Below are 72,089 nucleotides of genomic sequence, written 5' to 3'. Positions count from 1 at the left end.
CCAATCACCATTTACACTGTTGATGGAACTCCTATGCCTGTTAGTCATAAAGGAACAATCTCTTCTCCTTGTTTATCCCTTAGTGACAATTTTCATATCCCAAAGTTATCCTTCAATTTGCTTTATGTTGGTCAACTTTATGAATTAGGCATAGATCTTCTATTTACTAATTATGGTGTGGGTGTGAAGGATCCCTGGACGGGTCAAGTTAAAGGAAAAATCTCTTCTCCTTGTTTATCCCTTAGTGACATTTTTCATATCCCAAAGTTATCCTTCAATTTGCTTTATGTTGGCCAACTTTGTGAATTAGGCATAGATCTTCTATTTACTAATTATGGTGTGGGTGTGTAGGATCTCCAGACGGGTCAAGTGCTTGGGACAAGCCTAAATTTGGTTGCATGTTTGAGGTTCATGACTTGAAGATTCCTTCACAAGTTGTTTCTGCAGCTGCTACCACTGCCACCCCCTCACCTGATCTATGACATTCTCGTCTTGGTCATCCATCCTTATCTTGTCTTCAGTTGTTAGCTTTTCAAGGTCATTTAGGTTCAGTTCAGTTTCAAAAATTTGATTGTACTTCATGTCATTTTGGCAAACAAACAAAATTGCCCTTTAATAATATTGACTCCTTTTCTTCTGCACCTTTTGATCTTATACATTTTGATATTTGGGATCCTGCACTTGTTACCGCTGAGGGGGGATCTAGATATTTTGTCATATTTGTGGATGATTTTTCTCAATATACTTGGATTTATCTGCTTCAACATAGGCCTAAACTTGTATCTATTTACCAAACATTTCATAAAATGATTAAAACACAGTTTAATCGCATTGTCAAAGTCTTTCGATCAGATAATGCTCAAGAATATAATGATAAATCTTTCCTATCCTTTTTAGATAGTCATGGGACCCTTACTCAGTGGTTTTGTCCTTACACCTCTCAACAAAATGGTCGTGCAAAATGAAAACATCGTCACATTCTTGATGTTGTCTGCACCCTTCTCACTTCTGCCTCTCTTCCTGAGCGCTTTTGGGGTGAGGCTGCACTCATTGCTATGTACGCTATTAATCATATTCCTTCACTAACTACACACAACAAATCACCATTCGAGCTTCTCTATGGTCAAACCCTTGACGACTCCTCTTTTCGGGTTTTTGGTTGTGCTTGCTTTGTCTCTCTTCCTCCTCATGAATGAACAAAGCTCCAGCCTCTTGCCCGTCTCTGTTGTTTCCTTGGTTATGGTGTATCTCAAAAGGGGTTTCACTGCTATAATCCCATTTCTCATTGCTTTCGTGTCTCCCGTCATGTTGAGTTTTGGGAACATTGTCCTTTCACGAGTTTTCAGCAGTTTCTTGCGTTCTTTTCCTCTGAGTCTTCCATTTTTACTGATCTTTTCCTCCCTCTCTATCTTGAACTTGTGGAGGATTCTTTGACATCGGCTGCCTTTCCAAACGGCTCATCTTCGGTTCTTTCCCCGGCATATGACCCACCTGTCTTGGATCCTGTGGCACCACCTTCTCCTAAGTCTCTTGTTGGTCTTGAGTTTTGTCGTTCCACTTGGGTAAGCATTCCTCCCCCTTATCTCATTGATTATCACTACTCCTTTGCTCTGCCACCCGCTATGAACCTTACACCTATTGTGAGGCCCATACTGATCCTCTTTGACAGCAAGCTATGAATGAAGAACTAGATGCCCTTCATAAGAATCACACTTGGGATATGGTTGATTTGCCTCCTGGTTAGTCTGTAGTAGATTGTCGGTGGGCTTACAAGATCGAGACCAAGGCTGATAGATTTGTTGAACGATATAAGGCTAGCCTAGTTGCTAAGGGCTTTACTCAGGAGTATGGCATTAACTATGAGGAAACATTTGCTCCTGCTGCTTGCCTTACATTTGTCAGATGTCTCATTGTTGTGGCTACTATTCGCCGTTGGCTTCTTTATCAAATGGATGTGAAGAATGCTTTTCTCAATGGAGACCTCCAAGAAGAAGTGTACATGCAACCACCCTCTGGCTATCCATACCCAGGTAGTCAAGTTTATCGCCTTCGCCGTACTCTTTATGGCCTTAAGCAGGCTCCTCGAGCTTGGTTTAAAAAGTTTAGTTTAATTGTTGCTCAGTAGGGTTTCACTTTAAGTCCTCATGACACTGCTCTTTTTGTCTGAAGATCATCTGTTGGTATCACTCTTATAACTTATTCTTCTTTATGTTGATGATATGATTATTACTGGAGATGATTCTGCAGGTATCCCCTCTCTTCAGCACTTCTTTAGTCAGCATTTTTAGATGAAAGATCTAAGCACTCTTAGCTATTTTCTTGGGCTTGAGGTTACCTTATCCTATAATGGATACTATCTTTCCCAAGCTAAATATGCTTCTGATCTTCTCTCCAAAGCCGGTATCACAGACAACAAGATTGTTTCCACTCTCTTGGAATACAATGTAAAGCTCACGCCCTTGGATGGTGAACCTATATGCGATGTTACTCGCTATCGTCAGTTGGTTAGTAGTCTGATCTATCTCACTGTTACTTGTCTGGATATTTCGCTTGCCATGGGTATGGTTAGTAAGTTCATGGATGCCCTTCATTTTGTCCACTATGCTGTCGTTCTTCGGATACTCCGAAATGTCAAGGGACTACTTTATCATGGTCTTCACCACTCCTTTCGGTCTTCTCTCAAGCTTCATGCTTATTCAGATGTGGACTGGGCAGGTGATCAAACTAATCGATGCTCTATCACAAGTTTCTATTTCCTGTTGGGTACTTCTCTAATCTCGTGGCGTAGTAAGAAGCAGGATGTTGTTTCCCATTCTAGTACTGAGGCTGAGTATCGTGCCCTTGCCGACACCACCTGCGAGCTTGTTTGGTTTCGTTGGCTCTTGGCTGACATGGATGCGCCACAGCCCACTGTCATTCCTCTTTATTGTGACAATCGTAGTGCTATCTACATTGCTCATAATAATATCTTCCATGAACGTACCAAGCACATTGAGATTGACTACTACATCACTCACCAACATCTCAAGAAAGGCAATCTCAAGTTGTTCTCCATCTCTTTTGCTAACCAACCTACTGATATCTTCACCAAGTCTCACCTGCCTGGTTGTCTTCGAGATCTTATATCTAAACTCCAATTGGCTTCCTCCTTGCCACCTCAAGTTTGAGGGGGGATGTTAGTATATAGTTTAGGCTAGATTAGCCCATTGGGCTTAGCTCAGTATACTGTATTTGTAGTTTACTCATATTACTTATACTGCACACATACTTAGCTCATATAATGCTCTCTATTGTAAATTATTATACACATATCAATATACAAACTATTCAGTCTTTCTCTCTCACTTTATATTGTTCATACACATTAAAATTGTTCTCACTTAGGTTGAAATTTAAAACCTACTAAAACTTATCTCTTTAGCATTTAAGAAGACTATAAAACATAAATAAGCTTTCAAGACTTTAATTCCCACTTAAACTCATATTAAGGTTGTTTAGATAGGTTAGGACTTTAAAGAATTCCATTATCACTTAAACTTCTAATTCAATTAGGTTTTAATCTCTTATCCTTTTTCTTAAACAATAAGGAGACTAAAAGTTAAATATGAATAATCCACAAAAATAACTCTCAAGTTATCCCTTTTTTTGGTAGAATATCATAATATAAAATAATATCACTTTCAAAATAAAATAGATAATTCATCAATTTCACTCTAGATGTAATTAAATTCAATTTAAGTGAGGCGGCTGTTACATTTACAATAGCTTATTTGTATAGTATTTATTAAAAGATATAGTTTTTGGTAATTTTTATGTTAAATGTGTTACATAAGTAAAAAGTAAAAAATTATTATTTGCTAAAAATGTGAGACAATAAGTAAAAAGCAAAATTTTTTCAAAACTTCCCAAAATGCACACCTGATTTGCTTACAAAGGCTACAATGATTTTAAAGCATTCTGTGTTTGTGGCACTAAACTAGAATGAACTAAGATTTCTCGAACAGTAGAGTCAACATGAACTAAGCTAAAAAGAGTAGCCTTTTTGTATTATACTAGATAATCATGAGCTGAAATAAGTAACACACTTGGATCCTTCCATTCTCCATCAACTCAAATATCATTTCGATTATTCCACAAAGTCTACACAATGATACAGAATTTAGAGAGCACATAATGGTAAAAGCTACGTGAAGCAACTTTTTTTTTTTGATGAGAAAAAGGGAGGCGGGGGCGATCATTGTGTTAGGTTCTAAGACTTTAGGAACTAATGTATTAGAACTTCAATTTGTATATGTTGGCAAACCATGATCAAAACATTTAGTCTAGGTTTAGTCTTGCTCAAAGTTTGGTTTAAATTAAGTTTGGAATCAAGTAATTGCAGGAAATTACTATTCAATTTTTGCAAGGCTCGATCGATCGAAAATTAGATTCGGTCAATCAAAAGTCGCAGATCAGCAAAAATCAACAAACGTAAAATGGCTATAACTTATCCTTTTGAAACCCAAATCGCAATTCGTTTTTTCCAGTATTTAAAGGACATCATAAGCCAACCCTAGTTAGGGTTTTCAAGGCTTTTTAGAGAGTGATTAAAGTGCATCCTGTGCCTCTTTTTGTAGATCTAGAGTTTTGTACCCAAAAGCTCTCTAAGGTCTTTGATGTGCTGTGTGTTGAATCTCTTATAAGATCTAGAAGTGTTTACCTTCATATATACTTAGGGTTATTAAGATCAAGATTCATGTCAAGAGCTTGATGATCTTTTCAATTGTTGCATAAAGAATTTAAAGTAGATTTGAAACATTTGAGTGGAGTCTCAAAGTCACAAGTGGGAGTACTTGTGGTTGCAGTGGATCAAGGAAAGAAGTAGTCTGTGAACTTGGAGCTGTCACGTGGTCGTGATAGTAAGTTTTCTACTTAAGGTAGCAATAGGATGTTAATGGTCTAAGTCTTATTGTACAAATTTCAATTCTTTCATAGTGGATATGTTTTGCCTTGAGAATAGTTAGGTTAAATCCTCCCTAGGTTTTTTACCGGTTTGATTTTCCTAGGTTATCATATCGTGTATTCTTTATATTTTCGCATTATTTTCATGATATGATTTGAGTGTGTTAACCTAGATCTGAATAATTTATCTAAGTAATCACTTGACTAAATAGCTAGGTTAAACAACTTGTATTTTAAAGGGTCTAAAAACGTACACATTGTGACTCATCCCCCTAGGTGTGACCATAAGGGCACCTTCTCGCTAGGGAATGTTGGATTGAGCCATAGTTACTGTGGCCTGGGGTGACCACAGACCTCACCATAGCATCTCAAGGGAGCTGGTAATCAAGGGCTCCTTATCAGGGATACCTAAATTCCTCCCCAGGTGCTCGCCCAGGCTCAAACTAGGGACCAAAAATCTGATTCACGAATCCCAACCACCAAACTAGGGACCAAAAATTTGATTCACGGATCCCAACCACCAGGCCACCCTTCTTGGGGCACATGAAGCAACCTTAAACAAATAATATGAGCAACCTAGCTACCTTTTACAATGGCAAAGAGTCTATAGGGGCCTTTTTTTTATTGGTACCCAAGACATATGTCTAACTCTTTGTATGCTTCACGGTCTGGGCTAAGGTTGATAGTTCGGGGAATTGGGCCTCGTTCTCTCAGTAGGATGGGCTTGAGTCTCTTCATCAAGATAGCCATGGTTCTCTTTATAGAAGGAGCTTGTTGAATCAGTTTGTGCACAAAACAAACACTCTAGCTTATAATACCATCAGCATATACATCCCAATATAGCCAAAATAATTGTCAGCTTACAATATTGTCAGCATTTACATCCCAATAAACAGTTTTATGTATATAAATATTAGTATGTGTTCACACACACTTTTACAGTATGAATAGGGCCAAGAAAGCTCTCAGCTTTAACTCCTATAGTTTATTGCCTAGAGTAGGCATAAAATTGTGAAGTTTGGAATGTGAGTCAAATTGGCCACGTTGAGATGAATACTGGGGAGGCTTAAGAGAGGTGTGATTAGAGGGAGAGAGAAAGGTGCCCTAGTGGTGCATGCCAAACTCACTATTCTGCCACGGATGCTCTAGATCACTCTTTATGTTGTAATACTGTTTCTATGGGAATAATCTCTGAATATTTTTCTCTACTTCTTCCTATCTATCTTACTAAGGGTTTTCTCACAAAATTGTGTATGGTAGCTACATTCCTCTTGTTGTGTTCTTCCTTATGGGTGATGTCTACCCTCTCTTATACTTGAACTTGGGATGGGCATTCCTGCACCCTTTACCCTTCTTGGTTTGACTTTCTAAGCTTCCTAGAATAACAAGCCTTGATATGCCCTTTTCCCACTGAATATTTTTTTCTCTTTTTGGGTAACTATCATACTTTTGGGCATTTTGTTTATGCAATAGGGGGGCTTTGAGATCCTCTAAAATTTTTAGTTCAAGTGGGGCCTTAGGCCTAGGCTTTGAGCCGGCACTGTAAATCATTTGAATGGATAATACATACTTAAAGGAAATTAGTTGACTTGATTGGATATACAAAAAATTCAATACACTTATGTGTTTGAATTTAATCAACAAACCCAACCTTACTTTCAAAATTTTAATGCGGACAGATTGGCAAAACGTGTAGCTTCTCACATGGAAAGAGAGATCTTTTATGACACCTGCCCTACATATTTTTTGGGACTCAATGGGATTCTACACAGCCCGTGCTTATCACTAGTGAGGATGATGTTTTGTTATGGTGTGTTGTGGTCTATGCTATTTTAGTGTGATGTGGTTTGTAATATGTTGGTGTGTTGTAAGGCTGTGCCAGTGTTATAGCATGGCTGTCATCCCTCGTTGATGTATTTGAAAAAGTCTAGATGGCCCAAAATTTAGTAGATTGTTAATGGTAGATAAAAAAATGATGTCAATAATGGGTTTTGAAAAAAACTAGTAAAAACTTGCCTAATCATTTATTGTGAAAAATATTATAATTTTTTTTAGTATCCGTAGCATTTCTTGTTGTATTTAGCTAGTTACTGTCTTACCTGTCATGGTTCTATACCGTCTAAACTTTTTGTTGTAATATTTTATGAGTCATGCTAATAGATACTTTTAAATCAATTGTTGATAAATTATATTAAGAAAATTTTAACACAATTTTTTATAAAAAAATATAAAAAAATTGACAAAAAAATTAATTATTTTTATCATTTTTCTATAAAATATTTCTAAAAATAAGTCTTAAACTAATATTTTATATCTGTTAATGTATCCTTTATGCCAAAAAAAAAAAAAAAAAAAAGAACGAAAAAAAAAAGTTTTGTGAAAAAAGAGACATGTATAAGAGTTATGATTTAGCATTAGGGGAATTCAAAAAAATGTGTGGATCAGAAGAAGCATACAAGCAAGACCATCAATTTCTTAATCGTTTTCTGCTAAATTCAACTTCATACAACCTTTCTTTCACTCCAGAATGTTGTACTCTTTTAGTAAAGTAAATAAAACAAGACAAAAGAAAAAAAAAATACAAAAAAAGAAAGAAACGAAATAAATCAACTGTCAGCAGCTCACCTACTTTTTTAATTTATGGTGTCGTTACAGGTTCTCACTAATTGACTAGAAGACAGAAATAATTGAGACGTGCGTCTACACAGGCATACATCATACATATAGCATACAGCCCAAAATTATGGAGTTTTTTTTAATAAATCATATCATTTGTATATTATTTTATTAAAAAAAATTATTTATTTAAAATTACTGAATCAGTAATTAGTTTATATTTTAAATTTTTTTTAATTAATAATTTTAAATGGATAAAATATTTTTAGTGAAATGAAAAACTATATCACTTATCTACCGTGAAAATCTTATAATTTCTTAATTTTCTGTGCTTGGTTTATAATAATTCTTTGGTTGAATATTTTCATTTGTTTAAAATTATTGAATCAATAATTAATTTATATTTTTTAAAAAAATTTAACTAATAATTTTAAACAAATATAATTTTTTTAATAAAATAATAAACCACATCACTTATTTATCGTGTGAATCAAATAATTTCTCAATCTTCTGTGCTTGGTTTATAATAATTCTCCCATTGAATTTTCCAGATTCAGAATATCTGGTGAATGCTAAAAGAAAGAGAAGAGCACTTTCTCCACGCTCGGGGGGCCATAATATAATAATATAATATAAAAAAAAACTCAAATCGGCTTTTTCTTTTCTGGATGGGATCAAATCGGCTTTTCTTTTCACATCACATCAGCAATATTGTGTAAGTCTCTCCCCTTTTCTCACTCTCTTTCCACATCAGTACTGAGATCGAATCTCTACTTTCTAATACCTATATGGACAAAAAAAGAGTTTGTTTGGATAACATTTATTGTTGTTGAAAGTTACTAAAATTTAATTATTATTAAAAATACTGTAGTAAAATAATTTTTAAATATATGAATAGTACTGTAGAACTCACTTTTAATATTAAATATTACGAAAACAGTATATGAACAGTGCATAAACAGTATACGTATAGTGTTTTTTCTCCCAAAAGTCAATAAGTCCGGCTGCTAAAAAAAAAAATTGAAAACACAACTTTTCTTTGAGTGAAAAGTAATGCTGTCCAAACCGGATCAAAGAGTTTTATTTTGTGATTGTTATTAAATGAAGGAAAATAAAAAAAGAAAAAGCCTTTTACCCAGTTCCTGGACCATCAATCTATCATGATTGTTTTCAATTTTTTTTTTCCAAGATGAATATGATTGTGTCTCTTTATGTAATCCTAGATCTATTTTAACAGGAATAAGAGCTTATTTTTGAAAGACCAATAAGATTTTTGCTTTTGATAATTCGATAGAGAGAGAAAAGATTTGCATTTTTATTTTTTTGACAATCAATAGTATAACTACAATTATAACGCCATTTCTCCTCTTTTGAGATCACTTGAACTTGGATCCACCAACCTTTCAAACTTTTAAGGTATGGAAAAGTAACTCGCTTAACGTAGAAGGTGGTAGATTTGCATTTGAATGTCTTTATATTGAAAACATTAAAAAATACAAATAAATATATTGATATATTTGAGCAAGAGTTTATAACCCAATGATAATAAGTAGTTTTCATCGTTTATACTCCTACATGAGATGGTTTCATTTTTAAAACTATGCTTTAACTTACAGCTGAAATTTTGTTACAGAAAATATTTTTTCACATTCATAATTGTATACTCAAGTGATAAAGCACATGGTGCACAAATTTAATAATGATGATGTGCTTTTTTTTTTTTTTAGAACATATTGACGATGTACTTAATTGAGTCAATTTTGAAAGTTTAATTAGTGTATAAAACACCAATGAATGTTTACACCCTCAAAAACAAAATACCAACACAAGCTTATAATCAAACAGTATATGTGTAGAAAATGAAATATAAGCTATATCCAAATTGGTAACACACTCTAAACCATAATTAATAACCAACATAGTAGCAATTAAAAGATAAAGAGAAAGAAAAGAGAGATGCAAACACAAAGATAACACAGCGATGTGTTATCGAAGAGGAAACCAAAGTGTTTGGCAAAAAACCTCTCCGTCGCTCTCCAAGCGGTCAATAATCCACTAGAGAATGAAGTTGTGATACATGAATAACAGAAGATCCTCGCCTAATCTACCTAGTGCACATAAGCCCTCCAAGTTTCTTGCTCCAACAGGGTTACGTCAAATCTTGTCTTCTCTAGCTTACCGGATCCTGCAATAAGCCCATTGCATTAACCAAATGAATTGGTCCTCTCTGAACTGCTTCCCAAGCACCAAAACACCTTCTCACTGATATGGGTATGGTGAGATAAAGATTTGGCAAATGTATCTCTCAAAGATATATCAATAGAGAATCAAATGATAAAGATTGTGGATGAGTCAATCTTGTTTTTCTGAAGGATTTCTCTCTCAAAATTCTCTCTAGAGGCTCTCTACATTTCGTGGGCATAAGGGTATTTATAGTAGGGTGTATGAGGAATGCGAAAAGTCATGTTTCAACCAAACAGGGCATTTTGGCGACTCAACCTCGCGACTGGATCAAGTTGCGAGTTTGAGTCGCGAGCTAACTGCCTGTCCAGACTAGAAGTTTTGTCCTGTAGTGCTTTAGCTGTCGTAACCTTTCAGCTCCCCTGCATGCTTCATACATGTGCCACCTTTGGCGACTTGCCAGTCATGAGATCCAGTCGCGAGGCTCTTCTTGAGCGCACACATCTTGATTTTTTTGCACACATCTTGATTTTTCTTCACACTCTCACACACACTACCCTTACATAAATCCTACCTAAATACAGGGTATCTAATTGCTAAATTACAAGCAAATTTGGCACAGAATAAATCCAACACATAATTGAATAAATTCAACCTTACAAATTCCCTTTTTGTTAGAACGTTTTTAATAAGTAAACTTAAAAACAAAAAAAAAAATTTATTATTGTTATCACTTTATCCACATAAGGTTCAAGAACTTGCTTTTACATGGTTTTTTTTGTCACTTGATCCTATAAGTTTAAAGAACAAAAGAGATATATTAATGCTAAGACTCTAATAAGACATTGTGCAAAGCAGCCAAAACATCCTATGATGATTTGAATTGGATAGCTGTTTCCAAATTCCAAAAGCATCCTTTGATTCATTTACCTTATACAGTGGTTATTTATTTATTTATTATTATTATTTATTTATTTATTATTATTATTTTAATAATTTGATAATTGCAATAGAAGAGGAGTTTGAGTAGTATTTTGCTATTATAATATGTATTATAATTAAGTGATGACTTATTTTTTTCATTCATCCCCCCCCCCTCCCCCCAAACACAAAAAAGAAGAAGTAGAAGAAGGTGATAATTCATAGAAAAATCATAAAAGTGATTAGGGAAATGTTACTCAATGGAAAGTTTAATGCTTTATTTATTCATTTATTCTTATCAATTTCTTTGTTTTGAAATTTACATTTTCCAATAAAAAATTTCATAGTTTTTTTGCTTTTTTTTGGTATAAAAACATTAATTGGTTAAGATTAGCAAAGCCTAGAAGTCATTAAAAACTTATTATAGTGAAGAATTATGCTAACTATTTTCTGTCAGGAACCCCTATATAGATAATAATTGTTGTAATGTTACATTTAGTTAGTTAGTTGGTTACAATTCCAAACATGTTAATCACATATAACACATGTTGAAATTATTAATGCACATAGGGAATAATAGTACCATTAGGATAATGTCACATGGGCCAATAGAATAGTTTTATGGTTCTATAAATACTTACTTGCAATCGCATTTCCATCATTGAAGAATAAACCAATTGCTTAGTGCGTTAGTGCATCTTTCTCTCTTAATCTTTTTCTTTCTCTATGGAGGGTGAGTACCTCGAATTTAGTCAATTTTCCTATTATTCCCATCCATCCTCATTAGGAACCACTAGGTTCCTAACAAGTGGTATTAGAGCCGTCAATCTTGAGATGAGCAAATGTGACCGAAAAGAACTTTGGAAAGAAATACGGCAAATGTTGAATAAAGTTTCAGAGGATGTCAAGGATGTTTCAGAGAAGGTCAAGGCCTTGACTAAATCTAAAAGGGCCATGAAAGAAGAACTCTCAAGATTGCAAGAGGATCTTGAGAACATGACGGAAGAGGAGTTGCAGCTTCTTGAAGGTACAAGCGACAAGTTTCAAGTTGTGGAATCAACAAAAACTGGCTTTGATATTGAAGGTGCAAGCGACATTGAAATTGGTCACTCATTAAGCCAAGAGCATGAGGTGGGGCTTTTGAACCACAAGGCTTAGCCATCTCTTAATGCAGAGCAAACAAAGCTTGAAGCCACGTCAGATGTATACAATGGACAATTCTTTATCTCTTCCAAAGAATCCATTGAATCAGATGCTTGCTTTTCAGCAAATAAAATTGATATAAGATCATCAAATAATGTGATGCCAAAACATGAAGCGTGGGTTCCATCATTAATTCCTGGAAGTAATATGATATCAACAACTTTCTTCATTGCTTATCAAGCCCACCAAGTTCCAAAGCCAAACCTATCAAGCCTATTAAGTTCTATAGCCTATCATGTCTATTAAGATTTGTATATAATTTCTTCCAACTATGATTTAGAGTGTAATGGAAATGAGGTTGCCCAACACAAACCAAGGAAGGAAAATTCCCTTGATCAAATTGTTTCAAGACCAATCTAGAGTGCAACAAGATTCGCTATGATTGGTGCAATTGCTCCTTGTGATGCTTGGGCTAATGATTGAAGAGCGGAGGTAGAAAGAAGTTTCGCCGACAATATTATCAAATGCTTGGAAGTATTTGATGTGTTCAGCGATCAAGATGCTTTGGCATATTGGTTTAGTGGCCAATTTCCCCTCATGAAGGTGTCATTTCAAGCAACATGTTGTGGCTAGGGTGTTTTGAAGGGGAAGGAAATGTTAGAAATGCACGTGAGAATAATAGGACTGTTAGGATAAGGCCATATGGGCCAACATAATAGTTTTATGGTTCTATAAATGCCTACTTATAATCACATTTCCATCATTGAATAATAAACCAATTGCTTAGTACATTAGTGCATCTTTTTCTCTTTATCTCTTTCTTTCTCTATGGAGGGTGACTACTTCGAATTTAGTCAATTTCCCTATTATTCCCATCCATCCACATTAGGAACCACTAGGTTCCTAACATTTTCGTAAATCTCTTATACTAGGTCAAAATTCAAAATTTATATCTCATTACTAGAAAAGAAAAGAAAAAGAAAATTTTAAAATTTAAAGGCATTTGACATTTCATGTTGCATATTAGTAAAGTCTTCTTAGAGCACTAGCATTGAGGGGGGTGTAAAAACCCCCCAGTTGCTATTTTAGCAACTCACAAGCTCAAACACATCATTATCCCGGGGTGTATTGCTAAAAAATTATACCAACTATGAACAGTCAGTTCTTATTTATAAAACCTACTGTACATGGGGATGTAAACTTATTTTTCACTATCTTATTCATCTCTCTCCTTTTTAAATAAAAATCAGCCCATTTGTCTCTCTCTCTCTCTCTCTCTCTCTTAAACTTTCAATTCTCTCTGGGCCTAAGCTCACAGACCACTAAGGCTCGAGCTTGCTCTACCACTTGACAAGCCTCCACGACTATGGCTTAACTTGAGCTTGCCCTCTTCCTCCTTCAGATTCTTCTATCTGAAAATCCTATCTCCTCTTCAAATCCTAAACACAATTTGACCACCATAGCCGCCACCTTATTTTCTTTTATTTTTCTGCTTTAAGCTCCCTCATTTTTTTTTTCTTGTCCTTGGGTTTGGTTTAAGATTTGAGAAGTGGGTATGATTGTGGGTGTCTGTATGTTTTGGTTTGGCCGTGGGTTTGAGGTTTGCATTGGTTGTGTATATGTATTGGGTATTGGGTTTGGGTTTGAATCGGTGGCTTTAGTGGTGGGTGGTTATGTATTATTTTTTTTTAGGAAAGGGAAGAGACCGAAATTATTATTTTTTTTAGGAAAAGGAAGAGAGAGGAGAGATATACTATTTTTTAAATATTATTTTATTGTGTAGTTAATATTATTTTAATGGGTTAGATGTAAAAATAAAAATTGGAATGTAGGGTGTATTGTAAAGTGGGATGGTATAATAGATAAAGTAATTGTCTAGATGGTAAAATAGAGATTGGTATACATCCCTGGATGCTAGTGCTCTTATTTAAACAAGTTGAATAATTTGATCATTTTGAATCAATACATCTCATTTTGAGATCAATACTTGAAATTTTTGATATTTCAATTTGATGAACAAGCCTTTGGCTTTTTGAGGCATTATACATTTTCATAAAAGTCGTTTTCCCTTTTTCCTAGTCAAGTATTAGTACGTGCGACGGCTTTTGTAGCTCAATATCTCTTTTCATTTTGAGATTTACATTTGTTCAGCTCTTTAAGAAAAAATAAAAATAAAAGCGTGGGAAGATATATAGTCACAAGTTTATGCAAGTCTCAAGATCAACAAAACCGTTGACTAATTATTTATGACAAGTTTGAAGATCTATTTACAACAGTCACATAGATGTCAAGATTTTTTCCACAACGATATGAGTGCATAAAGAACAAGCTACGCTCGTTGTAAGGGCACGGTTTGCAGCCCAGGCCCAATATGTATGGGATTATGGGTTAATGAGCCCAGCACAATAAATTTGTAGAAAGTGGATCTAAGAACTAGGCCCTATTGAATCTAATAATGGCTAGGGAGGGTTTGAAAGACGATCATGCAAGAACAAAGTACGTAAGATGGTGTGAACGTATTGCCGAAGAGGCAAAGGTTTGCATAGACAAATGAAATTGATTACAAGTGTTGTTCTGGTTGCTCCAGTGTTCTTTCTCTCATTTTTTCCATTTCCTTTCCATGGAGGGTTTTCTTTATTATATAGTCCCTCTTAGGCAATCCTTACCCTACACTTGTCGATATTTTGGGTTGCTACTTGAGTACTTGTCCCATCAGACATCTCCTCTGACTCCTCTGTGAGTTGCGGTGACTAAGGAAATATTGTTCAGGGGTTTTCTCCACATAAGTGTGGCCAGAAAAGCAGCTGCAATGCATTTAATGCGGCGACATCAGCTTTTCCTTAAATATTTTCGAGTCCCCTTCGTTCTTATGTGTCTCCGAGGCATGCTTCCATCATTGGGGCTTCTATGGAGGTCATTCTTGTAGTGGGAACTCAGGCTTAAGGCGTATCAACCATAGCCGAGGAGGAGTTGCTCCTCGGACCACCTTTTATTCATTTCTTACACATGATACTTTAAACTAGAATTCCTCAACTTTATTTGTCTTTCTTTGGACATGCCAACGTCCTCAGATAATGCCCAAGGCCCAATATATGAACTTTTGGGCCCTTATCCCTATAATAGCCCTTCAAAACTTCGGTTTTTCCCTTTCATCCGAGGAGAAAAAGTGGAGTTTTGATCTTCAAAAGATGAGTCCATCTATTTCTCTGGCTTACACATGTGAGAGCACCATTTTCTGTGCTTTATAACTGCTTTTGATGCTTCCGGGTCCGTGAATCGTCATTTATGGCTCTAGGCAGTGCCTTGTTCCCACAAATCCAACGGTGGGGCACAGATCCAACGACTGAGTTTTTCTTTTGGAATTTTGAGCGGGATAATTCCCATTTACTTTTGCTTCCTATATAAAGTGTACGGGGAGATCTTTTCTCCATTTTACAAGCCTTCAAATTCCCAGAGATATCAGACACTTATGCTCTCAACAACTTTCCAAGATAAAATGACTCCTCACCCCCTTTCCTCAAGAGATCTTCTAGGACTTTTTCCTTTAAAGGTATCAAGGATTAGAATACATTTTAGTTCCTACGAATTTACATTTTCGCTGAATATTTCTTTTTCTCCTCGGCTCTTTAGTTATTACTTCCTTATTTACAAATCCTAGTCTCTTCATCTTAGATTAGCTAAATGGGTAGAAGAGATTAGTAGACTCTCCTGCAAAAATATAGATTTTTAAATAGAGGTACCATATTCCCCCATGAAGTTGGCCTACGATATTTCTCCCTAGAGCAAATCGTTTCGCATAGAGAGGAAGGGGAAGTCATCATCCCTATAATAGCCTTCATAGAAGGAGGGATGACCCTTCCTATAGGCAAGATAACTCGGGATTACCTCATTAGCCATAGGCTGTGCCCCTATAAGTGCATGCCTAATATGTTTAGGATTCTAGGCTGCATTGATGCTCTTAACGAGCATCTTAGGTTGGGCCTTACATGGCATGATGTGGTCCACATGTACGAGTGCCACTCTTAAGCTAATGAAGGGTTTTACCTCAAGTCCAGGTCGACCATTGTCAGGCTTATTTCGTGCCTCCCCAAATCCAACAATGGGATGAAATATGACTACCTCATCGCTTCGGGGGCAAGGCATGATGGTCTCCACTGCCCAACCCAAGAGAGAGAGCTAGGTGGGATGCCTTAGAGTTAGGTTTTCTAGCACAAAACTTAGATTCTTTAACCCCACCCATGTCCTGCATTTTATTTTCTTTAGATGATGGACTTTCGTAGTCTGATGGTGTTTGGTTTCTTGGCTATTTCTGTAGATAAGAGGCAAGTTGCTCTTCGTCTCAGTTTCATGAACGTTGCAGCCCTCAACTACTTGCTTCGATTAGAAATTTTTGTGAGTGAGGACTAACAACTACGGGTTGTTTGCTTGGTCCTAGACTTTGATCCTATCTCCAAGGTTTTTCAAGAGGTCGGACACGCCATCAGAGCTGGTGATCCTCGGATAAACTGTATTAACGTGTCGAAGCCGAATTTCTTGGCTCGAGATGACCTCCTTCCGGTTATACTACTAGGCCATCAAATTCCTCCTTCGCTCATCATACCACTTCAACAAGTCCCTCTCGAAGCAGCGGCTGCATTGGAAGAAGGAGTAGCCTCCTCGCGGTTGTCATCGGATGAGGAGATAGACTAGTTTTACTTCGAAGGGGAAGAAGGAACACCAAAGAGACCTGCGGAGCTCTCGGATTCCAAAATTGAGTTTTACAGTCTTTCTTCTGCTTGCCTCTCAAAGTTAGCTGTTACCCAGATTGACTCGAGCCCTAAGGGAGAAGAAAGGATGGAACAACAAAAGAAGAGATCCAGCTTGAGGGGTCTGATGGCAAAAAGGAACAAGGGGGCAACTCCGATAAAAGCTCCCAAGGCCCAGGTTCCTGCCAATCTTCCTCCCCCTCCTCCTCCTGCTAACCTGGGACCATGCATTGATCTTTATCCGAAGAAGAAGAGGCCACTACAGGAGTTGGAAGAAGAGGAGGTGCCCCCTTAAAGGGTACCAAACAGCGAAAGACCAAAGACCTTAGAGATAAGAGGTCTAAATCTATAGATAGTAGAGACCGCCAACAGCGTACGTGGGCCCCCGTGATAGAGATGGACGGGGCCCTTATCCCCTATGACTCCACCATAAGGGAATCCAGCAGGGGGCTCGCCACCCACTTAGCCCAAGCCTTGGAGTAGCCTTTCCTCCTTCCTAGGGGCATGGAGGCTCTCAGGCAGACAAGACAGCCTGATTTATTCATGTCTCTAAAGAGAGACCTTAATGTGGTAAGTAAGCTTCTAATAATGCTTTAATTTGTTTATATATATTTCTTTCATATATATGCTTTAACCGTTTTTCCACTTTTATGTAGGTCACTTAGCAGGTTTATGTGGCCGAAGAGTGGGTTCGAAGTGCCCATCACAAACTTGAGGTTGAGTCCTACTCTTGGTGCAAGGTCGAGAAAGCACTCGGGGCTGAAAAGGAGGATAAGATATGGTTGGCCGAGAAGTTGAAGGAGTTTGAGCATGAGCGTTCGAGTGCTTTGGCGGGGCTGAAAATTGCTGAGGCTCAAGTCGAGGATCAACAGAAGCTACTGTTCACAATAGAGATTAACTTGGCCACCTAGAAACAGCTGGTCTTGGACCTTAGGGCCGAGCTGTAGAGGGTTAGGGATGTAGTAAAGGAGGCAGCCCGGGTGGCCAAGGAAACCACTGAACCTGCAGTGACTGCGGCCTATGAGCATGGGGTGGAGGAGACAGAGAAAAGGATGGTCGAGGAGGAGGCTGAAGTGTGCAGGGACTATTGCACTATCTCTTGGACAGAGGCGCTTAATAGTGTGGGGGTCCTTGCAGACTCCGAGCTGAGGAAGGTTGAGAACGTATTCTTCCCCGAACACATTCGTGAAGTGCCAACTGACCTCCCTCCGACTACTGCTCTTCCTCTCCTACTTCCTAAGCAGGCTTTTGATGCCCAAGCCCTTACTGTGGGTGCTGAGGTTCCCTCAGTGGTGGTTAGGAAGGGTAAAGAGCTCCTATCCTTAGTGGTGGGAAGCCTTTACTCCCTTTGAGGACAACATCTCTATTAAGGATATGGTCTCCCAAGCCAAAGTAGCAGATTCCAAGTCTGATGTTGGGGGTGCTAAGCCCAAGGCCACTGATTCCAAGAAAGGACCTTTTCCTGTGCAGAAGTAGCCATAGTATATTTTTATTTCATTTTGTTATATATATGTCATGCTGTAGTATTATCATCATTATTTTTGTTATGGTTTCTACCACCGTATGTAATGATACTACTTTTGATTAATGAATGGAATTCTCTTTCAATTTCTTGTGTTTTTGCTTTTCATACTCTCGGGATTATTATTGTTTCAAACAAAATTTATCTTGTGACCATTCTAGCTGTAGCAAGTACTAATAGCAATTTGTACTCGGATAAATTGTAAGGTTGAAAATTATCAACCATCGTGTTGGCTTTATTTCGTGCCAATTTACTTGTAAATTAAGCACTTAGTAACCCTGTATTTAGGTGGGATTATTGTAAGGGTAGTGTGTGAGAAGTTGTGAAGAAAAGCTCAAGTATGTGCAAAGAAGCAGAGTTTCGCGGCTAGGACTCGCAGGTGGCTCGCGGCTACAAGTCGCCAACTTCAGGCACGTGAGAAGTACGCAGGAAAGCTGAAGGGTCGCGCCAGCTGTCGCACTACAGGACAAAAGTCCCAGACTGGGCAGGCCATTACGTCGCGACTTGATTTCACGACTTGGACAAGCCGTGAGACCAAGCCGCCAATTTACCCTGTTTGGCAAAAATGTGTCTCTTCGTATTCTCATTCCACCTCACTATATATAGACCCTTATACCCACTAAATGTGTAGAGCTTCTAGAGAGAATTTTGTGAGAGAAAACCCTAGAGAAAAACAAGATTGCCTCATCCCCAATCTTCATCTAAGAAATTTGACAAATTCCTCTACTCTCTTCCTCTCCATTGTCATACCCTTGAGAGGTCTTTTACCAAATTCTTATCTCACCACACCCACATCTGTGAGAAGGTTCATTTGGTGCTGAGGGAAGCAGTTTGGAAGGAACCAACATACATTGGTTGATGCTATGTTCTAGTAGCGAAATCCGGGAAGCTAAAGAAGAAATAGGTTCGATGTAACCTCCTTGGAGCAAGAAGCTTGGAGGGCTTAGGTACTTGGGTAGATTAGGCTTGGAGGGTCTATTGCTATTCATGTATCCCAACTATATTTTTTAGTGAATTATATCACCGCTTGAAGGGCGGCGAAGAGGTTTTACGCCGAGGACTTCAGTTTCCTCTTCGATAACACATCGTGTGTTGTCTGTGTGTTTGCATCTTTCTTCCTTTTATCTTTGCCTTATATTTATTGCAGTGGATGTGTTTATATTTGGCTTAAATTGTTTATCAATTCTGTTATAAGCTTGTTATCATGTTCCGCACATTAATTGTTTGATATAAAGCTTGAATTGGTAATCTTGGAATTTGGGGTCTAAACGTTCAAGGGTGTTTTATACCCATATTGAACTTTCAATTGGTATCAGAGTGAGTACACTTGTTGTGGTTTAAATACCTAAGTGTGATCGTTGACCCCTTGTGTTATTTACCATGGATGTTGCATTGTATGCATCTTTATATGATTTGATTAGTGTTGATTGTAACATGCCACGTATTTGTGAAAATGCCTCTATGAGTGTGAATCCTCATAATTGTGATGCTATGTTACATGAATTTTTGGATGTTATTGATATTCCTAACATCAAACTCTTAAAGAAAAAGGCTAAGAAGTTTAATAAGGATTTGAACAAGTTATTTTGTGAAAAGGATGATTTGATTGCTAAACTCAATGAATCCAACAAATTGGTTGAAAAATATAAGAAACTTGCTGAAAATTCTGTTGAAAAGCTGAAAGAGTTTGAATGTTTGAATATGGACTTGGATGCTAAACTTGTTTTGTCTAACAAACTTGTTGATGAGCTAAAATGTAAAAATGAATTTCTTAAGATGCATGCCAAGTACTTGATTGCTGAACCTATTGTTAAAAGGGATGATATTATTTGTTGCAATCATGTTGTGGTATCCGATTTTGTGCCTATTGTGTGTTCTACCCCAAAGGACAAATCAGTGTACATTCCTCCATATAAAAGGAATCAAAAGGTGGAGAAAAAGGATGTTAGGTCAAAGCCTCTGTTTAGATCTCAACCTAAGGCTTTGGATGGATCTAAGTTTGTTCCAACTTGCCACCATTGTGGTGTGATTGGTCATATAAGACCTTAATGTTATAAGTTGAAGAGAGAACAAAATCATGTTGTTAGATCCCTTTCCAAAAAGTCTAGTGGACCTAAACACATTGTTTGTCACCATTATGATGCCTTTGGTCAACTAAGACCTCAATGCTCTAAGTTTCATGCTTTTAAAAGAATCAAAAGAAAAGAGAAACTTGAGCTTCTTGGAAGTTGTGCTAAAAAGAGTAAACCGGATTTGAGTGAAAATAGCATGTTGTTAAAGAAAGTGTTTAATGCTCTTAACTCCTTGACTATGTGCATCTCTGGTTCTCATTCTTCTAACCCTCGTCTCACTTCTCATGAGACACTCATTCCAAAAAATCGTTCCGTTTGGATGAGGAAGGGTTCCTATAGTTGAGCTTTTGCTCTTTTGGTCCTTGATCTAATTCTTTCGATCTTTGTGAGACCCTTCATGCATTGCATGTTATATCTTCATGCATTTTGTGCATCTTGCATTTATTCATATGCATTGTTTTTGTTTTGATCTTACTTTTTGTTTTAATTTATGTGAGTAAAAAATCCAAAACCACATAAAAAGTGAAAAATTCAAAAAGTTTGATTGTATATGTTTGAGCACATATCACATGTGAGTTTTGCCTTGTACCTTCGTACAAATGGCTTTGTGCATTTACGAGCTTAGCTTGCTCTTTATGCACCTATATCTTTGTGGGAAAAATCTTGACATCTTTGTGTGATTGTTGTAAATCGATCTTCAAACTTGTCATGAATGATTAGTCAATAGTCTTGCTAGTTTTGAGACATGCATAAACTTGTGCCTATATATCTTCCCACTCTTTATTTTGTTTTTTTTGCTTAAAGAGCTCACCAAATGTAAATTTCCAAATGAAAAGAGATATTGAGCTGTAAAATCCTGTCGCACATACTAGTATTGACTAGGAAAAAGGGAAAGCAACCAAAATAAAATATATGATGTCCAAAAATCCAAAGGCTTATTCACCATATTGAAATATCAAAAATTTCAGGCATCGATCTCTAAAATGAGATGTACTAATTCAAAAAGATCAAATGATATGAATTGTAAAGAAGCCAAATGAAAAGCTTCAAAGATATGTAATCATTTTCTTGTGGGAGGTCATATATGTTCATTTCTATAATTGAGATAAACTAGTTGACTTAGTACTAGTTGTGTATGACTTGATTGAATTGATCATTGAAGCTTCATTCTAGACTAAGGACTATTCCACGCTTGATACACACACATAACACACATGCCTAATGTTCAATGAATGCCTTATTCATTTTTTCGATTGTACTTTTTTAAATGTGATATGTGTGAGCTCAACTTTATATGGATCAATCTAAAAAGATTTTTGATCATTTTATATGTTTTTGGAAGTGATTTTTATCACTATTTGTGTTCTTGTTTAATGCTTACATTGTTTTACAATGTTTAAACATGTTTTGTGTTGAAAAACAAGTGTTAGAATTTTTGGCGACTCGTTTTGGCGACTTGACCAGTCGCGAGTTTTGGCGACTAATTTTGGCGACTTGACCAGTCGCGAGTTACAGTCGCAACTTTTGGTGACTCGTTTTGGCGACTTGCCCAGTCGCGAGTTCATCCAGAAGCTTTGGCGACTCACTTGCGACTCGCTTGGTGATTCGCCCGGTTGCCAAATGCCCAGAATTAGTCTTTTTAGGAGCTTTTTCATGGGAAACTTGTTTTAAACCTCCCCCATCCTCTCTTAAACCCTTATTTCAATATTTTTACATCAAAACCCAACCAATTTGAATGGTTTTTCATTCCATTAACATCTCTAAGGTATTTTTAGACTCTTTCCATCATTTTGAATCCTTAGATTATGTTTTGGAGAGTTTTGCACTCTTGGTTGGGATTTTCATCATAGGGGTTGGGCAAACTTATTTTTTGTTGAAATTTTTGTATGGGATTGGTTTCCTTTAATGATTTGCTTTGGATGTTGACCCCTTGTGGCAAAAAGAGCATGTATTTAGGGTGGATTTCATAATGTTCATGCATTGTTTTACATTGTTGTTCATAGTGTGCACGTTAGGTGTTTGATAAAATGCCTTTTAGGCATTTTCTCGCTTGTTTGGACTCCAATGAGTTTCAAACTTTGGGGTCTCTCATGTTTCCTCATTAGGAACATGTTTGGTTCATTGGCTGTATACTTAACACACCTTGCCCCACATGTGCATACTCTTGCACACACCTTGCTACCCTTATCATGCATTAGTTCATATATTGTTTCTTTATCCTAGCATGTCATGTCTTAGGATTGAGCTTCATTTTCTCATTCATCTCGCACCCCTTATGCATCAATGCACCCATCATGCATAATTATCATACCTTCATCTCTTGCCCTCTTTTCTCCTTGACCCCTTTGTCTATTCGTGTCAAAAAGGGGGAAAGTATACTCTAGGGAGTACACCGGAGAGTTTTTGTCATTTTTATATGACCTTTGTGCACATCCTTAGGGGGAGAAATTCTATTTCTCATGCACATTTGTAGGAGGAGTGATATTCCATAGGGGAGATGCATGTACCAAGGGGGAGAAGACTTTGAGCTAATAAGAAAATTTTGTTTTGGTGTTTGGTGTATGATCAAGTTGCTCACATGTTTCACATCATGTTTACTTGATCGCAATTTATTTGTTACATTATACTTGTCCGTTTATTACTTGCTTTACCCTAAGGGTCTAATGTGTTTTGTGCAAGTGTTTCAGGTTACAAGTATATATGTTCCAAGTTCATCACAGCTCCTATGATTCATGATAGGGGAAGTGATATGATAAAGGAAGTAATTTATATTTTGTATGGTTCGGTTTGTACCCATGTTGCTTCTGTAAGCTTTAAGGGTTTGTTTCAATGCACATTTGTAGGCCTTTGTGGTTTGTGCCATGCTTTACGCAGCCTTTGGGCTTTGTTAAATCAGTACTTCCAACTAAATGTCTTGCATTTTCTTCTAAGTACTGTCACTCTTGTGCCCGTTGTAGGATTGTTCCTAGATGCACATACTTCATGTACTGTGCATTGGTTAAGTGTTGGTCATTCAAGCAATTTTACCTTGCGTTTATTGTCTTAAATGTCCGGATGTTCATTCCAAGTGTGAATGAGCATTGTGATCACTTGGCTATAGTGATTACTTGTTTTGGTCTTGCCATGGTTTATTGGTTTATTTCATTGTGCATGATCGCATTGTGCTTGCTCCATATGTATTACAAGTTTCTGTATACAATGAACTTATTGTGTTGTTGTGTTTCAAGAGTTACTTGTTCTTATGGTTCTAAAGCTTCGCAGATTCTAGAGTTAGGTGTGAGTGAGTTTTCTAACTGTTCCCAACTCACACGTTAAGTCTAGAGTTTGTTTTAGGGTTTTGTCACGGAATAGCCAAAGGGGGAGATTGTAAGGTTGAAAATTATCAACCATCGTGTTGGCTTTATTCCGTGCCAATTTGCTTGTAAATTAAGCACTTAGTAACCCTGTATTTAGGTGGGATTATTGTAAGGGTAGTGTGTGAGAAGTTGTGAAGAAAAGCTCAAGTATGTGCAAAGAAGCAGAGCTTCGCGGCTAGGACTCGCGGGTGGCTTGCGGCTGCAAGTCGCCAACTTTAGGCACGTGAGAAGCACGCAGGGAAGCTGAAGGGTCGCGCCAGCTATCGCACTACAAGACAAAAGTCCCAGCTGGCCAGGCCGTTACGTCGCGACTTGATTTCACGACTTGGACAAGCAGCGAGACCAAGCCGCCAATTTACCCTGTTTGGCAAAAATGTGTCTCTTCGTATTCTCATACCACCTCACTATATAAAGACCTTTATACCCACTAAATGTGTAGAGCTTCTAGAGAGAATTTTGTGAGAGAAAACCCTAGAGAAAAACAGGATTGCCTCATCCCCAATCTTCATCTAAGAAACTTAACAAATTCTTATACTCTATTCCTCTCCATTGTCATACCCTTGAGAGGTCTTTTACCAAATCCTTATCTCACCACACCCACGTCTGTGAGAAGGTTCATTTGGTGTTGAGGGAAGCAGTTTGGAAGGAATCAATATACATTGGTTGATGCTATGGTCTAGTAGCGGAATCCGGGAAGCTAAAGAAGAAATAGGTTCGGCGTAACCTCGTTGGAGCAAGAAGCTTGGAGGGCTTAGATACTTGGGTAGATTAGGCTTAGAGGGTCTATTGCTATTCATGTATCCCAATTATATTAGATTTTATTTCCATTTAACAATAAATATAAAAATATTTAGATAGTTGTCACGTTTCAAAACAATATTGAAAAGTAGCGTCTCGAGTGTCTAAAACTCGAGTTCCATGAAAAAACTCGAGTTTTTAAGTCTCGCTTTGTAAGCGGATTGTTCCCGGGCGGAAAAAAATTCAAGTAAAAATCGAGTTTTAAAGACTCGAGTTCCGAAAAACGCCGCTATAGGGACTTAAAAACGTTACTATAGAGCTATAGGGCTCACTATATGACACTTAGAAAAAATTTTGCAGGAAAACGCCGCTATAGGGCTATAAAACGTCACTATAGAGCTTAAAAAGGCCACTATAGGGCTTCCTGAACCTAGCATGGGACTTATAAAATTTTTTTTGTAGGAAAACGCCGCTATAGGGCTTTAAAACGTCACTATAGGACTTAAAAACGCCACTATAAGAGCGAGAAAAAGTAAAAAATTTTTTGCCTGGAACTTGAGTTTCGAAAACTTGAGATTTTCAAATATAAATCTCGAGTTTCTAAAACTCGAGATGTCTAGTTTCCCTTATAGTTTCAAGCGTTGCCTAACTAACCATATACAACTCTTTCTCACAGTTATTTTGCACATTACCCCCAACTATATTTTTTAGTGGATTATATCACCGCTTGGAGGGCGGCGGAGAGCTTTTACGCCGAGGACTTCAGTTTCCTCTTCAATAACACATCGTGTGTTGTCCGTTTGTTTGCATCTTTCTTCTTTTTATCTTTGCTTTATATTTACTGCTGTGGATGTGTTTATATTTGGCTTAGATTGTTTATCAATTCTGTTATAAGCTTGTTATCATGTTCCGCACATTAATTGTTTGATATAAAGTTTGAATTGGTAATCTTGGAATTTGGGCTCTAAACGTTCAAGGGTGTTTCATACCCACATTGAACTTTCATAAATAATTCAAGAATTTACACTTGGACAAATAATTCAAGAATTTTAACTTGTCCAAAATTACCAATTGGAGGATTTGGCTATGACTTAGTGAGAAATAAATAGATAACACGAAATGTTTAAACACTTAGAAAAGATGCCAAAATGTATCAATTTTCCCACATCATCTGGTTCGAGGACTACATGCATGTTTGTGATTCAATTTAAACACTTATAAAAGTTGTCATTGCGTGTTAACCTTCCCCCATCATTTGGTCCGATGACTTCAGGCATGATTAGGTTTTAGTTTAAACACTTATAAAAGTTGTCATTTGTGTGTTAACCTTCCCCTATCATCTGGTTTGAGGACTTCAGGCATGATTTGATTTTAGTTTAAACACTTATAAAAGTTGTCATTGCGTGTTAACCTTCCCCCATCATCTGATCCGAGGACTTCAGGCATGATTGGGTTTTAGTTTAAACACTTATAAAAGTTGTCATTTGTGTGTTAGCCTTCCCCCATCATCTGGTCCGAGGACTTCAGGCATGATTGGATTTTAGTTTAAACACTTATAAAAGCTGTCATCTATGTGTTAACGTTCTTGCATCATCTGGTCCGAGAACTTCAGGCATAATTGGGTTTTAGTTTAAACACTTATAAAAGTTGTCATTTGCGTGTTAACCTTCTCCCATCATCTGGTCCGAGGACTTCAGGCATGATTGAGTTTTAGTTTAAACACTTATAAAAGTTCTTATTTGTGTGTTAACCTTTCCCCATCATCTGGTTTGAGGACTTTAGACATGATTGGGATTTAGTTCAAATGCTTATAAAAGTTGTCATTTGCACGTTAACCTTCCCCCATCATCTGGTCCGAGGACTTCAGACATGATTGGGTTTTAGTTTAAACACTTATAAAAGTTGGAATAATGAGAAATATAACTCCCTTAATAAATGAACATATTGACAGAAGAAAATTTCATTAATAATAATACATTTTCAGGTTGTTTACATCCCACGGGCGTGGTATTACATGTCCATCCAAATCTTCCAGAAAATACGCTCCTATACTAGCCACCGAGGTGATATGATATAGTCCTTTCCAATTAGGTCCTAGCTTTCCCCACGTCAGGTTCTTTGCAGTATCCAAAACCTTTCTCAACACCAGATCTCCAAGTGCTAATGATCTCAGTTTCACATTGACATCATAACCCTGCTTGAGTTTGTGTTGGTAGTATGCCAATTGAACCACATTTTCCCTTCTTTCTTCAACCAAGTCCAAACTTCTTTCCAGTAGTTCGTCGTTACTGGTTAGATTGAAGGAGTTGGTCCTTAACATTGGGAAATCAGTTTCCAAAGGGATAACAGCTTCGGCCCTATATGTCATTGAGAAAGGAGTTTCCCCTGTCGATCTACGAGGTGTGGTTTGGTACGTCCACAAGACGTGTGGCAGTTCATCCACCCATTTTCCTTTTACGTCGTCTAACCTCTTCTTGAGCCCGTTTACAATGACCTTGTTAACAACTTCCGCTTGCCCATTTTCCTGGGAATAAGCTAGGGTAGAATACCTATTTGTAATTTTCAAGTCACAACAGTACATTCTGAAAGATTTGCTATCAAATTGAAGGCCGTTGTCTGAGATGAGGGTGTGAGGGACTCTGAATCGGGTGAAAATGTTCTTCCATACAAACTTCTTGGCATCTACATCCCTGATATTCACTAGAGGCTCAGCTTCAACCCATTTAGTGAAGTAGTTCGTGCCGATTAGCAGGTATCTCTTGTTTCCTGCTGCCTTTGGGAAAGGGCCCACAATGTCTAAGCCCTATTGAGCGAAGAGCTAAGGGCTGGACAGCGGATTCAGGACTCCCCCCGGTTGATGTATGCTTGGTGCGAATCTTTGGCACTAGTTGCACTTTTTTTCACATACTTCTGTGCTTCCCTTTGTATATTTGGCCATCAATAGTCCTGAGTGATAGCTCTGTGTGCCAGAGATTGGTCTCTAGTGTGGCTTTTGCAAATCCCCTCATGTAACTCCTTGAGAAGTGGTTTTGTTGCCTCTGGGTGTATGCATAGCAAGTATGGTCCAGAAAAAGAGCGCTTATACAATTTTTGGTCCTCGGACAGCCAGAACCGAGGAGCCTTTCTACGTACTTTGTCTGCTTCTGATTTCTCCTCAGGCGGGGCGTCCTCCTTCAGGAATAGTACTAAGGGGCCCATCCAGCTAGGCCCTACCCTAACCTGGTGGACATGAACCACTTCTCTATTCGTCATTGTGGGCTTGCACTTGTCTTCTACGAGGATGACTTTAGGTAAATTCTGCGCCGAGGAGGTTGCAAGTTTGGCGAGGGAATTGACGTGGGCGTTTCCATTCCTAGGAATATGTAACAAGTTGAAGGGTTCGAAGTCTGACTGTAGGTGTCTAACCTGGCTCAAATACCCCTGCATTCTCTCATCCCTCACTTTGAACTCCCCTTTCACTTGGCCGACGACCAATCTGGAGTCCGAGAATATCTTTATTGCCTTTCCTCCCATTCTTCGAACCATGGCCATTCCCATCAGCAGAGCTTCATATTCAGCTTCGTTGTTAGTGGCCAAGAATCCTAATCTAAGAGACTTCTCGATGGTGATCCCTTCGGGGGATACTAGCATTAGCCCCACTTTGGAACCCTTCTGATTTACTGCTCCGTCAACGTGCACTACCTAGAATAAGGGGCCCTATTGGGAGATCATGCTAGCTAATTTTCCATCCACGTGTTATGCTTTCGTTTCTTCTTCAAAGGGGGATTTTGCGAACTCGGCCACCAGATCCATTAGGACTTGGCCCTTGACGGAAGTGTGAGGTATGTACTTAATGTCAAAGGCCCACAGTATGGTGGCCTATATGGCAATCTTCCTCGTATAATCAGTGCTCCGGAGTAGAGCTTTGAGCGGGAGTTAAGTTAATACAATTACCGTGTGTGCTTGAAAGTAATGGGGGAGATTGCGTGTGGCGTGTACCACTGCCAGAATGGATTTTTCTAGCAGCAGATAGTAGACCTCGACCTTATGTAATGACATGCTTACATAATAGACTGGCTTTTGGGCGCCGTTGTCAACTCGTATCAGGACCAAGCTTACCACGTGAGAGGTCACGACAATGTAGGCAAACAAGGCTTTGTCAACCTCGGGACTGGACATAATAAGAGGCCGAGAGAGATAATCCTTAAGCTGCTGGAAGCCAAAGCGCATTCCTCGGTCTAGTCAAACCCTTTCTATTTATTCACCAGCAGGAAAAAGGGTTAGCACCTATCCACTGACCGAGAAATAAATTGGTTCTGGGCAGCAATCATTCCGATCAGTTTCTGGATCTCCTTGGGATTCCGAGATGGTTGTAGGCTGTTGATTGCTTTAATCTGGTTGGGATTAACTTCAATTCCCCTGTGAGTTACCATGTAGTACAGAAATTTGCCTGATCCCACACCAAAGGAACACTTGGAAGCGTTAAGGTGCAACTTGGGTTTCCTCAGAATTTCAAAGATGCTCTTGAGGTCCCTCAAGTGCTCGGACACCACATTGCTTTTTACCACTTTGTAGTGATAATTTCCTATGGGGGTGGCAAAAGCTGTCTTTTCCTGATCGTTTGGGGCCAGTGGTATTTGGTGGTATCCTTGCAAGACGTCTAGGAAGCTCATCTAGGGATGGCCTATGGTTGCGTCCACCAGCTGGTCTATTTTGGGCATAAGAAAAGGATCCTTTGGGCAAGCTCTATTCAGATCCGTGAAGTCCATGCACACTGGCCATTTGGCACTCTTCTTCTTCACCACCACAGTATTGGCCAAAAACTTGTTGTGAAATTTTAAAATACTCGCAAGTGTACGAACCGTACCGAAGTATAGTTTGACAAGAACGAGGTCGAACCCATAGGGACTTAAATGAGCGCAGAAAAATTAATTAAACCTTAACCAAATTAATCATAATCTAGTTTAATAAAAATTGGTTGTTTTGAAATTAAATAAACTAAGCAAATAATAAAATTAAGCAAATAGTTAAACTAAGCAAAAGATATAAAGTAATAAAAAGATGTAAACAATCAAGGGAAAGGAATTAAGGTTTTGGAATCCGCCTTGTAAGTCATATCAGCATATATTTATGATCATTAATTTTTCCCAACTCACTACATGATAATCTAGAAATCAATCTTGCTATCATGGAAAATATCCTCATTAAAATTCTTATTTTAAAAATCAAAAGCATGTTCTTCTTCGCTTCTTAAGTGTAAAACCAAATCATTAATTGTATCCGTAGCCAAACAAATCACAAGATATATCCAATTCTAAAAATCAAATCATAATTTGTGTCCATTGACAGACAAATCACAAACGATATCCAATTTTTTAATCAAGAATTAATAAACCAAGCATTCAATTAATTAAGACAAATCCTAAATCTTGAGAAAAACATGGTTGAACTCATATCTAGAATCCCATCTTAGTCAATTGATATGAAGTAAGAACAATTTAAATCATTAAAGAACAACTATTGTGGGAAAAATCAAATCATATAAATATTACTGATAATCCTTAACAAGGTTTCATCCTCAACCCTAATTATAAATTTAGCTACTCATAGTAATTGAAATAAAACACAAAAATAAAATACTAAACATTAAACTAGAAAAATAATTAAAACTAATAGTCATGCAAGAAGTAGCCGCAGCTCTCTATACATTCAGCCCTCGGCCTTAGCACTCGCCTCTCTGAGTTTTGCCCTAAAAAGACTTTAAATAGGTTAAGGAATCCTATTACAAGTTGAATTCCCGTTTGGAGAAAATCCCAGATTTTTAGGCTTTACTTAACCGACTATTTTGGCCCATTTAACTTCAGAATTCGGGCTCCTAGTGAACTACAAAGTTGTAGCCATTTAAGTTAACTTTCCAACCCAACTTGAATCATCTCGATTGAACATTTGAGCCGAAAGTTATGCCAAAAATACTAACTGATGTGCAGGCTAGAATCCTAATCCGAATTGGACTTGGATTTGGTGCAAATTTCCTTTGATTCCTTACTCCAATTGGACTTAAATTTAATATTCATGCCTGGCTGGATGTAAGTTGGCTTGATTTAATTGACCTAACCCCACTTTGCATGTAAAGCCCTTATTACCTGCAACCCAAAGATTTTATATAATCAGTCACAAAATAATATAATAGTAAAGCTAAATATGTAGATATGTGAGTATTTTATTGTATATATTTCATGCACATCAAATACCCCCAAACCTACATTTTGCTAGTCCTCGAATAAAACAGATAAAGAGCAAAGCAAAACAAAGAAATTATAAACACAGAAAAAGAAAATCCTAACTAATCCACTTTCGCTAGAATTTTCGATTGCATTTAGCGTATGCAACAAGCCTTTAAACCCCTAGCTTACACTAGTGGACGAGTTGTAGTCTCGTGAGGGTTTGTAGGGAATATATCCACAAAATTCTAAAAATGAATACTAAAATAAACAAAACAAAATTTTTTTTTTTTTTCAATTGCCTTTTGCAAAGAGGATTAGTTCAAGTTCAAAAACACTACAAATGCTAAAGAAATTTCTCATGCCATCAAAACTTAGTGTGAGTGAATAGTGGTAGCCAACCCAAACATACTCTTAGTTTTAGAATAAACTTGACTTGAATCTCTATTTGAAAGTATGATTCAACTCAAATCTTCCTGGTGTTATCACTCAACAAATGAAATCACTTTGAAATGGGGTGTAACACTCTCAATAATATATGTGAGCGGAATAATGTAAGCAAAATCAAACATCTCATATATAGATCACATGAAAAATGCTTAATCAAAAAAGAACAAGTAGTCTCATGAAAGGATACCAAAAAGAATTTATACCACACCTTTTTCTTCTCAGTCATATCAATATCTGAACTACACAATCTTCAAGATCAAATAAGGACTTTATTAGGACGTAATGTAGGGTAAAAGCAAAGGGAATGAAATAAAAATGGGTGAAGGTAAATAATAAGATATGTTTTCAAGATTTGTCAGAATGTCAACTCTTTTTGGAATTTCCATTCAATATATATTTTTTTTTTTCACCTCTTCTTCTTTAAAGTAGTACTCCTTCCTTACATTTCACTTCTCAAAATTTGATGAGAACCCTTTTTATTTTCTTCTTTTTGACACTTTTTTTTTTCTCTTTTTTTTTTCAATTATTATTTTTTCTTTCTTTCTTCTTTGAATTCTCGCACAAACCACCACATTGAAACAAACTGATCAAATTACATCTTGAAACACTATGGATAAGGGTTTTAAGAAAGAAAGACTAATTAAAAGGCTCAACGGGGTGACTAGCGATAATGTATATAAAAAAAAAAAAAAACACATATATGGCTCAAAGTAGACAAAAATGGCCTAATCTCATCTCTCAATGACTAGTATAGTTCATTCAACATCAATGACTTCAAAAATTCAAGTGTGGCATAAAATCATATATTTTTTTTCTTGGTCAAAAGAAAGAACAATGAGACTACAACAAGGGAAATATGTTACGCACTTCCAAATGAACATTAAGATTAGAAACAATAAATAACCCTCCAAAAATTATGATTGGCACAAAACTCACAAGGTTACAGTCTCCACATTGTTATCATCAAGATTTTCTAATCACTTTTATCCTTCAACAACAAGTTGTGTTTGAGTGGCTACGTGCATGTGCAATGAATTGAGCATGAAAGCAATGAAATTCTTTAAGCAAGAGTAGTATCACGAACTCAAAACATAAACCTCAAGCTAGGCAAAAGAATTTTTTTTTTTTTTTAATACTAAACATTACAAAATGAAAAGGTAGAAATCTATATACATCCCCCCCAAACCTAAACCAAACATTGTCCTCAATGTTAAAAATGATACTTTCAAATATATGTCTTGAATGAAAAGAGAGCAGAAGATTAATATGCAACATGAGAACCAAGTAGAAACAAGTAAGGTAAGGAGAAGGAGGAGACGTACCTTGATCAAGCTGATTGTTATAAATTGTAATTTCTGTCAAATATCAGCTAGAACAAAAGAAAATAAAACTAAACAAGAAAATAAACACAAAGTCTAATCTAGAAGTAGAAAATAAACATGAAAAAAGATTTTTTTTTTTTGGCAAAAAGATTTAACACAATTGGAGATCAATCCTGATAAACAAGACCATCCAAACCTCAACAACACCATGGAGATAAATAATGTATATTATGAATGGACTAGTTCAATGAGATTGTAACTTACTTGGGTCAAAAACATGTTGAGAAGCTTTTGCAGTGTCTTCCAAGTGAATTCTTTGCAAAACCACAGAAGCACTAATACCCTTAATATCAACAATAACCTATAGCTTCCTTATGCTCTTGAAGTATACTTATCAATTGGTGTTCCCAAAAGTCATCCCACTATGGTGGTTCTACAATAGATAGGAATGGGGATGAAGAAAGTGGAAAAGGGACCACTTTTGGCTGCCAGTTATCAATACTTAAGAGAGGAACAAAATTTAACAATGCATTGACCTCCTCAATTGATTTTTCAGTATCCAAATTGCAATCAACATGGGTTAAGCAAGCCTTTAGGGGATCCTCACAACTTGATTGTAGGAAAGTATCATGGACTAGGCTTCTAATCATGTTAACCTCACATATATCCTCATTGTCTAGGTCTTGCTTACTTATGTCAAAGATATTAAGCTCAACAGTCATATTCCCAAAAGAGATTTTTCATTACACCACCCCGACAATTGATCAAAGCATTGGATGTAGCTAAGAAAAGGCGACCCAAAATGACATGGATTTGTGCACTGGCATTCAGAGCAGGCTCAGTGTCTAACACAACAAAATCAACAGGAAAATAGAATGCATCCACCTTAATCAGCACATCCTCAACAATACCTCTAGGGATCTTCACAGACCTATCAGCTAATTGAAGTGTCATGGTTGTGGGTTTCAAATCCCCCAAACCTAGCTGTAAATAAACTGAATATGGCATTAGGTTCACACTTGCCCCCAAATCTAGCAAAGCTCACTCAATGAGATGGTCCCCAATCTTGCATGAAATTGTAAGAGATCCAGAGTCCTTACATTTCACTGGATATTTATTCAAAATGATTAAACTGACTTGCTCTGTCAAAAATGCCTTTTTAGGGACATTTGTCTTTCTTTTCATTGTCACAAGATCTTTTAGAAGCTTAGCATAAGTAGGAACTTGCTAAATTGCATAAAGAAATGGAATATTAATTTGCACTTGCTTAAAAACCTCTAAAATATCTCCAAATTGTGCACTTTTCTGAGGACTGATTAAACTTTGAGGGAATGGAGCTTTAGGAACAAATCTCCTATCAAGGGGAGAACTAAGATCCTGAATTGGAATTGAGGTTGAGTTGCCCTTCTTTTCTTTATGATCATCCTGTGAATTGTGAATTCCTTTTTCCTTTAACACAATATTTTCATCATCCTCCACTTCTAGCATTTTCACTTGATTATCAACTTTCTTACCAGACCTAAGGGTAGTAATAAACTGAACATGTTCTTGTCCATAAGTAGAACTAGAAGAACCATTGATGGCATACTGTCCTTTTGGGTTAGGTATGGGTTGACTAGGAAACTTTCCTTTTTCTCTCTCCAACTTGGATTGCTAATTGGCCAACTTGATTTTCCAACTTTGAAATAGCTTGAGTATTCAAATGGGTGGAACTTTTTATCTCTTGAATGGCTTGGCTCGTTGATTGCATGAAAGTTTTGAGAGACTCCTCCAAAGATGGTTGTTGTCTTAGTGGTGCTACAAACTGAGGTGTTGATTAAGGAATGGGAGGATATACTTGAGTAGGTGGACGAAATTGACTTTGTTGATGCACTTGTTGTCCATCTACATTTGTGGGAGGCTAATTTTGCCTCCATGAGAAATTAGGATGGCTCCTCCAATTTGGATTGCATGTCTCTGAAAATGGACTAGCAAATGGTTTTCCATAATTGTTCAGTGCATTTGCTTGCTTAGTATAAAAATCAGGGTACCCAACTGCAGAAGGACACATTCGTGTTGTATGCATAGGACTTGCACAAATAGAACATGATTTACTTTGAACTTGATTGATAGAATTCATCCCTCTACCTAAAGCTAAAGCCTCAACCTTACGAGTGAGATTGTCCAACCTAGCTTTTATGTCTAAATCTTCATTGACTTCATACAATCCTCCTTTCTTAATTGCAGGGGTAGATCTCTCTTTACGGTTGGAAAAATCCCATTGTTGTGAACTTTCAGAAAAATTCTCAAGAAATTTGTATGCCTCATCATCTACAGGACTCAAAAATCCACCACCATTCATGGACTCAATCATGTTACGATTTGTCTGAGTCAAACCATTATAAAAATATTGTACTAGTCTCCATGTTTCAAAACCATGATGAGGACACTTTAAGATCAAGTCCATAAATCTCTCCCAACTCCCATAAAATTTCTCTTGTTCATCCTGATAAAAATCTACAATTTCTCTCCTCAAGGCATTGGTCTTGGCCATTGGGAAAATTTTAGAGAGGAATTTTGTAACCAATAGTTCCCATGAAGTGATAGATCCAGGTGACAAAGAATTAAGCCGTGCTTTTGCCTTATCCTTCAAGGAAAAAGGGAATAAACACAAGCGAATAGAGTCATCAGTGAAATTCTGGAACTTACAGGTAGCACAAATCTCAAGAAAATCCTTTACATGCATATAAGGGTCTTCTCTATCCAATCCATGAAAAGTAGGAAGAAGGTGGATTATCTGTGGTTTCAACTCAAAATGTGCAGCAGTGGTTGCAGGCAATACTATGCAAGATGGAGGGTTGGTGGTTATGGGTGAGAACAACTCCCTAAGGGTTTTTGAATCATCTCCTGTTTCTCCCATTCTGGATGAATAATCAAAACTAACAAGATGATTTTCTTTATCACGTATCCAAGTTCTCATACACCAAGCATAAAGAAATAATTTTTTTTTTTAATTTAAAAAAAATTAACTGCAACTAGTAGAAGGAAAAATTCAATTAAGACTTAATTTATTTTCCTAACCAAGTCCCCGGCAACGGCGCCAAAAACTTCTTGTGAAATTTTAAAATACTCGCAAGTGTACGAACCGTACTGAAGTATAGTTTGACAAGAACGAGGTCGAACCCACAGGGACTTAAATGAGCGCAGGAAAATTAATTAAACCTTAACCAAATTAATCCTAATCTAGTTTAATAAAAATTGGTTGTTTTGAAATTAAATAAACTAAGAAAATAATAAAATTAAGTAAATAGTTAAACTAAGCAAAAGATATAAAGTAATAAAAAGATGTAAACAATCAAGGGAAAGGAATTAAGGTTTTGGAATCCACCTTGTAAGTTATATCAGCATATATTTATGATCATTAATTTTTCCCAACTCACTACATGATAATCTAGAAATCAATCTTGCTATCATGGAAAATATCCTCATTAAAATCCTTATTTTAAAAATCAAAAGCATGTTCTTCTTCACTTCTTAAGTATAAAACCAAATCATCAATTGTATCCATAGCCAAACAAATCATAAGATATATCCAATTCTAAAAATCAAATCATAACTTGTATCCATTGACAGACAAATCACAAACGATATCCAATTTTATAATCAAGAATTAATAAACCAAGCATTCAATTAATTAAGACAAATCCTAAATCATGAGAAAAACATAATTGAACTCATATCTAGAATCCCATCTTAGTCAATTGATATGAAGCAAGAACAATTTAAATCATTAAAGAACAACTATTGTGGAAAAATTAAATCATATAAATATTACTGATAATCCTTAACAAGGTTTCATCCTCAACCCTAATTATAAATTTAGCTACTCATAGTAATTGAAATAAAACACAAAAATAAAATACTAAACATTAAACTAGAAAAATAATTAAAACTAACAGTCATGCAAGAAGTAGCCGCAGCTCTCTATACATTCAGCCCTCAGCCCTAGCACTCGCCTCTTTAAGTTTTGCCCTAAAAAGACTTTAAATAGGTTAAGGAATCCTATTACAAGTTGAATTCCCGTTTGGAGAAAATCCCAGATTTTTAGGCTTTACTTAGCCGACTATGTTGGCCCATTTAACTTTAGAATTCGGGCTCCTAGTGAACTACAAAGTTGTAGCCATTTAAGTTAACTTTCCAACTCAACTTGAATCATCTCGATTGGACATCTGAGCCGAAAGTTATGCCAAAAATACTAACTAATGTGCAGGCTAGAATCCTAATCCGAATTGGACTTGGATTTGGTGCAAATTTCCTTTGATTCCTTACTCCAATTGGACTTAAATTTAATATTCATGCCTGGCTGGATGTAAGTTGGCTTGATTTAATTGGCCTAGCCCCACTTTGCATGTAAAACCCTTATTACTTGCAACACAAAGAGATTATATAATCAGTCACAAAATAACATAAAAGTAAAGCTAAATATGTAGATATGTGAGTATTTTATTGTATATATTTCATGCACATCAGTATCCTTGCAAGGCGTCTAGGAAGCTCACCCGGGGATGGCCTACGGTTGCGTCCACCAGCTGGTCTATTTTGGGCATAGGAAAAGGATCCTTTGGGCAAGCCCTATTCAGATCCATGAAGTCCACGCACACTGGCCATTTGACACTCTTCTTCTTCACCACCACAGTATTGGCCAACCATTCAGGGTAGAACACCTCCTTGATAGCCCCCGCATGCTTTAGTTTCTCCTCCTCATCTCTGACAACATCAGAGTGGTCTCTGGACGAGCGCCAAGGAGATTGCCTCTTGGGAATGGTGAATGAACTAACATTTAGATGATGGTAGATGAAGTTTGGATCCACCCCAGGGGCTTCGTAAGCGCTCTATGCGAAGACGTCCACGTTTTTTTCTAAGAAACTCTACCGACTCTTCCTTCTCTAAGGGAGGTAACAGAGCCTTAATCTGAAAGAATTTCTTTGGACCATCAACGATAGCAACTTTTACCAGATCCTTACATTTAGCCTCCTTGGTCGACCCACCGACAGACAACGCCAGAGCCTTTACTTGCTATAAACCACCTTTGACATGAGCCGATGACTCGGCTTCGGGTTGATGTCAGATGGTAGCCACTAAGCATTGCCTTGTCACTGACTGATTTCCCAGGATCTCCTTAACTTGGCCCCCAGATGGGTATTTCACCTTCTGGTATAGAGTAGAGGAGACGGCTCCATGGGTATGAAGCCAAGGTCTGGCCACAATGGCTGTATAGGGTGAATAAGCGTCCACCACGATGAAGTCTACCTTCACTATTTCTAAGTCGGTCTGCACGGGTAGTCTAATTTGGCATTTTGGGATGACGACCTTCCCATCAAAACTCACCTCGAACGAGTTGTAGGTTGTTAAGTCCTCGGGTCTCAAGTTCAGCCCCTTATACAGGTCTAGGTACATTATCTCGGCACCACTGCCTTGGTCTACCATCACCCTCTTCACGTCATATCCGCCCATCCTAAGGGTCATTACCGAGGCATCATCGTGGGGTTGGATGGTTCCGATTTTGTCCTCGTCCAAAAAGCCTAAGACCAGCTGAATTTCCAGTCTTGCCCTCTTTGGCTTTTGATTAGCATCCTCGGCGAATAGCTGTGCCACAAACATCACTCATGAAGAATAAGAGCCGGTCCTTCCTAGAGCAGCAAAGATGACGTTTATCGTTCCCAAAAGAGGTCTCGAAGATTCATTTCTCCAGGATTCTGAGTTTGCTTGGCTCCCTTGACCACTCGAGTGGTGCAAGAGTTGCTTTAATTTTTCTTCACGGTTAAGCTGATCCAGGTGGTCCTACAGACATCTACAGTCTTCTATGGTGTGTCTGTGGTCTTGGTGGTATTGGCAATAGAGGTTATGGTTGCATCTTTCAGGGTTTCGTGCCAATTTATTTGGCCATTTAAAGAATGGCTCATTCCTAATCTTCTCTAGAACTTAATGTATTGGCTCTCAAAACACAGCATTAACCACCTGAGGATTGGCAAATCCTGACTGCCTAGCGAAGTCCCTCATTGGCCGGTTGTTATTGTATCGGTCCGACTTGAAATCCCTCCTCTCTTGAGGGATAACCTTCTCCTTTCCTTTCCCTTGCTGCTGGTCTTCCTCAACCCTTTTGTATTTATCAATCTAGTCCATGAGCTGGCGCACACTAGTAATAGGTTTACCAGTCAGAGATTTCCTTAAACTGTGCTCGGCCAGGAGGCCAAGCTTGAATGTACTGATGGCTACATCATCAAAGTCACCATCTATTTCATTGAACATCTTCTAGTATCTATTCGAATATGCTTTTAGACTCTTTCCCTTTCGCATGCATAAAGACAGTAGGGAGGCCAAAGGTCGAGGAGGTTTGCTGTAAGTGACGAAGCGGGAACAGAATGACTGAGTGAGCTCTTTAAAGGAACTTACGAAATTCGCCCTTAGGCTGTCAAACCATCTTATGGCAACAGGTCCCAGGCTGGATGGGAAAACCTTACACATCAAAGTCTCGTCCTTGAAATGGATAACCATTCTTTGGTTGAATTCGCTTACATGCTCCACGGGGTCTGTTTTACTATTGTACATGGTGAAGGTGGGTTGAGTGAATCATCGAGGAAGTCTAGCCCCCTCGATTTTGCGTGTGAAGGGTGACTTGGAGATCTGGTCCAAGGCCTTGCTCATAGCATTGTTTCCCACACCCTTGTGAGATGGGCTTCTGATCCTTCGTTCGTGATGGTGCTCTTCTTTGTATGAGAAAGTCTCACTGGGCGGGGTTCAGGACCTTCGCCTGTAACTGACGTCCCTTTCGTCAGTAGAAGAAACGTCAGAGTTAGAGGGATACCACCTTCATTGTGCATGGCGCAGTTCCTTCTTTAGTTGGTAAATTTCCAACTGCATAGCCTTGTTACTCTTTGCGTGGGAGACGTGGCTTCCTTCTCGAGGTTGACTCCTACCAGTATGCATGGTGTGCACGCTCCCTTCACTATCATCTCTCCATTCGAGGTTGACAAAAGGATTGTCTTGCTTGGATCCTAGAGACTTTGCTTTGTGTGGACCTGATCCTACCATAGCTGACCATTGTACTCACTATTACATAAGTTCTCCCTACAGACGGTGCCAATTGTAAGGGCATGGTTTGCAGCCCAGGCCTAATATGTCTGGGATTATGGGTTAATGAGCCCAGTACAATAAATTTGTAGAGAGTGGATCCAAGAACTAGGCCCTTGTGAATCTAACAACGGCTAGGGAGTGTTTGAAAGACGATCATGCAAGAACAAAGTACGTAAGATGGTGTGAACGTATTTTTGAGGAGGCAAAGGTTTGCATAGACCAAAGAAATTGATTACAAGTGTAGTTCTGGTTGCTCCAGTGTTCTTTCTCTCCTTTTTTTCCCTTTCCTTTCCAATAAGGATTTTCTTTATTATATAGTCCCTCTTAGGCAATCTTTACCCTCCACTTGTTGATAGTTTAGGTTGCTACTTGAGTACTGGTTCCATCAGACATCTCCTCTGACCGCTTTGTCAGTTATGGTGACTAAGGAAACACTATTCAGGGGTTTTCTCTACATAAATGCAGCCAGAAAAGCAGCTGCAATGCATTTAATGTGGCGGCAGTAGCTTTTCCTTAGATATTTTTGAGTCCCCTTTGTTCTTGTGTGTCTTTGAGGCATGCTTCCATCATTGGGGCTTCTATGGAGGGCATTCTTGCAGTGGAAATTCAGGCTTGAGGCGTATCAACCATAGCTGAGGAGGAGTTGCTCCTCAGACCATCTTCTATTCATTTCTTACTCATGAGACTTTAAACTAGAATTCCTCAACTCTATTTATCTCTCTTCGGACATGCCAACATCCTCAGATAAGGCCCAAGGCCCAATATATGAAGTTTTGGGCCCTTATCCCTACACTAGTAAATGCACAAAGTCATTTGTATGAAGGTACAAGGCAAAACATTCGTGTGACATAACGCAATAATGCCGATCAAACTTTTTGGATTTTCTATTTTTTATGTGTTTTTTATTTTTGACACAAAAACAAGTAAAGATTGATAAAAAATAACATTCAAATCAAGCAAATAAAACAAACAAAAATTTGTCAAAACATGCTATACAAGAAACCATGAAAGAAGTGTGTGCTCTACACAAGTGAGATCAAATCAAGATAAATAAGTAAAGCACACAACACACATGAGATTCAAGGAATTGTACCAACGCCGATGGTCTTTTCGGAGTGATTCAAACTGTGGACCATCGAGAGGTTTGGTGAAGGTGTCCGCCTTTTGATTGTCTGTATGTATGAATTCAAGACACACAACTTTATCTTCCACCAAATCCCGGATGAAGTGGTAACGTATCTCTATGTGCTTTGACTTTGAATGTTGAACTAGAATCTTAGAGAGATTTATAGCACTGGTGTTGTCACAAAATACACATATTGTATCTTGAAAAATTCCATAGTAATGAAGTAACTTCTTCATTCATAGAAGTTGTGTGTAGCAACTTCCAACAGCTATGCATTCTGCTTTTGCCGTAGAGAGGGACATTGAATTTTTTTTCTTGCTATTCCAAGAGACAAGATTGTTCCTAAGGTAGAAACAGCCACCTGAGGTACTCTTTCAGTCATCAACACTTCCAGCCCAATCTGCATCTAAATAACTTGCGAGGCAAGCATTAGAATACTTTGAGTACCACGAGCCATAATTCGGAGTGCCATTGACATATCGTATGATGTGCTTCACTATAGTCAAGTGGGATTCCTTTGAAGCAACTTGATATCGAGCACAAACTCCCACGCTAAAAGCAATATCCGGTCTACTAACTGTAAGATAGAGTAAACTCCCAATGATGCTCCTATACAAAGTTGGACTTACTTCTACCCCGGAAGAATCAAGATTAAGTTTTGTAGATGAACTCATGGGAGTGGAGGCATGCTTTTTGGAATCTAATCCAAACTTCTTGACAATATTTCTAGCATATTTTTCTTGTGAAATGAATATGCCCTCCTTCTTTTGTTTGACTTGAAGGCCCAAGAAAAATGCAAGCTCCCCCACCATACTCATCTCAAACTCTTTCTTCATCTCTTTAAAGAACTCTATAGCTCGAGCATCTGTGGTAGCTCCAAATACTATATCATCAACATATACTTGAGCCACGAGAAGGTAGTCCTCATCATTCTCGACAAACAGACTTCGGTCGGCATATCCTCTGGTTGGTATATCCTTTTTTGAATCCTCCATCCAAGAGGTAATGTGTAAGCCGATCATACCAAGCTCTAGGAGCTTGTTTCAAGCCACAGAGGGTCTTCTTCAATCTCAACACATGATCAGGGAAGTGAGGGTCTTGGAAACCTTTGAGTTGTTCAACAAACACTTCTTCATTCAGGTATCCATTCAGAAATGCACATTTCACATCCACTTGATAGAGTTTGAAGTTCATAGTGCATGCAATTAACATAAGAATGCAGATAGACTCAAGCCTTGCTACGGGAGCAAAGGATTCTTCAAAATCTACTCCTTCCACTTGAGTGTATCATTGAGCTACTAACCGATACTTATTCCGCATAATCTCTCCATCTTCATCGGTCTCGTTCTTGAAGATCCATTTGGTGCCAATGACATGAACGTTTTCAGGCTTAGGAAGAAGTTCCCATACATCATTTCTTACAAATTGATTAAGCTCTTCATGCATTGACTCAACCTAGTTTTCATCTTGAAAAGCTTCTACCTTTTTCGGCTCAAATTGGGCAAGGTAGCAATGGTATGTTACATGATTAGGCTGAAGTATGTTTCCCTCTCTAAGATGAAGACCTTTATCTAGAGACCTAACGATGTTACTATCTGGATGGTTTTTAACCAATCTTGACGATGGCTTCTTTGTGGTGGACACTTCATCATTCCGGGAGATAGAATGATGAAATTCTGGAGGAGTGAGAGGACATGATGTTCTAGACATTGACCTTGTTTCCATTCTTGAATTCATGGGAGTCATTTCCTTTTTTGGTGTTAGTCCCTCTTCTTCAATATCTTGGGCTTCGACCTCAACAGTGGGTCCTTTGGAGCTTGGTCCTTCTCCATCATCATCAATCTCTACGTTTGTTATAGCATCATCAATTTCCACATTGATGAACTCCATTACTGTTTTTGTTCTTTTGTTGAATACTCTATATGCCCAGCTAGTAGTAGAATACCCAAGGAAGATGCCTTTATCACTTTTTGCAACAAATTTTCCAAGGTTCTCCCGATCATTTAGAATGTAACACTTGCTTCCAAATACTTAAAAGTACTTCACTTTTGGCTTCTTTCCATTCCAAATTTCATATGTGGTCTTCTTTGTTCCTGCTCGGAAAAATATTCTATTACCAATGTGGCATGAAGTGTTCACAACTTCTCCCTAAAACTTTTGAGGAATTCGCTTGTTGAGTAGCATAACTCTTGCCATTTCTTGAATCACTCGATTTTTCCTCTCTACCACCCCATTTTGTTGAGGAGTTTTAGGGGCTGAAAATTCCTTTTTGATCCCATTCTTCTCATTAAAATACGCAAATCTTGCATTCTCAAACTCCTTGCCATGATCACTCCTTATCCTAACAATTGAAGCCCTTTTCTCATTTTGAAGTCTCTTGCCTAGAATTTCCAGTTTCTCACATGCTTTTGATTTTTCTCTAAGAAACTCCACCCAAGTGTATCTTGAGAAATCATCAACAATGAACATGATGTACCTTTTTTCTCCTAAACTTTTAGTTCTTGTGGGCTCCATTAGATCAACATGAAGAAGCTCTAAACAATGTGAAGTAGCGATCACATTCACCTTGTGATGATTTGCCTTTGTTTGCTTCCTTATTTGACATGCACCACAAATGGTCTTCTCCACATTTCCAAATTTTGGAAGTCCCTCAACAGCTTCAAGTTTAGATACTTTAGCCACTTATTTGAAATTTGCATGCCCAAGTCTTTGATGCCATAGTTCCAACATGTCGATACGAGCATTTCGGTAGTCCTATTTCCCTCCAAGACTTGAATCCCTTCTTCCTCAATGATTACACACCTCTTCTTTGAGAATTGGACAAGGAAGTCCTCATCACATATTTGAGTGATGCTTAAGAAATTTGCCTTAAGCCCTTTAATGTATAAGACATCCTTCAATAGAGGTAATCTTGGTATCTCAACAGTCCCTTTGCCAAGAACTTGAGCATGACTTCCATCTCCAAATGTCATATAGTCACTGTCCTTCTCTTTGAGTGACTTAAACAATGATTTATCTCCCGTCACATGGCAAAAGCAACCACAATCAAGATACAATAAACATAAATTAAATACTTTCAAAGAATTGTGCACAAACAAGCAAGCATGGGACAAGCACTCTTGACCTTCAAATAGAAAATTGTCTTCATTGTCCACACTCTTGTTAGATTGAATTTTCGTTTTAAGATTATCAACCTTATCACACAATATTCTATTCCTTCTTTTATACTTCTTAATTAAAGAATTCAACACACATAGACTATTGTGTAGGATATGATTCTCATTTTCAAAATATTTCAACATGTGAATAAACATTCTAAGAGTTCATGGTTAGGACAATCTTCAAACATACTCATTGAGTCATTATCATAAACATTTAAACCACAATCCAACATAGCCTTTTCCATAGCTTCATCCATAGCTAAGGGGTTTAGGATCACAATTAGGTAATTAAACCACAGCAAGTGCACCCGCTCTAATACTCATAGAGTTTTTGAATATATGATGTTGAATAAGATTGTAAGGTTGAATTTATTCAATCATGTATTGGCTTTATTCCATACCAAATTTTCTTGTAATTTAGCAATTAGATACCCTGTATTTAGGAGGGAATTATGTAAGGGTAGTGTGTGAAGAAATCTTAAGAAGTGTGTAATTCAAGGGATTCTCGCGACTAGCTTGCGACTGGCAAGTCGCTAGAATGGCACACATGTGAAGCATGCAGGAGAAGCTGAAGGGTCACGACAGCTGGAGCACTACAGGACAAAACTTCCAATCTAGCCAACAGTTAGCTCGCGACTCAAACTCGGGACTTGTTCCAGTCACGAACCTGAGTCCCCAGAATACCCTGTTGTTGAAAACTAACCTTTCACATTCCTCATACACCATAATATAAATACCCTTATACCCACGAAATGTTTAGAGGGTCCAAAGAGAATTTTGAGAGAGAAACCCTAGAGAAAAACAAGATTGACTCATTCACAGTCTTCATCCTTTGATTCTCCAAATTTCTCTACTCTCACCCTCTCCATTGACATATCCTTGAGAGGTACATTTAGCCAAATCCTTATTTCGCCATACCCATATTAGTGAGAAGGTATTTTGGTTCTTAGGAAGCAGTTCAAAAGGGACCAATTCATTTTGGTTGATGCAATGAGCGATTGCGAGATCCGGTAAGCTAGAGAAGATAAGGTTCATCATAACTCTGTTGGAGCAAGAAGCTTGGAAGGCTTATGTATACTGGGTAGATTAGGCTTGGAGGGCCTTATGCTATTCATGTAACCCATCTTCATTCTCTAGTGGATTATTGACTGCTTGAAGGGCGGCGGAGAGGTTTTACAGCGAGTACTTCGGTTTCCTCTTCAATAACTCATTGCCGTGTTATCTTTGTGTTTGCATCTTTCTTCCATTTCTCTTTACCTTTTAATTACTGTTGTGTTGGTTATTAATTATGGTTTAGAGTGTGTTACCAATTTGGATATAGCTTATATTTCATTTTCTGCACATATATTGTTTGATTATAAGCTTGTGTTGGTAATTTTATTTTTGGGGGTCTAAACATTCATTAGTGTTTTACACATTATTTGGACTTTAAGAGGTATTAGAAATAAAATTTTCTTAAAGATTTGGACATATTTATGAATGTCATGGACTCATTCTTGTACCAATGTTTGATTGAGAATATAGTGTCTGGGTATCAAATAAGCTAGGAAGAGGGAGTTCAAAAGCTGCAAAGTTCTCAATTGTGATAACAGTGCTCACATCATTTATATATGTATATTTATAAAAGAAATTATAAATATACATATATAAATGATATATATTTATAATAAAATTGAAATATTTGCAACTAATGACTACTTTAATTATCATTTATGCTTCAATATTTAACAAAACTAGCTAAATAAACTAAGTGAAAATATATTTATAACATCCATATTCAAATTTATCAAATGTAAAGTGTTAATAATCAAAATAAAATTTTGATTATTTTTATTATACTAAGTGAAAACAAAAAAGCTTAAAGTTATACTTGAGAGAGAGAGAGAGAGAGAGCCATGGAAAAGAAAATTTGAAAGTGGGCAAATGTGTTTTTTAAATTTTCTAGAAAAAGAAAGGGAAAAAAATTCAATGCCAATTTGTATTGGGCCCATAGTGACAGGAATTTTTGTCACTAAAATCTCGTACTTTTGTCACCTAAGACATATGGCTATCTTTCATTGCGTAATCCCTGTCGCCAATTGTCATGGGGATGAAACTTTTGTCACCAAAACGTTAGATTATTTTTATAGAATAATGTATAGCCGATGAAATAATTTTGTTGCCTAATATCAGGCAACGAAATGTTTCATCACCATTTTTTTTTTCTTGATTCAATAGATTAGGTGATGAATTTCTTTGTCACCAATTACTGTTTATTTTCATAGTTTGACTTTTTGGCGATGAAATATTACATTGCAATTTCTTTTTACCATTATTTTTTGGTTTAGCCTATTAGGCAACAAAACATTTCGTCACCAATTGTTTTTTTTTTATTTTAAAATTTTTTTATTGCAACCTAGGGGTGATGAAAACAATTTCGCCCAATTTTTTTATTATAAAAATTTAATTATTTTCTAATATTATTTTTCTTCATTACATTAACTTGCCATCACATTTCAGTAACAAGTTCATTTTCAACATATTAATATTCAAACTATCCAAACAATCCAAAAGTAAATAAAAGTCAATTATAATATTAAACCATCTATACAAGTAAGTTGTTCACAACACAATTATAACAAGAGAAGAAAGATGCCTTGTTCACAACACAATTATAACAAGAGAAGAAAGATGTCATATAACAATACCAAAAAAAAAGAAGAGAAAAAAGTGTTCAAATAGCGCAAAGAAGAAAGTCTTCACGCCACCAATCTCATATCTGCACAAATATAAAGAAAACTACATTAAGACTATAGAGCAAATACTTTTTTTTTTTTTTTATGGAAGTAGAGCAAATACATTAATTATGTTAATAATATAAGAATTATTTTTAATAATGTGTGACAACTAATAACACCATTGCATTTTTATCACTACAACTCTTAAAAGCTAAGTTGTAGAAAACAAAGATATATTTATAAGTATTATGTAATACACAATTGTGTCTAACTCTCTAACCATGAGTCCTATTGGTGTACCGAAAGAACACTGTAAGTTAATTCATGTTATAGCTCTTAAAAAGTTAAGTTGTAGAAAGCAAATATATACTTTCAAGTGTTATGTAATGCATGACTGCGTCCAACTCTCTAACCATGAGTCCAATTAGCATGTCGTAAATTCTGATGGAAAATTTAGACCCCTTAAAACACAACCAGATTGAGTAGCTTAGTTAATTAGCCAAGTTGTTACTTAGTTAAATTAAGCAATTCTAGGTTAAAACAATCAAACAATCATATCAAGAAAATATAACAGGGGAATAATAAATAACACAGGATATGATCACCCAGGAAAACCAAATCGGTAAAAAGCCTGGGGAGGATTTTACCCACCTATCCTCAAGGCAAACCTGAATCCACTATGAAAGAATCGAAGTTCATACAAAAGAACTTACAAGCTCCCCGCTCGACTTCCTAATGCTACCTACCAGTAGAACTTACTGACACAACCCCGTGCGAGCTCTGAATCCACAGACTCCTTCTTTCTTGAATTCTTTAATCAGCTACAAGCACCCACGCTTGATATTCTTTAAACTTCAATGGTAGCAACCAAGTTGATCATCAAGATGTTGAAGTAATCTCAATCTTGAAAACGCTAAGCTTTGTGTAAAGGAAAGCTCCTCTAGATCTCACAAGAGATTTACACAAAACCGCAATGTATGAGCAACAATACAACTGGAGCAACTCTCAAAACGTGGCTAGGGTTTTTCCTTATATACCTAGGGCAAAAACATAAAACCCTAAACGTTTAATGAGTTAGGGCTGAGTTGGAAAAACTGCAGAAAATGCAATCTGGTCGACTTTCGATCGATCGAATCTATTTTTCGATCGATCAAGCCAGACCGAAATGCCCCAATGCATCTACAGTCTCTCGATTCCAACTTTACAACAATTAATCAACTTTGAGCATACTTTAACAAGACTTAACATATTGTTTTGATCATGGTTTGCCAATATTACAAATTAGAGTTCTAAATACATAAATTCCTAAACCTTTAGAACCTAACAAACTCTCCCTTTGGCAATCCGTGACAAAACCCTAATTAAAATCTCAAAGTTTACAAGTAAAAAGCCCTTTACAAAAATAATGCTCATAAACTCAAATTCAACCCCAACTACTATTCATTGGTTGCAAGTGTAGACAGCAGTTTTGTTGAATCAACTTGTATCTTCCTGAAATACTCAACAAACGCATAAATGCATGTGTGACAGAAAATAGTAAAACAACAGGTATAACATTCTTGTAAGATTCACACAACACAGAATAAAGACATATATGAATGAACAACTCATAAATATAAATCAATAAGCAGTGAATCACAGAGCAACAAGAATCAATGAATATAACATGTATATCAATCAATGTTACTCCCCCTAACATGAATATCCCCAAAAAATGATATAGAAAGTGAAGCACCTAGATACAATCTAAAAACTCCACAAGCTCCTCAAAAAACAGAAAATCTCCCCCTAACTACAAAATCTCCTCTACAAGTCAAAAACTCCACTCCTCCATTTTGTGACGGAATGCCAAAGGGCAATCACAAGTCGCCATCAAAAGGTGGAGGTGAGGGTGAATGAAGACGGGCAAAGTTGGCTCGCAGAGCACGAATCTCATCTAGTAAGTCCACCAAAATGTGACCATGAGCCTCCTGAACGGTCATGACAGTTTCCAGAGTACGACGAACATCAAAGTCGGTCGAAGGAGGTGGAGGAACATCAGCAGCAGCAGCATCATCACCAACTAGATCAGGGACATCCTTACCAGCAAGACCTGTAGAAGAAGAAGGAGGAGGAGGTGTGCTACTAGACGGCTCAGACCTAGAGTGTTTAGAACCAGCTCAAAGATGAGCGGCCTTCTGTCTAAGAAAAGATGCACCTATGGGAGCTATCACATGAACAGGCTCAGAGGAAGGAAAACCACTAAGATCAAGATAAAGCAAAATCCTATGAATAAAAATAGGATGCACAAGAGCATGAGCAGTAGATGAACTCCTATAAACATCGTTCAATGAACGAAGAAAGAGATGAGGAAAACTAATAGGAACATCAGTAACCAGGGCGTACAAAAACACACAACTCTCAAGAGGAATTATGTGAACATGAGAGATGGGTCAGATAGAATGACAAGCTATCCTAAAGAACAAATAGTGCAACCCAGAAAGCTTAGCAGAAGTGATCCTAGGATCAGAACCCCACTGGACAGAAGTCCCAGTGATGTAAGACAAGACGACACTCAACTCGGGAGACTCATCATAAGGATAGACAGGATTCTGGACCAAGGGTACCCCTAGAGCATCAGCCACTACCCGAGGAGTAATGGTGTACTCTACGCCTCGTATCCAACTCTTTACCAAAGTGTTGGAATCATAGATGCGGATAGAGATGTTCAAAAAGAACTCTCTAATCAAGGCAGAAGGTGGAGGAGGATCAGAAATATCCACCAAGGGTAACCAGCCCCGACGCTCAAAGTTTGCCCTAATTGCAGGATCAAGTTCATCTAAGAGAACAGAACGCTCAGCCCAAATCTTTCTCTTAAGGTTTAGCTTCTCAAACAGCTCTTGGTTTTTCTCACTTGGAAACCTCTCACGGTCAAAAGAAGGAGGGGATGGAGAAGATGAGGGAATAGTCCTACAGGCTCTAGTCTTCCTAGGCATGATGCTATGGAAAAGACAGAGACACAAAGAGAAAACCAAAAGAACAGAATAAAACAAAACCAAGGGCAGACTAAAAGTTAGCACAATAAAAACAAATAAAAATCTATATGATGCATGAACAATAACAATGTTGTGATGCATAAACTAATGCAGTAACCACAGTTCGAATTAGGTTCAATTTCACAAAATTGGCTTGAACATAGAGTTTCTAACAAAAACCCTAAAAAATTTGAAAAACCACTTGATAATTTTGAAACAAATTGATAAATAGATCATCCCACAGTGTTGAAAACAGATTAGAATAACCAATTTCATCAAAACAACAAGCCAATTTCATCAATTAAACCCAATTGAACAAAAATTCCCAATTCGAATCAATTACAAACCCTAGAATTTTCAATTTCTCACAAAACCCAAAATTGATCAAATTAAACCATTAAGATCATGTTTATAGCATGTCCCCACAAAAACCCATTGATCAATTACACATAATAAGGCTTAAATCAACAAAAATCCCAAAAAGTAAAGGGTCCGAAATTTTGAGCATAAATGCATGAAAAATGCATGAAATATGTAAATAAACTCAAAAAGGAAGGACAAAACAGACTTACCGGCTTGAGGAAAGAGAAATTTTGCAAAAGATTCGGAGGAAAACGACAAAAAATTGACTGTGGAGCCTTGCCTCGTCGGAGAGAGAAAGAAAGTTTGAAAAAAAACTTTTGAAAAGTGTTTGAAAGGTCAAGAACAGTGTTTTTAAAAACCTGATTCGCGACTTTCGATTGATCAAAAAATACATTCGATCGATCGAATGAGACAGTCATTTTTAAACAAATTAAAGTACTTTTTCGATCGATCGAAAATCAGAATGGATCGATCGAATTGGGCAGAGGCTCACAAAAATTTTGAGAAAAAAACATAGTTTTGAAAAACACAAACCTTATTTTGAAAAACAATTCCTCAAAGCATTAAATTATGAAAACAAAATGCATAAGTATGAGATGAAATGATTTTTCAAAAACTCAAATTTAATCCCAGTTTCTCCAAAGAAAATAACAGCCATTCTCTTTTTAAATTCTCAAGCAAAAAAAATGTTTTGCATAATTCTAAAAGTATTTTCAAACTTGGTTGGTCAGACCAAAAACACACACAATAACACGTACAAAGTTTAACAAAGAGTAACTTGTGTAGTGTGTGCAACTAGCAAAAACTTTGAGAAACATGTGAGGTGATATGTGAATAGCAATCAATCACAAAGTTTACATAATCCATCACATAGAATTTAAAAGAGACTATCACCTAAAGAGTTACATCCTATAACTCCCACATCTCCTAGAACAAAAACTTGCAATCATGTAAGTTTCTTGTATTTTTGCCTCATTTTTTTTTTGTTTGTGAGATGGCATCAAGCCTAATAGTACACACCAATTTTATTTATGTGAGATGGCATCAAGCCTAATAGTACACACCAATTTTATCATTAAGCAATTAAGCCGAGGCAACACCTTATGTTCTTTTTGTGCATGTGCTACACTTTCTCGAGCACAGAATCTTATGATATGCACTAAGGTATTCATGATTGGTTAGTGAACAGTGGTGAGATGGTTATTTATGCATTTCTTAAAAGAATCAAATCCAACAGTCAAATAACATGTGACTTCAAGATCAAGACAAAATGATTAAAAACCATACACATCTTTCCCACACAACATGCACCACAAAGCTTCAACTAGTCAAGTGCAATAAATAAGCTCATCAAAACTAAACAAGGTACATAGGACATGATATGTGTAAATAAATTGACCAACCTTGTTTTCAAAAACCAAGAAAACAATGTCAAACACATTTTTGCTTTCTCCTTTTCCTTTTATTTTTTTTTTATTTTTTTTATTATTATTTAAGAGAAAACAAAATGAATCCTAGAATGAAATGCATGAATGTAATGCAATGCAAATCCTAGAAACAAAACAAAAGAGACAAAAAAAAAACAAAGAACAATGGTCACAGAGGAATGAGCAATGAAGTACAAGGACCATGTCAGAAAGACTCAATTAGGTCGAGTCTTTTACATCCAAAACCTTTTAGATGCACTATGAGCATTGGAGTTCTTATTCACATTCGCATGATTTCCAACTCCAGAATTGGAATAAAGGTTCAAAGCCTTTACCAATTCACCAATAAGTGCCATAGGATCTTGTGCTTGAAGCACAGGCACCTTTGGTTTAGTTACTCTCTTAGCAGCTTGAAACTTGTAATAGTTAGGACGAATGTGTCCAGACTTTCCACAATAATGACAAACCCAAACAGGTTTACCATGCATCTTGTCCGTAGAAATGGTAGGTTTAGTTTCTCTCAGATCAACCCTAGTCTTCTTAGGAGGTGAAACTTCTACAGGTTTGACTACCTCACTCACAGGTGGTTTGATAGTTTCACTCACAACCTTACTCACAGAAGGTTCAGAAGAAGATGAAAGAACAAAGTTCGTGGAATGTGGAGTAGACACAAAGATGCTTTCAACATATCCTATCCCAGATTTATCAGAAGGATACTTTTGAACATTCAGCATGTGATCAAGTTTAGAACTAGCAGTTCTAGCAACAGATAAATCATGTTCTAAAGTTTTAACTTTATCAAGTAAAAGCATGTTCTCATATTTCACATGGTTCAAAAGATCATTAGCATCAAATAATTTAATAAGCAAATTTTTCTTTTCAAGCTCAAGAGAATCAATTTTCTTCAGGCCAAGTTCAACATTCATAGCATCCTTTGCAGCAACTTTGCAAAGTTTATTATAATCCTCTTGAAGATCTGCATCCTCAGAGAGTTCCCCATCAGAAGGGTTCTCCTCAACATATATGCTTTCATTGACTACTGCAGTAACAGTGAAAACAATGAAGTTTCCATCCTCGTCACATTTAGACTCATCATCAGAAACCTCATTATCACTAAGGGTTATAGCCATAACTTTACCCTTATTTCTCAAGAATGTAGGACATTCAGATTTAACATGACCATACCCTTGACAACCAAAACACTGAGCACCCAAAGAATTGTTTGAAGATTGACCTACTTTTTCTCTAGGTTTTTCAAAGTTATTAACCTTAGTGGGATCATTCTTCCTAAAGTTTCTAGTTTCAGTAGTGTTTGTACCTCTTGCTCTTCTATTTGTATTTCTCAGAAAAGTTTCTAAAATTCTTGGCAAGGTAAGCTATCTCTATAGTAGAGAGCTCATCATCAAATCCACCAGCCTCAACATCATCAACAGACTTAAGAGCCATTGATTTGGATTTGTTTGTTTTGGGTAAGTCAGACTCATAGGACTGAAGAGATCCTACAGGCTCATCAACAGGGATGGAGTCCACATCCTTGCTTTCAGTAATGGCAGTCACTTTGGGTCTAAAGTCTTCAGTTAAAGATCTAAGTATCTTCCTAACAATTTTAGGTTGATCATAGATTTCACCCAAATTAAAAGCAGAATTAACAATATCATTCAGTTTGGCATAAAATTCATCAAAGGATTCATCATCAGACATCCTAATGCTCTCAAACCTAGAAGTTAATTGCTGCAGTTTATTTATCTTAACTGCCTTTGTGCCTTCATGCACAGTTTGGAGGATTTTCCAAGCAGTATGAGTAACCTCAACATTAGAGATCCTCTTAAATTCCTCCATAGAAACAGCATTGAATATGGTATTCATAGCTTTGCTATTGAAGCCTGCTGCTTCTTTTTCAGAAGTTTGCCACTCACTCACAGGAGTAGTAGGCTTCTCCCATCCGTATTCAACGGAATTCCAAACTCTCTCATCAATGGATTTCAGGAATGCTTTCATCCTTACTTTCCAATAAGCATAGTTATTCCCATCAAAGTGAGGAGGAACAACAAGAGAGTGTCCATGCTCCACGACAACAGGGGTCAAGGATCAGCTCAGAGATCAAAAATCTCAGACAATAGAGCAACCTGCTCTGATACCACTTGATGGAAAATTTAGACCCCTTAAAACACAACCAGATTGAGTAGCCTAGTTAATTAGCCAAGTTGTTACTTAGTCAAATTAAGCAATTCCGGGTTAAAACAATCAAACAATCATATCAAGAAAATATAGCAGCGGAATAATAAATAACACAGGATATGATCACCTAGGAAAACCAAACCGGTAAAAAACTTGGGGAGGATTTTACCCACCTATCCTCAAGGCAAACCTGAATCCACTATGAAAGAATCGAAGTTCATACAAAAGGAATTACAAGCTCCTCGCTCGACTTCCTAATGCTACCTACCAGTAGAACTTACTGACACGACCCCGTGTAAGCTCCGAATCCACAGACTCCTTCTTTCTTGAATTCTTCAATCAGCTACAAGCACCCACGCTTGATATTCTTTAAGTTTCAATGGTAGCAACTAAGTTGATCATCAAGATGTTGAAGTAATCTCAATCTTGAAAACCCTAAACTTTGTGTAAAGGAAAGCTCCTCTAGATTTCATAAGAGATTTACACAAAACCGCAATATATGAGCAACAATACAACTGGAGCAACTCTCAAAACGTGACTAGGGTTTTTCCTTATATACCTAGGGCAAAAACATAAAACCCTAAACGTTTAATGAGTTAGGGCTGAGTTGGAAAAACTGCAGAAAATGCAATCTGGTCGACTTTCGATCGATCGAATCTATTTTTCGATCAATCGAGCCAGACCGAAATGCCCCAATGCATCTACAGTCTCTCGATTCCAACTTTACAATAATTAATCAACTTTGAGTATACTTTAACAAGACTTAACATATTGTTTTGATTATGGTTTGCCAATATTACAAATTAGAGTTCTAAATACATAAATTCCTAAACCTTTAGAACCTAACAAATTCTTATGTGTTACTTTGGACTCGGGGTTGCTATTTGTGTTGGTCCATGGACCGTTTTATGTTTTTGCCCCTTGGAGGCTCATTTCTAAGGTTAAGTGCTATTATATAAATACAATTTAGGTATTTACTCATTCAAATTTATATGCTAAAAGCCAAAAATAAAATACTAACCAAGAGGTCTTTTAGCTCGTCAACCAGCTTTCCCCATTCCCAAAAGTGGTGGAGTTAAAAACATGTTAGCAATTACTCATCCCAAGCCATGAATTTAACAAAACCAAACTACATTAGAGTATAATTTTTCAAGCCCTAAACATTCCATTACATTCAATTATCCCAAAAAAACTTCTCATAAACAAAGTTCTAAAATGAAAATTGTAAATACAAAATAAACCACCCTATGAACTAAGCATAATGTATAACCAAAGCACCTTATATACAAAGCACTTTATATATGATTCAATAATTAAAAAAAATACACAAAAAATCAACACCCCCAATATCGACTTAATTAAACTATCTTATAACACCATGCAAACCATCTGCTTGATCCAACTCAATAACCTACCAAAATATCAACTAATATCAATTTCATCATACAATTTTACGTGTGTTTAAGTGTACTTATACTTAAGCTGAGTACACTAGCTTTCCTCTTACTCTACTTGTCCTCTTCTTAGTTTCTAGTGCACCATAAATAATGAAGATAAAAAATAACAGTGTAACCAAAAGAATATGAAAGTTTCTAGATATGAAACCATAAAGCATGTCGATAAATATATATTTTTACAGTTTGTGTTTTTGATAAATTAGGTTCTATTGCTCTATAGCTTTAAATTTATTTTATTCTAGTTGAATTAAAACTTTTTATTGAATATCATGTTTCAAATACTCTTAAATATTTTTTAATATAAATGTTTACTAGAAAAAAAAAAATCTATTTGGATATGAAAAACTTTAAAATTAAAAAAAAAAAAAAAATTGAAAAGTACTTGAATCTCAAAAAATATCTTTGGATAATTATTTTACTAGTAATAAACAAAGCATAAATGAAAATTTTCAAAATTATTATTGACAATCCTATTTAAGTGGATTAGTTGTATTATCAATTAAAAATAAAATGTTAGCAGAATTTGAATACAAAAACCTAATTAATAATATTTCATCTCAAAATACAAGAAAAATAGATTTTAAATGAAGAAAAAATTGATACTGAAAGTTAATAATATAATATTGTAGGGTCTATATTTGTAGCCCAAATCCAAAGGGTATAGGATATAAGCCCATCAAGCCTAATACAATGAATTTGTAGAGAGTGGGTGAAAGAGCTGGGCTGGTAGTGAACTAAACAACATCTAACAAAGATTCAACTGGTAAACAAGTGTAAGAGCCAACTTAAAACTTGAATAAATTGTTGTCCGAGGAGACAAACTTTTGTTTATATAATTCTTAAAGTTACAGTAAACCTTTCTTCCCTCCTTCTCTCTTGATTTTCCGGTCCCCTTTTTATGGGAGGTTTTTTACATTATATAGTTTCCTTTCCAAATATCTTGATCATATACTTGTTAATCATCTAAACGTTCACTTGAGTATATGTCTCGTCAGGTATCTTCGTTGGTTTTCCATGAGTGGTAGTAGTTGAGACTGCACTGTTCAGGGATCTTCTCCACATTAATGTAGCCAGAAAAGTTTAAAAAAAAAAAAAAAATTGAAAAGTACTTGAATCTCAAAAAATATCTTTGGATAATTATTTTACTAGTAATAAACAAAGCATAAATGAAAATTTTCAAAATTATTATTGACAATCCTATTTAAGTGGATTAGTTGTATTATCAATTAAAAATAAAATGTTAGCAGAATTTGAATACAAAAACCTAATTAATAATATTTCATCTCAAAATACAAGAAAAATAGATTTTAAATGAAGAAAAAATTGATACTGAAAGTTAATAATATAATATTGTAGGGTCTATATTTGTAGCCCAAATCCAAAGGGTATAGGATATAAGCCCATCAAGCCTAATACAATGAATTTGTAGAGAGTGGGTGAAAGAGCTGGGCTGGTAGTGAACTAAACAACATCTAACAAAGATTCAACTGGTAAACAAGTGTAAGAGCCAACTTAAAACTTGAATAAATTGTTGTCCGAGGAGACAAACTTTTGTTTATATAATTCTTAAAGTTACAGTAAACCTTTCTTCCCTCCTTCTCTCTTGATTTTCCGGTCCCCTTTTTATGGGAGGTTTTTTACATTATATAGTTTCCTTTCCAAATATCTTGATCATATACTTGTTAATCATCTAAACGTTCACTTGAGTATATGTCTCGTCAGGTATCTTCGTTGGTTTTCCATGAGTGGTAGTAGTTGAGACTGCACTGTTCAGGGATCTTCTCCACATTAATGTAGCCAGAAAAGTTGCTACAGTGCATTTAATGTGGTGGTAACAGCTTTTCCTTTAGATATTTCTTTGTTTTTATCATCTTTATACGTGCCTGAGGTTCATCCTTATCATTGAAATTGCCAAGAAAGTCACTCAAACCTCCCAGGTGCTTGCTTGATCGATATGCTTCATATCTGAGGAGGACACACTCTTCGGTCTATATTATTTAATCATTTTTGTGCATATTTATCCCTCCTGGGATCCTTCTCAATCATTTACTCATCTTCGGACACACCTCAGTCTTCAAATATGGTCCTAGGCCCAAGACATAAATTTGGGTTTCTACCCCCACAATAGCTCCTCAAAATTTTAATTTTTCCCTTGCATCTGAGGAGAAAGAATAAGATTTTGATTTGTTACAGAAGAATAAAACTGAAAATGTGAAAAATACCTGAGTTTACACACGTGGGAGCATAGATTTAGGCGCTTCATCATTGTCGTTGATGTTTCGGTATTTACAAAGTGCTATTAATTACTCCAGGCGACGCTATGTCTTTGACAAACTATTGATCCAACAAACGACATTCTTCCTCAAGATTTGGGTAGGTTAACTCCCACCCACTCTCTGGCCCCTATATAAAGCCTCAAAGAAGATCATTTCTTTTTCTACTTCGCAATTTCTTAGACTCTCCAGCGAACCCAAACACTCAAGTTCATCAAGTTTTTTAAATCATCTGTCTCATTTCTTTAAACACCCATGCAAATTATTCCAAAGATTTAAAGATCACTCACCAACCCAGTTTGTGTAAGTTCTAATTCCTCAAACCCTTCGTTTTCTTCTCAGCCAGTGACCTCGGCCTTTAAACTGTTGCTTCCTAGTTGTTATTCTGTATTTCCTTCTTTCTGTTTATCCGAGATGGGTAAATTTAAGTATCTGGTTAATAGTCCTGCTTTAATAGAGACATTTAAGGAAACCTATGACATACCACAGGGAGTAAACCTGAGGTATTGTCCCCTAGAAAGATTACTAACCGACTGAAGAGAGGGAGAAGTCATAATCCCTATAATAGCATTCATAGAAGGCGCTTTTACCCCCACAAATATAATTAATATTTAAATATAAAAAGACCATATTAAAATTGTCACATTAGGCCTCCAAATATATTGAGCTGACCTTGCTTAAGAAGCACATAACCCTAGATACAATGGCTGAGATAAATTGTTAAAAATTCAATCGGCACGAATCTCGATTTATTAAGATTTATGCAATTTGATCAATCAAGAGATATGACTCGTTATGGTTTTGAAACCCGGATCGGACCGTACGGTCTGACTGAAAAAACCTTAAACCATTCATTTTTGCAGTTCTTTTAGCCTCAAGAACCATTCTATGGGAGAAAAGCAGGGACTCGTGCGAACAGCGGTCGGACTTTACGGTTTTAGGAATCGTGATCAGACCGCTTCTCACGGTTCCCTACTTCCCTTTGAATCTGAACATTTAAAAAAAAAAAAGAAAACCGATCGTCACCGACCAAACCGTACTGAGCTTTGGGCCGACTGAACGAGCCGATGCCGGCGAACGGAACTTGATGACCTTTCCGACGCCGGTGTAGTGACACAGTTGGAGCTGATTTTCAAAACCATATATAGAAATAAAATTAAGGAAAAAAAGAAAAAAAACATTCTTAATAAATTACTAGAAAGAAATCCTACTTATGGCCCAACACAGAAGGCAATAATTTTTTTTAGTAGATTACATCTTGCGTCAGCATTGATGCAGAAGAGAGAGTAGACTTAAAAACTGATGAAGAGAAAAGAAAAGAGTGAAAGACTGAGAAGTAGAGAACAACGAGATAAACAGATAAGATGAAAAGAAAGTGGAGGTTGGTGGGGGTATTAAATGAAAATGCCACGGGTTAGAACTAAGCAGAGACTGATGTTATAGAACTAAGCAGACTATGCCACGTGTCACGTGGAGGTAGAGTATATAGCTAAGTAGAGAGCCAACCACCACCCACGTGCTTTGATTGGACAATGCTACTTTAATTCAAAATTTTGTACTACACCAAGACTAGCCAACATGGAATGGAAAAAAGAGCTTTTTATATTATTATTATTATTATTATTATACTTTAATTTTTGTTCAAAACATCTAAGTGCATCACCCATCTATTGTTTTGTGTTTGTTAATAAAATGGCATGTTAAATAAATTATGAAATTTTTATGAAAAATGTATTTAATTTGATTGTTTTATTTTATTTTATTTATTTGTATTAATTTAATTTATTAATTTATATTTTAAATAATTATTAAATTAATTATGATGTCATCATGGTTCGATTCCAGTTTAACTTCGATTTGACCTCAAAAACTTTGAACATCTCATTTTTACAGTTTAATGAACGGTCCGAGTTTGAAAATTATATCAATAACTTTTATCTAACTGTTACAATTATTCATGCTGGCCAACCTAAAAATATGGACCTAACACTTTAGTTTTGTATTAGAACTCATTTTTTGAATGTATTTATTTCCAAAAAAAAAAAAAAAAATATCACTATTTTAGTGAGAAATATAGTAAAAACAAGACAAAAGGAAAGAAACGAAAGGAATCACGCCAACTCACTTACCTTTAAAGGTATCATTTTCGATTCCCACTGATTGACTAGGAGACAGAGAAATAAATAAGGGTGAAACACACAAATATCACAGCACAGACAAACATATAGGCTGTGTTTGGTTTAGAATTCTCTCGTTAAATTTTCTAGACTCAAGAGTCCCTGGTGAATGGGTGAATGCTAAAAGAAAGAAAACAGCACTTTATATACTTCAATCGTTCACATCAGTCCTGTAAGTCCATTTATTTCCCTTTTCTCACACTCTTTATTTTATATGTATACTTTCGAAGAAATAAAACGTTTTTGTGATTTTTTTCAAATGAAGGAAAACAAAGAAGAAGCCTTATATCCAATTCCTGGACTATCAATCTATCATGATTGTTTTCAATTTTTTATTTCCCAGATGAATATGATTGTTTTTATTTTATATAATTCTCTTCCCGTTTCTCCCTGTTTATAGTCCATGATATGATTGTCTTTCTTGATGAATTCCTTACTCTATTTAAACTAGATTAAGAGCTTTTTTTGGAAGAAGAATATATATATATATATATATTACTAATTCCATAATTGAGAGAAATGATTTAAATTTGGATGTCTGAATTAAAAAGAGCAGGAGATGCAAAAGAAAAATAAAGGCCTATTTGATTTGAACTTAACTCAAAACTCAGTTTTCATTTTTTATTTCTCATCGCTCAAACTATATTCTCGTATTTCATTTTTTTATCTCTAACTTTTTCAGAACTTCAACAGATTTTTGTTTGGGTCTTGTACATGAGATAGTTTCATTTTCAGCCTTGTACGGAAACTTTGTTCCACATACTGCATTCATACAACTTTTTTATTTTGTTAATACTGTGTCAGTCTGTCACGTCACGTGACCCATATCAGGTTGAAGAACTTTTTTTTTTTTTTTGAGAAGAAACCTTTTACTTTTTTTGATGAATGATTGAGTGGTAGAACTAGAAGAACTTTTTGCTTTTCACATGGATTGTTACAACTTTTGTAAGGGTTGTGTTACCGACAGCAATTTTTGACTCTTTTTGTACAATTTTTTGTTTTTTTTTTTACAGTTTTATGTCAATTTTTTTTACAATTTTTTTATATTATATAATTTTTATAGTTTTATGTCATTTTTTCAATGTGAGGTAATTTTGTAGAGTGAAAAAATATTAAAATATTATAATAAGCAATTTTTTTTCTATATATTTAATTATTCCCGTCACTTTTTCTGTCAGTTAATAGTTCATTAGAGCATCCACAGCAGTGAATGTAAAATTTTAGCTATTTAGCTACACAAAAAGCCACTTTATCTATTTTACCTACATACATGCTACATCAGTGGATCTATTTTAGCTTTTAACACAATAAAATAATATAAACACTACAATAAAATAATATTTCATTCAACCCCCAGCACACCACAACAACCACCATCAAACCCATAAAAATCACTGCACAACTACAACTCCGCCATGCCCATCAAAACCATTGAAGAAGGAAAAAAAAGAAAGCAGAAAAATCATAGCCGGAAACACAAATCCAGCTCGAAACAAAAACAGAAACCCATGCCCGAAACAAAAACCCAGCCCGAAACACAAATCCGAAACAAAAACCCCGCCCGAAACACAGAACTGAAACGCCGAAAATAGAGAAGAGAGGCCGAAATAGGTCAGGTTGGCGGCCAAACGTGGGTCTACGGCGACGGGTTTGCGGCGGCTGGGCTCGTGCAAATCGGCGATGGGTTTCTAAGGAAGAAAGAAGGGAACTGAAACCCATGCTCGAAACAAAAACCCAGCCCAAAACACAGAGCCGAAACGCCACAAATAGAGAAGAGAGGCCGAAATGGGTCAGGTCGGCGGCCGAACGTGGGTCGACGGTGGCTAGGCTCGTGCAGATCGGCAATTGGTCTCTGAGGAAGAAAGAAGGGTCTGTGGGTCTGTGGAGGAAGAAAGAAGGGATGGAGAGGCAGTGAGGAGAGAGAGAGAGTGAGATTGAGAGAGATACCGGAGTGAGTTGAGAGAGATGCCGGAGCTGAAAGAGTGAGGTTGAGAGAGATGAAGTTCAGAGATGAGATGGGAGTGAATGAGAGAGAGAGAGAGGGGCACTGTGAGAGTGAATGAGAGAGGTGAGATTTTTTTAATAAAAAGCTGGAATAAAATAATGTATTTTTTTTTAGCTCTCATGAACAGTGCACATCTATAAATAGATGTGCACTGTAGCAATGGAGCTAAAATTTTTAGATTTAGCTCCACTGCTGCAGGGGTGTTTTTTGTGTTTGTGGAGCAAAATTTTAGCAATATAGCATTATAGCTACATTGCTGTGAATGCTCTTAGGTTGTCACTTTATCATATAAGGTTAAACAACAAGAGATATTTATTGATGCCAAAGACTTCGTGCAAAACTGCCTAAACATCCTATGATGCATTGAATCGAACAGTTGCTTTCAAATTCCAAAAGCATCCTCTGATCCATTTACCTTAATTTAATTTTATAGTTATAATTGATGGAGAAATTTGAACCCTAATTATTTCCGGTAAATATTCTCATTGATTAAATATTCTCATTGAAAATATTAGGAAGTGTCAAACTGTGGAAGTTATAAGACTCTGGGCATCTTATATAGTTTATTCTGTCAAATAAATATAAATTCCGAATAGGGATAAGTTAGGTTATTGATGTAGAACAAAATTTACTATTTAATTATTGAAATTTATTATTTTTGGTATTTGTATGTAAAAGAAAGTTATTTTAGGTTTAGGTGACTTATTTCCTTGTTTTTAGGTGTATTTAGTACTTTTTAGATTAAATTTGGTTCTCGTTGTGGTTAGTAATTAATTAAGAGTTATTTTAGAATATATTTTCTTGTCTGTGAAGTTTTACGCTCTTAAATAAACCCCTAAGTCTATACACGTTTTTTAAACAATTATTTGATCAATAAAATTCAGACTTTTTTCTTTCAAACAATTATTTGATCAATAAAATTCAGGTTTTTGTCTTTCTATTCTGTGGTGAATTCTAGATCCTTTCTCCTTGTAGAATCAAAGATCCTTGTGGATGCCCTGGATTCTGTTGGTTGTTGCCCTGTTTCGACCATCGTCAACTGTTGCTTCCACCCTCGCTCAAGCTCTTCCCACAGACGGTGCCAATTGTAGGGTCTATATTTGTAGCCCAAACCCAAGAGGTATAGGATATGAGCTCAACAAGCCCAATACAATGAATTTGTAGAGAGTGGGTAAAAGAGCTGGGCTGGTAGTGAACTAAACAACGTCTAACAAAGATTCAACTGGTAAACAAGTGTGAGAGCCAACTTAAAACTTGAATAAATTGTTGTTTGAGGAGACAAACTTTTGTTTATATAATTCTTAAAGCTACAGTAAACCTTTCTTCCCCCCTCCTCTTTTGATTTTCCGATCCCCCTTTTAAGGCTTTTATGGGAGGTTTTTTTACATTATATAGTTTCATTTCCAAACATTTTGATCATACATTTGTTAATCATCTAAACGTTCTTTTGAGTATATGTCCCGTCAAATATCTTTGTTGGTTTTTCATGAGTAGTGGTAGTTGAGATTGCACTGTTTAGGGATTTTCTCCACATTAATGCGGCCAGAAAAATTGCTACAGTGCATTTAATGCGATGGTAGTAGCTTTTCCTTTAGATATTTCTTTGTTCTTATCATCCTTATATGTGCCTGAGGTTCATTTTTATCATTGGAATTGCCAAAAAGGTCACTCAAACCTCCCAGGTGCTTGCTTAATCGATATGCTTCAAATCCGAGGAGGACATACTCTTCGGATTATATTCTTTAATAATTTTCGTGCATATTTATCCCTCCTGGAATCCTTCTGAATCATTTACTCTTGTTCAGATACACCTTAGTCTTCAAATAGGGCCCTAGACCCAAGACATAAATTTGGGCTTTTACCCCCACAAATATATTAATATTTAAATATAAAAAGACCATATTAAAATTGTCACATTGGGCCTCCAAATATTGAGCCGACCTTGCTTAAGAAGCACATAACCCTAGATACAATGGCTGAGATAAATTGTTAAAAATTCAATCGGTACGAATCTCGATTGATTGGGATTTATGCAATTTGATCAATCAAGATATATGACTCTCAATAACTTCTATCTAACTGTTACAATTATTCTTGTTGGCCAACCTAAAAATATGGACCTAACACTTTAGTTTTGTATTAGAAGTCATTTTTTGAATGTATTTATTTCCAAAAAAAAAAAAATATCACAATTTTAGTGAGAAATATAGTAAAAACAAGACAAAAGGAAAACGAAAGGAATCACGCCAACTCACTTACTTTTAAAGGTATCATTTTCGATTCTCACTGATTGACTAGGAGACAAAGAAATAAATAAGGGTGAAACACACAAATATCACAGCACAGACATACATATAGGCTGTGTTTGGTTTAGAATTCTCTCGTTAAATTTTCTAGACTCAAGAGTCCCTGGTGAATGGGTGAATGCTAAAAGAAAGAAAACAGCACTTTATATACTTCAATCGTTCACATCAGTCCTTTAAGTCCATTTATTTCCCTTTTCTCGCACTCTTTATTTTATATGTATACTTTCGAAGAAATAAAACGTTTTTGTGATTTTTTTTCAAATGAAGGAAAACAAAGGAAAAGCCTTATATCCAATTCCTGGGCTATCAATCTTTCATGATTGTTTTCAATTTTTTATTTCCCAGATGAATAATTCTCTTCTCCTTTCTCTGCTCCTTTCTCCCTGTTTATAGTCCATGATTTGATTGTCTTTCTTGATGAATTCCTTACTCTATTTAAACTGGATTAAGAGCTTTTTTTGGAAGAAGAATAAGATATATATATATATTACTAATTCCATAGTTGAGAGAAATGATTTAAATTTGGATGTCTGAATTAAAAAGAGCAAGAGATGCAAAAGAAAAATAAAGGCCTATTTGATTTGAACTTAACTCAATACTCAGTTTTCATTTCTTATTTCTCAACGCTCAAACTATATTCTCGTATTTCATTTTTTTATCTCTAACTTTTTCAGAACTTCAACAGATTTTTGTTTGGGTCTCGTACATGAGATGGTTTCATTTTCAGCCTTGTACGGGAACTTTGTTCCACATACTGCATTCACGCAACTTTTTTATTTTGTTAATACTGTGTCAGTCTGTCACGTCACGTGACCCATATCAGGTTGAAGAACTTTTTTTTTTTTTTTTTTTTTGAGAAGAAACCTTTTGCTTTTTTTGATGAATGATTGAACGGTAGAAGAACTTTTTGCTTTTCACATGGATTGTTACAACTTTTGTAGGAGTTGTGTTAACGACAGCAATTTTTGACTCTTTTTGTACAATTTTTTGTTTTTTTACAGTTTTATGTCAATTTTTTTTATATTATATAATTTTTATAGTTTTATGTCATTTTTTCAATGTGAGGTAATTTTGTAGAGTGAAAAAATATTAAAATATTATAATAAGTAATTTTTTTTAATATATTTAATTATTGCTGTCACTTTTTCTATCAGTTAATAGTTCATTAGGTTGTCACTTTATCATAAAAGGTTAAACAACAATAGATATTTATTGATGCTAAAGACTTCGTGCAAAACTGCCAAAACATCCTATGATGCATTGAACCGAACAGCTGTTTTCAAATTCCAAAAGCATCCTCTGATCCATTTACCTTAATTTAATTTAATAGTTATAATTGATGGAGAAATTTGAACCCTAATTATTTCCGTTAAATATTTTCATTGATTAAATATTTTCATTGAAAATATTATGAAGTGTCAAACCGTGGAAGTTATAAGACTCTTGGCGTCTTATATAGTTTATTCTGTCAAATAAATATAAATTCCAAATAGGGATAAGTTAGGTTATTGATGTAGAACACAATTTACTATTCAATTATTGTAATTTATTATTTTTGGTATTTGTATGTAAAAAAACGTTATTTTAGGTTTAGGTGACTTATTTCCTTGTTTTTAGGTGTATTTAATGTTTTTTAGATTAAATTTGGTTCTCATTATGGTTAGTAATTAATTAGGAGTTATTTTAGAATATATTTTTTTGTCTGTGAAGTTTCACAGAGTTCTTAAATAGGCCCCTAAGTCTGTACACGTTTTTTAAACAATTATTTGATCAATAAAATTCAGACTTTTGTCTTTCAAACAATTATTTGATCAATAAAATTCAGGTTTTTGTCTTTCTATTCTGTGGTGAATTCTAGATCCTTTCTCCTTGTAGAATCAAAGATCATTGTGGATTCAAGAAACTCTCGTAGATTCAAGGTTATTTTCAGAAACGAACATGTTTTGTTTTTTGGTTTCTAAAAGTAGACGTTTTCTACTTCTTGATGTTTCTGTATCCCGTATCCTGCATCAATTGGTATTAGAGTCTTAACTTATCTTGGTCTGGTAGCTGGCGTATAAGACGATAGTAATTCTGGTGATAGAAAACTTAGCAAGTCTTACATGACGTACAACTAACACTCATAAATATCTTTGCTAAGATGCTGTCGTTAGAGCATGGAAACAATAGGGATAACTATTGTGGATACATAACTCACGGGCAACCTATTGATAAGCAAATTTCAGATAGACCTTATAGAAAAATTGCAAGTTTTAATGGTTATTTTTATAAGGAAGATTTTCTTGATTGGTTACTTGATTTAGAGGATTCATTTGACTATGAGAATATTTATTATGAGAGAAAAGTTGGACTTGCTTTGTATAAACTTAGTGAGTATGCCTTACGTTAGTGGGAACGAGTACAGTCTGATAAAATCCGACATGGTAAAGTCAAAATTCGTTCATGGCCAAGGATGAAAAAGATACTTGCTATCAAATTTTATCCTTTGGATTGTGAAGAAAGTTTTGTCATATACAATACAAGATTATTATTGGCCAAGAAGTTCACATTTGAATTATTTTAAAAAACCATATATTTCACTACTAAGAGAAGAATTATATGTTGAAGAAAATACTTTTCTTGAAGAATATGTAGAAGTCAAAGAAGAAAATATAGAGATTTTGGAGGAAATTAATGAAGGTCTTGTTATAAAAGAAGAACCTGAAATCAAGATTGTGGAAGAGATTAATGAAGATCCTATTATGGAGAAAGATTTTGAGGTCGAGATAGTGGAGATCATTAAAGAAGAAATTATAGAGGAAGTTGTCAACGATCTAGATGAAGTCAAGTTAGATGATGCAACTTTCTAACTCCTATTGTTTTGGTAGGAGACATCGAAACAAAGTTAATTGATTTTATTGGGGTTGATAGATTTGATTCAACTGATAGTTCTTATTTGGTAAATCTCTACAATTACATGAAGACAAAGGAAAAAAAAAAATTTAAGTTGATTTGTTTATTCTATTGATGAGTTGCAAGTATGGAAAGAAGATTAAGGGACTCAAGCATTCGAAGTATTTGTTTATTTGGAACATAAAATTTCCGATTTCAAAGATAAACTCAAGGACGAGTTTGTTTCAAGTGGAGAGGTCTAATGTAGAACACAATTTACTATTTAATTATAGTAATTTATTATTTTTGGTATTTTTATGTAAAAAATCGTTATTTTAGGTTATGTAATTTATTTCCATATTTTTAGGTGCATATAATGCTTTTTAGGTTAAATTTGGTTTCCATTATGGTTAGGTATTAATTAGGACTTATTTTAAAATATATTTTCTTGTCTGTCAAATTCTACGGGGCCCTTAAATAGGCTCTTAAGTCTATACATGTTTTTTAAATAATTATTCAATCAATAAAATTCAGACTTTTGTCTTTCTATTGTCTAGTGGATTCCAGACCCTTTCTCCTTGTGAATTCAAGGATACTTGTAGATTCAAAAAATCCACATAGATTCGAGGTTATTTTCAGAAGTAAACATGTTTTGTTTCTCGTATTCTAGAAATAGACGTGTTCTGCTTCTTGACGCTATTGCATTCCGCATTAGTTATGTGACGGCTCATGAGAAATATATTATTATGAGAATTAACATGTAATATTTTGCTATTATAATTTGTATTAATAATTTTGTTATGATTGATCAACAGCTAAGAAGAGAGGTTACTGCTTATTGGTGTGGAAATGGAAGGAGATATAAGCCAAAAGCTTCTTAAAGAAAAAAAAGGAGCAGAAGTAACTGTTGCTGATGAAGTAACGCTCAAGGACAGGGTGTGGAGCGAGACAAAAAAGATGTGGGTTGTGGCCGGTCCAGCTATATTCACTAGATTTTCCACCTTTGGAATCAATGTCATCAGTCAAGCCTTTGTTGGGCACATTGGCCCTACAGAGTTAGCTGCTTACTCACTCGTGTATACTGTGCTTTTGAGGTTCTCCAACGGTATCCTGGTATGTTTTGCCACTACATTTTTTTTTCTTTGGATTGTTTGGTACCAAAGTCAATATGGGTTGTAGTAGAAGAGGAATATAATTCTCATATAAAAGATACAAATAAATTTCGAAAATATTGTGGGGGAAATTTAAAAAAAAGAAAATATAGGAAGAGACTGTAGACTATGGAGCTCATTTTAGGGATGATGACAACATGTCTAGCAGGGTCGGATGAGTAGTGTCTCCGTTTTCACCCTGTTTCTTCTTCGGTTCGGGTAAAACAGATGTGGAGCAGAAGCAAGGGTGGGGTGGGTTGGAACTATCTTGTGATCTCTATTAAGGTTGCTTCCAGGACGACTCTGGAACTTTTTTTTAGGGAGGGGTTAACTTTGACCACTTATTTGTCCCTGTAATTCGATTAAGTACCTAATTTTGAATTCCGATTTGGGTCCGTTCTAAATTGGCTACTTAAAGCAAAATATTCTGGTACTAATACTGGTGCACTGCTTTAGTATTACGCACTATATATATAAAATTATGCTAAAATTTTTAAATTTATTATGTAATCAAAAGTACTAATACTGGTGCACTGCTTTCTAGAGTGATCTGATATGTTAGTAAAGAAAGAAAAAACAGAACAAAGGAAATGTGGTATTGTTGCAAATAATCAAGCATATAATGGTATTAATAAAATATACAATTAGTTTCAAGAAGTGCATCCTCCCTAGTAAATCTCCACTACGGATCTGATTTTTTATTTATTATTTATTTTCCTTTTTAAATTCTCACGCTTCCTTGTCTTCTCTTGAATCCTTCAATACATCTATCTTCCTTTTATTTTCTTTCTTTACTTGTGTATGTAACTGTCTTCTTGTTCGGAAAAGTTATTTAGAGAGAAGACAAAGAGGGACCTCCTCTGCTGCAAAACCAACAACCAACAATATTTCTCCTTCTCTTCTCCTGTGAATCTCTATTATCATCTTTATCTTCTTTTAGTTAGGTGGATCTAAATTTCTTTTTGGTTGAAAAATATAATATATAAATTAGTTATTTCGACATTAATAAAGTAAGGATGAAAGAGACAAAGAAAGGATTCTTGTAAATAAGAGTGATAAAAGATAAAGAAAGCAAATATAAAATCAAAATTATTAATTGAATATATATATATATATATACATATATAATTTATTTGGGGAGCCTGTCATTGTGTTGTCACTTTTTTGAGGTAGGTAATAGAGCGGGATATGATAAATTAAGTGCGATGGAGAATTTCTGTTATTCCTACCTTATTTGTAATTTAAAAATATTGAATATATATATATATATATATACATATATAATTTATTTGGGGAGCCTGTCATTGTGTTGTCACTTTTTTGAGGTCGGTAATAGAGCGGGATATGATAAATTAAGTGCGATGGAGAATTTCTGTTATTCCTACCTTATTTGTAATTTAAAAAAAAAAAAAAAACCACTTTTCAACATTTTTCAAAAAAATAAAAGTATAAAATCACTTTTCAATGACAAGTCTAGGGGCCAACTTTCCTTCAATGACATGAACGTAGGGTGGCATTTTTGTTTTGTTAAACCAAGTAGTGTAGCATTAGTGCAGCATATCCCAATAATTGGTGAATATTATATGGGATCTCTAAAGTGGGTTCAATTGTTGAACCAATAATAAAAAATCAAATATTTAATTAAATAAAATAAACAATAGGAGGTCTTTGACTGAGCTGTTAATTTCCAAGTGGTTCTCAGTCTACTGTGTAGCCAAACAACACCAAATCTTGAAACTCCCAAGCTCCACCAGATAATTTGAAGCTACAACCACTTGTCATGAAACTCTCCACGGCCATCATGAACCCTCTCTCTCTTCTTTTTCTTGCCTCTTTCCAATCCCTAATCGGTGGAGAGCATGGTGATAAGGGCGCTGGCATTGGCAATTCGAATGGGAGAATCGTCAATCTTGAGGTAGATGAGAATGGCTTTGATGACAATACTGTTGGTTTTGCGCCGTCAATGCTCAGAATCAAAGTGTTTTCATTTTTTTTTGGTTAAATAAAGAGGGGGCAGGGGTGACTATTGTGATTCACCCCCTAGGCGTGACCATAGAGACACCTAGTAATGAATGATAGATTGAGTCATAGTTACTTTGATCGGAGATGACCATAGACCTCATTTTAGCTCCATAAGAAAGCTAGAAGCTTGGGCTAATTGTAGGCAGAAATCCCACAATTCGCCCATTTGGAATCAAACAAGGGACCTGGTGCTCTCGCATTCACACTAAGACCGCTAGGCCACCTCTCTTGGCGGTAAATCAAAATGTTTTCTATGGTATCACAATGGGAGAGCCCAATCTATATCTATATATTACTAAAAACTGAAACGTGACATTTATTGCTACTAAGCTCTTGTTGTGCCACGTCATTCGCCACATAATTATTATTTATTATTTATTTCTATTTTTTTTACAAAAATATATATAAATAGATTATTGACTTTACATATTTATCTTTGTCGGTTTTAACATCTATATATATTTCTTTTTTATTTCCAATTTTCTTATAATTTTTTTACATTCACTTATTTTTTAAATATTTACACTTTCTTTAACCTTTCTTCTTCTTTTACCTTTTCATCTTCCCACTATCCTCTACTTTAATCTTGCTATTCATCTTTCTCTTCATTTTCCTTTGTTTGTCTTTTCTTATCCCTTTCCTCTTACTATAAATTTGTTACTGTTTTTCATTCTTTGCATAGTTTTCTCTCAAAAAAAGATTCTCTCTTCTTATCCCTTTCCCCTTACTATAAATTTGTCACTGTTTTCCATTCTTTGCATAGTTTTCTCTCAAAAAAAGATTCTCTCTCTCTCACTCTCACTCTCTCTCTCTCTCTCTCTCTCTCTCTCTAGAGCATGGTGATAAGGGCGCTGGCATTGGCAATTCGAATGGGAGAATCGTCAATCTTGAGGTAGATGAGAATGGCTTTGATGACAATACTGTTGGTTTTGCGCCGTCAATGCTCAGAATCAAAGTGTTTTCATTTTTTTTTGGTTAAATAAAGAGGGGGCAGGGGTGACTATTGTGATTCACCCCCTAGGCGTGACCATAGAGACACCTAGTAATGAATGATAGATTGAGTCATAGTTACTTTGATCGGAGATGACCATAGACCTCATTTTAGCTCCATAAGAAAGCTAGAAGCTTGGGCTAATTGTAGGCAGAAATCCCACAATTCGCCCATTTGGAATCAAACAAGGGACCTGGTGCTCTCGCATTCACACTAAGACCGCTAGGCCACCTCTCTTGGCGGTAAATCAAAATGTTTTCTATGGTATCACAATGGGAGAGCCCAATCTATATCTATATATTACTAAAAACTGAAACGTGACATTTATTGCTACTAAGCTCTTGTTGTGCCACGTCATTCGCCACATAATTATTATTTATTATTTATTTCTATTTTTTTTACAAAAATATATATAAATAGATTATTGACTTTACATATTTATCTTTGTCGGTTTTAACATCTATATATATTTCTTTTTTATTTCCAATTTTCTTATAATTTTTTTACATTCACTTATTTTTTAAATATTTACACTTTCTTTAACCTTTCTTCTTCCTTTACCTTTTCATCTTCCCACTACCCTCTACTTTAATCTTGCTATTCATCTTTCTCTTCACTTTCCTTTGTTTGTCTCTTCTTATCCCTTTCCTCTTACTATAAATTTGTTACTGTTTTTCATTCTTTGCATAGTTTTCTCTCAAAAAAAGATTCTCTCTCTCTCACTCTCTCTCTCTCTCTCTTTCTCTCTCTCTCTCTCTCTCTCTCTCTCTCTCTCTCTCTCAATGTTTTGGTGGATTTTTATTTTTTATTGCATCTCTGCTTTAGGTTGATAATTTTTTGTGTTTTTAAGAACTCTAATTTAGGTTGATACGATTTAGTTTTGTGTTTTAAGTTATTATTATTATTTTTTTGCTCTTTGATTGTTAAATTTTATCCGATTACATTTTAAAAAATTAAAGATAATAGATAAAAATAAAATAGTATTCCATTACATAGCATAATTTGGATAATCTAGTGTTTATTGTTATATCTTTTAATTTTTCCTATTTTTTTCTTCTCTTCTATTTTACTCAATATTGAAATTCAACCACGTCCTCCTTATCATTAAATTATTTATACTTTCTCTCTCCTTTTGTTTTAAAAAATAAAAAATGTAATATTTTACTTAAATTCAAATAAAAGAAAATTGTGCTCATCAAATTGTACTAAATTTTTTTAACATTTATACTTTCTCCAACCTTTCTTCTTCTCTTTACCTTTTCATCTCTCCAAACATTCTACCTTGATATTACTCTTCCTCTTTCCTTTTATATTCCTTTATTTTGTTTCTTTTTATTATTATCCTCTTAGTATAAATTTATCGTTCACTCTTTCATTCTTTACATAATTTTCTCTCACAAAAAATGGTTATTTCTTACTCTTTCTATCTCAATTTTTTGTAAGATTTTTATTTTTATTTTTATTGCATCTCTATTTTAGCTTGATAAAGTTTTGTATTCTTTATAGCTCTATTTTGGTTGATGGATTTAG

General features: G+C 35.9%; 5 protein-coding genes across 8 annotated transcripts in view; 2 read left to right on the top strand and 3 right to left on the bottom strand.

The window, feature by feature from the left end:
• Positions 1-2,288: 2,288 nt before the first annotated feature.
• Positions 2,289-3,167, top strand: LOC136067642 (uncharacterized mitochondrial protein AtMg00810-like). The gene has a single exon (XM_065773809.1). It carries the CDS (start codon positions 2,289-2,291, stop codon positions 3,165-3,167), a length of 879 nt encoding a protein of 292 aa, XP_065629881.1.
• A 30,940-nt stretch (positions 3,168-34,107) lies between these two features.
• LOC111996162 (uncharacterized) lies at positions 34,108-35,106 on the bottom strand. Its single transcript, XM_065773808.1, has one exon. The coding sequence runs from the start codon at positions 35,104-35,106 to the stop codon at positions 34,108-34,110; it is 999 nt and encodes a 332-aa protein (XP_065629880.1).
• Positions 35,107-37,310: 2,204 nt separating this feature from the next.
• LOC111996163 (uncharacterized) lies at positions 37,311-37,847 on the bottom strand. Its single transcript, XM_024028113.1, has one exon. The coding sequence runs from the start codon at positions 37,845-37,847 to the stop codon at positions 37,311-37,313; it is 537 nt and encodes a 178-aa protein (XP_023883881.1).
• Positions 37,848-40,820: 2,973 nt separating this feature from the next.
• On the bottom strand, positions 40,821-41,441 carry LOC111996164 (uncharacterized mitochondrial protein AtMg00810-like). Its single transcript, XM_024028115.1, has one exon. It carries the CDS (start codon positions 41,439-41,441, stop codon positions 40,821-40,823), a length of 621 nt encoding a protein of 206 aa, XP_023883883.1.
• Positions 41,442-59,200: 17,759 nt separating this feature from the next.
• The window catches only part of LOC112008311 (protein DETOXIFICATION 21), an 18,672-nt gene continuing 5,783 nt past the window's right edge, over positions 59,201-72,089 (top strand). The window contains exons 1-3 of one of the 4 annotated variants that reach the window (XM_065773774.1): positions 59,203-59,385; positions 62,194-62,338; positions 67,211-67,508. In XM_065773774.1, coding sequence (XP_065629846.1) covers positions 67,245-67,508 — 264 coding nt within the window. In that variant the 5' untranslated portion in view covers positions 59,203-59,385; positions 62,194-62,338; positions 67,211-67,244. Of the gene's footprint in view, positions 59,386-62,176; positions 62,339-67,210; positions 67,509-72,089 lie in introns of all 4 variants that reach the window. The other 3 variants (XM_065773773.1, XM_065773775.1, XM_065773772.1) reach the window with 3 other exon arrangements.

Source organism: Quercus suber, unplaced genomic scaffold (assembly GCF_002906115.3).
Source record: "Quercus suber isolate HL8 unplaced genomic scaffold, Cork oak 2.0 scaffold_80, whole genome shotgun sequence".
Taxonomy (NCBI): Eukaryota; Viridiplantae; Streptophyta; class Magnoliopsida; order Fagales; family Fagaceae; genus Quercus; species Quercus suber.
This window is presented reverse-complemented; position numbering and strand designations above follow the sequence as displayed.

Bases quoted from the DNA above. Each gene is read 5' to 3' on its own strand.
- LOC136067642 (XM_065773809.1), top strand. From the start codon at position 2,289: ATGAAAGATCTAAGCACTCTTAGCTATTTTCTTGGGCTTGAGGTTACC.
- LOC111996162 (XM_065773808.1), bottom strand. From the start codon at position 35,106: ATGGGAGAAACAGGAGATGATTCAAAAACCCTTAGGGAGTTGTTCTCA.
- LOC111996163 (XM_024028113.1), bottom strand. From the start codon at position 37,847: ATGTTTGTGGCACAGCTATTCGCCGAGGATGCTAATCAAAAGCCAAAG.
- LOC111996164 (XM_024028115.1), bottom strand. From the start codon at position 41,441: ATGGAGGATTCAAAAAAGGATATACCAACCAGAGGATATGCCGACCGA.